The sequence below is a fragment of the Larimichthys crocea genome, chromosome XV, assembly GCF_000972845.2.
Source record: "Larimichthys crocea isolate SSNF chromosome XV, L_crocea_2.0, whole genome shotgun sequence".
Classification (NCBI taxonomy): Eukaryota; Metazoa; Chordata; class Actinopteri; family Sciaenidae; genus Larimichthys; species Larimichthys crocea.
The window spans coordinates 2084293-2140108 of NC_040025.1; the positions used below are offsets into that span (position 1 = coordinate 2084293).

The 55816-nt window shown below is 39.6% G+C and overlaps 1 protein-coding gene across 1 annotated transcript; it reads right to left on the reverse strand.

Annotated features, from left to right (window-relative positions):
* Window positions 1-1832: 1832 nt before the first annotated feature.
* tafa5l (TAFA chemokine like family member 5, like) lies at window positions 1833-49750 on the reverse strand. Its single transcript, XM_010731553.3, has 5 exons — window positions 48544-49750; window positions 34963-35112; window positions 22383-22510; window positions 6399-6442; window positions 1833-3710 (listed from the first exon to the last, which is right to left on the reverse strand). Exons 1-4 carry the CDS (start codon window positions 48638-48640, stop codon window positions 6419-6421), a joined length of 399 nt encoding a protein of 132 aa, XP_010729855.1. The 5' UTR covers window positions 48641-49750; the 3' UTR covers window positions 1833-3710; window positions 6399-6418.
* Between the last annotated feature and the right edge of the window lie 6066 nt (window positions 49751-55816).

The window sequence follows — 55816 nt, forward strand, 5'->3', positions numbered from 1 at the left end:
GGACTTAAATAAAATAAAGCATTAATTAAAGCCTCATATTTACAGCGTACAAGTTGGGTCAAGCAGTTATGACTACATCCAATATTAAAATCATTAACACATTTTATTAGATGGCAGTTGAAGGTCTGACGTAGCACCCACAACACTTGTGCCCTCATGCTATAAGTGGACAAATTCATAAAGCTCTCTGCAGTGCAGTGAAGAATATCTTGTATATGTATTTTTTTCTACCATAAAATAATAGATTTTAAATCATGTTGATACTACACTGATTTGTATGTGAATGGGATCTCTGTTACTACCACGGTGTGCCCTGTACCCATTTTCTCGCACAACGAGAAGTACATAACACGTACATAACATTTATGACACATACACAAGTCACACACCTCCAACTATTTCATTGATTTTGGTGAAACTCTATCATATTTTATGGAGAAAATGTTTTCCCACTGATGTCCTACAGCTGCTCTGCCTCAACCCCTGATGTTTCCTGATGGACACTAAACTGCTGCAAACTATAGTTGCTGTAAGCTCATGTTAACTCAGTTTGTTAGCCGGGCTGCCTGCACTGTGAGCTCAGAGGACTGGGGGAGACTTAATGTTTACACTGGACCTTCAGGGAGAGCGGAGGTTTTCAGGCCCATTGCAATGGGGTCAATACTGATGGGGAGCAGAGCTGTCATGCCAGAACCGTAGCTAGGCAAGCAAACAATGAAAACATCCTCAGCAGATTTTATGGACAAAATGACATAGGCTAAGAGGAAAAAAGGAGAGAGTGACCAAGAAAGAAGCCACCAGGCAAGAGTAAATCTAGGACTGACTTTTAGTTGTTGGTGTGAGCTTCAAAAAATAATGGACTTCTTGCTGTTTTAAGTAATATTAGTTGACTGCTATGTCTTGTGTTGTTACACTTGCCTGATATTTGGCTGTGTAAGCAAATTGACTGACTCTCTATTTAACAAATGCACATGTACAGCTGTCCTTATTTATGACAGTCGTATCACTGTCTGAAACTGGGGCGCTAAATCGTCAAATGTCTAAAATGTCTATGAAATGTTGCCTTAAATAACCACACCACACTTTGTGCATTACCCCTGTGTACATGTAGACCTGTGGCAACTTTTGTAATGTAATATGCTGTAGTTATAATGCATTATGCAGGAGTCTACATTATTATACATGGGCTTCATAGAAAATGTTACCCAGTTTTGTTTTAGCCTTCACAAGAAAACTTTTCTCTTTTTTTATTGTTCCAGTTTGTCTTGGATACTTTTGCTGTTATGTTTGGAAAATAATTGTAGTTTTGTAGATTTCAACCAAAAGCTTCTTTCAGAACAAGGGCAGTGTGAAATGTAAGTATAAAATATTTATATACAGACATTTGAGGACCACAAAAGACATTTATAGTCCTGACAATTTAAGGACACTCCCTCAGCTTGTGGCCCTAAATAGTCTCTCCACCACAGTGCACCGCCACAAAGCTTGAGAGCTCAGTTTGATGATTTGTGCTTGTATAAATGCCTACCTACTGTCAGCTTTTTATAAATAGAGGTCCAGATATTTGTTATTTCTGTTCTTTTATAATCTAATTTAGATTTTACTCTAATCCATATCTACCCTGCCACTGCCCTGCTGACTGTGACTGCAGCAGCAGTTCCTGCATTGACAGCGACTGAAATCAAAGGGACAATTTATGTAAGCTGAATGCAAACCAAAAAAGCGATAAAGGCAGCATGAAATCAAAAGTAAGGGATCAGGTAGAAATTGGTATTTCCTCACTATACAGACCACTGTTGACCTGGAAAACACTCACACGCACACACACCAAATACACACTCCACAGCTTCCGGGAGCGGACACTCTCTTTATATCCTCAAATGCATACAGTAAGATGGAGATGTACAGGAATTTTTAGTACAAAGAAATGAAAAAAACAGTGTGTAGACACGTTAACAGGAACACCTGTTCAATATAATGCAATCTATTGCAATCACCTTGCAACACACATTGCCTCTGTGAAGATGATTTTCTGAGACTGCGTCAGAAAGATAATAATACATCTCGTGGTAGCCTGCTGTGTTGTGGTATTTGGATTGTGTTTTATGTATTCTGTGATCTTACTGGTGTTCTTGTTATTGTGTCCACCTCTTGTACTCCTCTTGTGCTCCTCCTGTTCTTTATCTCCTCTTGGAATGAGACCCACAGAACATAAAATACATTAATTGAATATATATATATATGTACATAATTTCAAATATATCAAGCATCTGAAATCAGCAAATAGCACTTCCAGCTGGCCAAAACATTTCATATCAAAATATAGTCAATTTAGACAAGTATTCTGAATACATTTAATCACACATGAATTGATTTTTAATTACAGAATTTAACTTATGTGGCATAGTGTAGATCTGTCCCCAGTTTCAATAATATTTCTCCCCCAATATAAATATCTCTATTTACTAAAGAAAAGACAAGAAAGAAAAGAAAAGGGCAAACCCAGGATCCATCTGTGAAGATTCAAATGAGACCTAACATCTGTAAAATCACAAATGCTTCTTTTGCCAGATGGTGAGCTCTGGTCTGGGCATGTCCCAAAGTATACAAGAGTATGAATAATGCATTGGATATGACTTATTTCACAGTGTATCTCTGGATGTGCACTCACACACTAAACACGCAAGCATACATACTCAAACACACGCACACACACAAATTCAAACATGGACAAATGCAGACATGCACACACGCACACACATAAAGTATAGACCATTAAATGAGCCAGGGGTCCACATCTGCTAAATGCTCCCAGTGGAGTGTACAAGATGTGTGAGGTTCATTGACAAAAACTACTCTTCTAGTCTATGTTGGCACCACATTAAAAAAAAAAAAAACATAAGTTATAAGCTAAGTTGTCCAAAATATCCACATTTTACCATCATGACCTTCATTCATTGAGGAAAGACAGTCAACTCATCTCTGTTGTCTTGTTTGTGACATTCCAAAAGACTTCTTCCTCCATAATGTCCGTCCTTTGTATGTGCACTGAGAATTTCGAGGCTACAGCCTTGTAAAGTTTCAGCCAGCCAAATGAGAGAAAGGTGTTAAAGGCTGGAATCCAGTGGACGATATGGCCTGGCTCAACCTCTGTAAAGTCACAATTCTTTAGCAGCGAGCTGTCATTAAAGAAACTTGGCTGAAATATAACCCTGGACGGCTTCATAGTGGGGATAGTAAAGAAGATGAAGAGGATGACTTTTGAAAGACCTTCTGACAAGTCCTAATTGAACCACAAAGGTCCGAAAAATCTTTAAGGAGCTGTTGCCTGCAGAAATGACGTTGGACAACAAAGGCCAAAAAAAAAGGTAATGTACTTCAATGAATATTCGACTGCCTTGTAGATGACTGTTCCTCACAGGGAAATTTGTTCTATGATGTGTCCGTGAATTTGGCTTTGGTGAAGATTTAATGCCAATGGTGTACCATGCTGTTCACTTGAGACTTCTCAGAGTTCTCAGAAGTGTCTGCCAAGGGTGTTTTACTGTGGTGATTGAAGAAGCTCTGGGTTGTTTTTTTGTGTGTGTGTGTTTTTTTTTTAACTGAATGTCAAGCCTTTGTAAAGTTTGGGTGCCTCGTTGGAGAATGGACACAATGTTCTGGTGTAGTGATTAGCCTCAGTTCCTTTTGTAGCGTGGATGTCAATGATCCTGTGGAAGATTGGAAGAAAAAGACAAGGAAAAGATTAAAATGACACACAGTTGAGGCTCTTTTCATACCTTAATAGTAAATCTGATGACAATTTATAGTATGTTACAACTCTGATAATCACATTGAGAGGTGTAGGTAAGGTGTTGAACTAATTTTACTTCCATAACATGTCTTCTCTCAGATTGGTGGAAAGAAAATGCCCCAAATCTACATATGAGTGTTTTACTACACTATGTGTATTTGCGTCTTTCACCAAAAGTGAGAAATCCATAATACTTCCTTTGTATCTTTGTATAATTAAAGATAAAATAGATACTATATAACATGTACTTTGAGTTTTATTCACCAAACTTAGTTTTGTTCCTATTCTATTTTCTGAAGGATTTCAGAATGAAAATGGATGGATTTATGGAGTGAAGAAAAAAGTTAATTTTCACTTTATTCACTTGTAGTGTCTCCCTATGAATTAAAAATGAGATTAAACACACATTTGCCTTCATGATAGACAAGTAATACATGTATTAAATTAATTATTACTGCATATGCAGTGCACCTTATACCATATACACCTTGACGTTTTGGGGAATTCATTCCACTTTTTGGTAAACACTGATTACCTGCCTTTGCGACAGCAGCGCCTGTTTTGTGTCAAATCACTGTTACATCCCAGTAGCATTACCTGACTTTTTTTTTTTCAGTTTTTTTATTATAATTAAACCAGTTAAAAAATCCACAAATTACCAATTTTTTTTTACCTCACAGCGCAGGGCGAGAAAAAAATCCCCACAGTAATAATCAGACCTGCACCCCGCCTGTATTTTCAATTTTCATCCATGCCAGCTCCAGCGAAACACTTTACATACAGCATGTGAGCTACTTAGAAAGTAAATGAGAGCCCCAAATTAACGTCTTGTCATTCTGTGCTTGTGCACTGTTGGACATTATAAGACAGACAACAGGGTTTGCTTTCGGCACATTTCAACATGTATACTGTTAACTTTATCTAATAAAGGATGGAACTGATTAGAAATATCATGAGAGGCTTCGCTGTGAGAAGTTGGTGACCTTCCAAATGCTCACGATGGTCATTAATTAAGGCTTTAACAACACAATGTGATTTTAAAAAAGGAATGGAGATGAGAATGTTAGTGTTACTTTTTAACTCACTGTGGGTTGTAGGAGTGCCAGCTGATATTTTTAATGCAGGAGGTGCCAAATATGGAGCTAACACTGTCTGGATATTTCCATAAGGCTCTAAATAATTTACAATATTTACAGAACAGATTTATGCCTGATTGACAAAAAAACATTACTTAAACATTTAATACATAAAACCAGAAATGTAAGTTTTTCATGTCTGAAAGGGGATTTATTTCAAGCCTAATCCTCAAGCTCCTCCCTAAGCAAAATTCCACGTCTTAAGACAATTTTAAAAATGCTTCCATAAAGGGATGGATGCATACGTGTATGTCTTTTATATTCCTTTCCACATGGAATATATTTCACCTCCAATGAAATTCTGCAGTTGACTTAATTTAGCCAATCATTTGATCAAGAAACCCATTTGAATGATAATAGAACTCTGCCATGAATATGTTACATGGATAAATCCATAAATGTTAATACATAAATGATCTAGGGTGACAGTGGACAAATGTGACACTCAGGACTGCCCATATAAATCATTCAGACACGTAAATATGAGTTGGCAAATCCACACAGAATTGCACAAATTCCCAGAGCTGGCAAATAAATATTTATGACGCCCCCAATTCCCCTTTTCTCCCTGTCCTTGGTAATTGTGCGTGATTCATTTTGTTTTCTTGGTGGAAGAGGGAAAATCAATCTTAGAATATTGGCTAGGAGACATAAAGCATGCAGATTCCAAATGCCCGTGGTTTCTGCAGAATATAAAAGCTTCATAGATACTTAGTCAATGTTTTGGGAAGGAGAAATCGGTTTAATCTATCGTAGACTTCCTTATTTTTTAGAGAGAAGAAAAATGTTAGTGGAAGAGAAGTTAACTTGCGGGCAGAGTCAGGCTACCTGCTGACTTTTAATAAACAGATCAACAGATCAGATCTTCTTCGAGCAATGTAAGGCGGGCATCTTAGGACTCCGTTAGCATGACGTTTATAAAGTTATTATTTTTTTAAATCCTCCCATTTAATATCTATTTTCTACCTCTGTCCTAAAAGAAAGCCTGGGCACTTGAAGTAGCCTCTCTCTTTGATGTAACAACAGCAGAGCTTTCATTTCAAAACTTCAAATATCGCCCTTTGATTTCCATTTATTTTATATATATATATATATATATATTTTTTTTTAGATACATCAAAGTGGTTTCATCCTGGGAAATGGGGGATTCCATTGTGTCTTCTTCAAGTCCCAGATGATCTTTATTTTAAGCTCAGGGGTGAAAGCCTTGCTGGCTAAAACACATGGTGAATAGATACTAATGGCTGATTTATTCCAAGTCTGAGCACTGAACACTGAACCTTTATACATCTTAGGACTCAGGCATTGCTTCTGTTGTTTATGATGTTTCCCCTAAAAGTTATTATTTCTGCTTTCTACAGGATGCAGCAATCAAAATGTCTTTGCTTGGTTGTATGTCGCAGTGAACTGACGCAGGGTTATACACTCAGTATGCAAATTAGAACAAAATACATCAAAAATTCACATACTTGCTGTTTTCTTCTGCATCCTACGACGGCTCTTTGGGCAAAGGCTGAAAAAGAAAAGTAGAAGGTCAACATCAGAAGAAACAGGGCCTGCTTTCACTAACATTTTATTCAACTTTCTCTCTGCTTATTGGCCTTGGACGCAGAGCAGCATATGTCCATTTAAAAGCACAGATGGCCTGTCTCCCAATTATATCTAAGGCAAGACGACGGAAGCTGAAGGTTATTTTGTTCCCTCCCAGTTTTTATGACCTCCGAGGACGCCGCTTCTCTCCTCGACCAGAAAATACGAGCGAATAATGGGCACCTCATCATCCGCGTTAACGAGTGAGAGACCTTTCCTTCCTTCTGTCAATGGCATCACACAGATAGAGAATTTTATCACGTTAGCTGTGGGGCAGGGTGTAAACGCTGTTCCACTTTGTTTCTTTGTGAACAACAACTTCTTGCCTCCTACATTCATCTTTCGTAGAAAACATGAAAACACACTGTTTTCCCCTTGACCGGAGGAAGAAAACAGCTCCCTTGCCTTCTTAATATTGGTGAATGAGCCACTTTTGTGTAGATAATGACTCGGCTAATCATAATCAAGAAACTAATGGTCTGTTTAGCCAATCAGAGGAGCCAAGGCGAGACGGCTGTCTGGGCAGCACATTGGCATTCCCAGCAGCTTCTGCTCTCCCGTCGGCTGTGCCAGGTTATCTGCAGCAGCGAGGCCGACTTGGTATTCTGCTGCCCGCACGGCCTGACGTCCCGCGCTCTGTCGCTCTGTCTGTCCGACTGGCTGACCAGCTCCAGCGCTGTCGAAGAAATTCAGTCCTCTGAAGAGGCGCTGATCCATCACACCTCTCCAGCAGCATGTCATCTAAATGCTAAGTACTTCCACTGCATCTTTAAATCAAAACAAGAAAAGAAATGAGCACGGGGGGGGCGAGACGTTGGACAGGATAAAAGCTTATGAGGGCACAATAGAAATCTACCGAGCAAACCCTTCGGTTTTTTGATTACATTCGTTTTTGAGGGTGAGGCAATGTGGGAGAGGAGGAACTGCTTGAGAGTAATGTGCATGAGGAACCCAGAGACCTTGTTACCCTTCAAATATACAAGGAAAAAAAGAATAGTTATTGATACAGCCACTCTCAAAGATTCCTTCAGAGAAAATAGCATGTTGTTTGATTTCTCTCCAAAAAGCATCATGAATGTACCTAAGCTGCTCCCACAAAAGGACTCCCTCCTCTCCCCTCAACTCCCCGTCTCAGTCGGACTCGTTTCGATCGATTGGAGGGATTCTTGAAGTCAGAGCAGAGTGCTGAGGCGGCAGAAGCGGCCAGCACTATTAACTGCTCTTACTAATTAAAAGGGTAACAAGGTGAGTTTGGCCCCACGGGACGAACTGTGCAGAGAGACAGAGCCGGCTGTTTGCCCGCCGTGCACACCGGTAAACAGTGCTCACCGCCTATGGTGTTTACAAGACAGGAATCCAAGGGCATCGAAGACATATTCATCTCCCGGTGGCATGAGGGGAGAGCAAGATTCACAGATAAGGAGTGAGAAAGGAGCACACTAATAAGCGCTTTGCTAATTGCTTATGTTGCAGTGAAATTGAAACATTTGGATCTTGTCTCTGAGCTCGAGGTGTCCTCGTTTCATCATCGCTTGTAAACATTGAGCACTGTGCGTAAATGATAAAGTTTCACAGTTCAAATGAGGTGCGCAGTCTGAATCTTTGATTGAGTGCCAGAGGAGATTGGCAAAAATATTAAGGGATTCAATTAACTTCCTTCCTTATCATCAACACAACATGTTTTAGGATCAAAGTATTTTCAAGATATACTGCGCCTCATATTACACAAATAGGATCCTCAGCCAGGGTAGCATTACAACTCCCAGAGATCTTTGTAGCTGAGAGGGGACAGCCACTGCAGGTACAGCAGACTGTGTTTGCTCAGTGCTCAGGGCGAAACAAAGCAGAGACTGCATATTTGGTAGCACTTCAAGCCGAAAATTCTCACCAGCAGCCCACCCAGCCATTATGGAGACAGATGCTGTGCCATCACTGCAGTAACTAAAAAGCTCTCCCAAGGGTCTGTCCTAATAAGTGGACTCCTTCATAGGACTTAGTTGGTTTTACCAACTGGAGACTCATAGAGGTCTCAGTCATTACCAGCCACTAGAACCGCTGTTGTTATTAGGCTAACAAGCAGAACTATAGCCTACTCAAGACCCTCAGTGGATGCTTCATGCCCAGAGTATGAGCCTGATGTACAAAAGCATCAGAGCATCAGATCCAGAACTGTCTCGTTGCATTTGCTGCTTTATTTCTGGTGAGGCAGCTACAGAAAAAACAGAAAATCAAATTAAGAATATCATAAAGTAAGAATAGTCCATTACAATAAAAATTATACCTTGCATACCGTGCATGCATTAATGCACATATTATATATTATACGTATATTATACTTCAGTAGATGTGAAACAATTTAACAGTGATTTGTTAATTTAATTAAATTGAATTTTGAATCTTAAACCCAGTCTTCACACTCCGTTTAGCTTTTTGTTTTTGTTTCTATCAAATATCTGGATTTTTAGCTAGTTGCTAACTTTGGGCTGTTTGTTAGACAGGTAATGTAGAGTGAGTTTAACTTTAAACAGCAGCTGGAAATAAGTTAGGACAAGTACAAGGTGAATGACAAATATATTTTTTTCATTTAGATAAAGATTTGAGGTGAATCCTGCTGCTCATTTTTCTTGCAGAATCTGTTTTGTTTCAGTGTTAAGTGATAACAAACTGCTATTAATGACAACTTGCGTGGTCTTGGCTAGTCATTACAAACAGCACATATTTGTTAAAAATTTTCCAAAATACAAAATCAAATCAAAATCAATCAATGCACAGACTTTGGGCAAAGTTTGGTGAATCCCTATGAGTTACTAAGAGCAACACTTTTTACAAAACATTCATTGCTAGAGAAAATGTTTTGGTGAAGTGCAGCTTTAACCATAGATTATACATAACATTTTATTTTATGTTTTGTTCCACTGCGAGATTGGTTCACATTCATTTCTATTCAGTATGAAAATCAATAAGTTAGGTTTAAGGTGTGAGACCATTCCATCCAACATGAAGTCTGCATTCCATTTTTGTATATCCTACATGTTACCTCTGCACAATAATGCAGTTTAAGTGCAGATTAATATAAAAAAGCAGCAGTGTAAACCAATAATGTAACTTTGACAAAAATGAATGCAGACTTGATGTTCATTTTGATGGATAACACAAATCAAGCAAGTTTCAAGAGCGTGCGTATTGCTTTTCACACCAGAGATTAATGGAAAGCAACGAATGCCTGGAATGGACGGAAAAACACATTTGTAAAACACAGCAGCATGCTTTGCAAAATAGTTAGATGTGATGTTAATGTGACTTGTAGTAAATCAGGCAACAGATACAGAATGTTGTTATAAATATTATATTTTTGAATTACTATTACTGTGTTAACCAGCGAACAGAATAAGACTGTAGCTCGTCAAAGTGAAGGTTATTTATACACTGCTGGATGGGTTAATCTGAAACAAAGCACCTCATTTTAGAAGTTGAGCATATGTTTTTATTTATTAAATCTGAACCTGCAAAGTAACAGGTAGCTATACCTGTCAAATAAATATTGTGGAATTTAGAGAACATATGGTCATATTAAATTTGATGTAGTGTAAGTATACAGTAAAAGAGGGAGAGAAAAAAGCTTTATCTCAAAATGACCAGGGTTGTTTTTAGGGTGAAGATGGCATCTTAAACGGGACAAAAACGCTAGATAGTGGATAGATGCTTCATTGGTAGCAGCACTAAATAATTTATTTAAAACACAAACAAAATATCCAAAGGGCACAACAACAAAGAGCTTTGAAATAGGATGTTGGTGACATGCATGCATATGTCCAGTCCATAGACAGCCTTTCTGCATTAGTTATTAGGAAAAATCCTGTGTTGAATTGTGGCCTATGGCTCAGACAATTTCACAGTAGACGGCGCTCTGGAGACAAGCATTGAGCAGGGTAAAACACAAATGGCAGTTCAAAGCCTGGCAATGACAGAACTTCAAATAGGGGACGGGATAAAATGTGCTGAAAGTGACAGCAGAAGGGACCACATTCACTCTGGGTCTCAGTTAGAGAGTAGAGGAGGGCAACAAACGCCCGGTGAAGGCAAGCAGAAAAAAGAAGTTCTCTAATAGATGATGGCAGCACCATCAGGAAAAAAACAAGAAAACAAAGAAACAATGTATTTTCTTTTTTTTTTTTACATCCCGTGACTGAACACTAAAGGAAACACTACTATAAATGCAATCACCAAGCTTCCCCCAGCATGTTCCATGACACAACACATGATAACACAAATAGAAAAGGGAAATGGGAAGGTGGGCTCGGTTTAGCCGTTTCTCTCTTTTCTGAACATCTCTATCAATCTAACCTATTTCAATATATTTTCTGCATCAGTCCACACGCTATCGCCACAAGACTGATGATCACGCCACGGCATCCGACAAACAGATGAGTCGAAACCAAAGGAGTGCATTTTTCTTTTCCGCATGATAAATAGAAGATCTGTAAATGAAACCAAAATAAAGAGTATATTTGCTTATCGAGCATAACCTCTGTGTACTCTGTGTGTGTTTGGCACATGTGTTTTTTTGAATGTCAGTCGTTTTTTAAATGTACAAGCAGAGGCAAAGCGGCCTGGCTACAGTATGTTATCCAGATAGAGGCTGTCAGATACAATATGACAGGAGTACTGTCAGCTGGAGGTGATCCTGTTAAACAAAAAAGATGCTCTTTTGTCTGATGTATGTATCAAAGAAAGGATACATTCAAGTCATTAGATTAATAATGAATAAAAAAATAATAGTCTCAGTTAATTGCAGATTTGCATCACTCTCAACACTGCTGCTACTGCAGAAAGTAAAAGATTCCATTAGTTGTGCCTGCTTGTTCGAATTTCTTTGCTGGTGTACAGAATTTAATAATTTTAACTGCAAATGAGACTGAAAGCAAGCAGAGCATTGAAGGACACGGTGCACAGCATGCATATCTAATATTTGAACATACTCTGGCCTGGTTTTTCAATGCATTTTGAAGATGCAGACATTTCTGTAATGACCTCCAGCCCTGATTTACTTGCTAATATTTTCCCACTCTATTAGATTACACTTTTTTTTTAATACAGGACCCATTATTACTATATGTATCCTTAAAGCCTTGAGTACAAGGAGTTACAATTCAAGAAACAACCTACTTTACTTCTCTCATTATGCATTTTATTTAGGCTAAATGAATGCTGCTGGTCATAGCGCTGCAGCACCTAATGAAAGCGATTTCACATCATAGACCACCTTTATCTAAAGATGGCATCCTGCTGAGAATACAGATCTGTTTCCAAGAGGTTCAGAAGGCAACTCTGTGACAAACACAAGAGGCAGAAAGGAACAAAAGGCAACAATTTACATAATCTAAAAAAAAACAAAAAAAACGATAAGTGCAAAGTCACATACTGTACACCGTAATGCAACTGCAAATTAGGCTTAAAGCTAAAAAAGCACTGAAGGACCCTTGAAAAATAGATTTTATTCTCAGTGGGATGAGCTGCTTAGATAAAGATCCAGGAGAATCAAAAGAGAAAATGTGTGCAGAAAAATGAAATCACATTCACACAGATAAAAGACTGGATGGCCATGTGACCTGCCACCACCAGCAAAATGCAGACCTTTCAGCTGAATTTGCTCGTCTGTTAGAAACCTTTTTTTTTTTTCAGTAACAACTGCAGGATTATAATTTTTCATTAGGCAGAGCCGGCAGTGGTCGCAGTTTTTTTTCCCCCTCTAATACCATTGTGATACATCAGTCTGTGCAAAATGCTATTTTGTGGCACGCACCTAAAGCATAATGAATCACTATATGCAGACTAGTGGTTTAAATATAACGTACAAACATTTCTTTTAGAGACAGAGCAGCTCTTAAGATAATAAATCAGAGCAAAGGCACCTCTGTTATCCTGGTTGACTAATGTTGTATTGGTCTAAACTGGTTGTGTTGCATCAGCAACAAATAAGCACGTATGTATGAGGACTGCGTGAGTATCTGTATCTGTTTCATTTTAGTAGCATATTGAAAAAGCAGAAATTCAAACATGTAACACCAATTTAGGCCTACCATAGCCTAATCCATCATAAGTTTGTTTTACAGAGGTGTGTGTTTTCTTGTTTGGGCTCTCTGTGTTAGATGCAGTACTTTTCTTCTTTTACTCACAATCCACATAAATCCATTTAAGATATCAAACAGTTTACTGATGACTGTGCAAACAAAGAATTTCATTTCCGGGGCTAAATGTGTCTCATTACAGAGTTTTAGGTTTATTTTGTGAGAAAGTTTTTTCATCCTCCTGAAAAAAGATGATTACCTTTCTTAACACTTTATTCTAGATTTGTCCTGTTGACCATAAATCCCCTTTAAAGAAACCATCAAGGTGTCCAGTACTTTCTGACACACTGATGGTTGGTTCATACTGAAGATGTAAATCACAAACAATGACAGCTGTGGATTAATACACATTTGCTGTGTTCATAGGATTAACTCAAAATAAACTACAGTTTATTGCCACAGTGTGATGTTTTGTGGAATGAGGATGGAGGTCAAAATATCCAGATTTAAGCAGGCAATGCTTATTAATAGGATAAATTCAGTGCTGGGAGCCTTTCATGGGATTTTCTGATGAATAACTTTGCCAGAAGGCCTAACATAATTCCTCTTGCTTCCTGTACAGTTTGAAACAACTCACTAGTACAAAGGTTATTTTTATCAATTCAAGGAAGTTGTAGAAAACCCCCAGTTTGGGGACGTCACTTCAGTATTAGATTTCAAAAGTTGTTTTGACAGTGCACCTAAAATTCTTTATCAAATTTGAACCTTTCTGTTTATTCTTACTATCGTGCATCATTTTCATCCATAACATTAAAGATACCAATTCAACCAGAGATCTATCATCCTCAACAGGACACGGCATCCACGATTCATTTCAAGAAGCTGCACACAAACAGTTGAGTTGCTGTCAGAGCCTGGGAGTGTGTTGCTTTTCCTTTGAGAAGCAAGCTCATTAGAAGTCTGTATCTGGTCAGATGGGTTGCCAGCACAGCAGTGACCATGGCGACACATGACTTGGCTGCCTGGTCGTTTGTCGTAGACATTGAAGCCTTTATAAATGAGGTGCTAGCAAATGTTACATAACCACACTGTGAAATAATCATCTGTCCATGTGTCTCACCTCACCTCTTTCATAAGAGGTGAGAATTTCACAACTCCTTCATAACTGGATGGGAACATTTGTATCACTGTGGTGCAATAAATCCAGGTTTTCTCCTTATTTTGCTCCCCTGCGTCACATTTTCTATTCAAACAATTGCTTTTTTTAAAATTTATTTCTCATAAATCCACACATTTCATTATTTGTTTCCAGAAGAAATCAAGATTGTGTGTCATAGGGCATCATTTCAAAAAGCCTGCAGTGCTAAATGGTTATGATGTCTTCATGTTTACAGCAGCACTGGCAGGAATACACACACTCTAGTAGGTTTTCGCCCTGGCTGACGCTGGAACAAAGAGCACATAGCTGGAGGAGGACCACCAGAGCAGAAAAAAACAAAACAAAGAAAATGCTAAAAAACATGATGCAAGCTTCTCTGACCTACTGGGTCATGCTGTGTGTGTATGTCTGAGTATGCTGCTCATTTCACAATTCTCATTCGTTTGGCAAAAAAACGCCCAACTGCAAGTGTTCTGTTTCTCTCCGGGCCACACACTAGCTGAGCAGTGGCATTTGTTGTGTGGGTGCAGGAAGGTTTTTCTTTTTTTCTCACAGCTACTGTCGAGTATTGTCTGAGGGAGGGAGTACACATGAAACAGCAGTCTGAATATGATCAAATCAGGGTTTCAGGCACTTGCATTTCATAATGTGTGCTAACTCCAGCCAGCAAAGAAACATTTGAAGCCCAGAACATAATATTTGGGGAAATAGTCTGGTCTTATCATGCACTGAAGAAGAATTTCTGAACATAGTTTCAATTGGAGCCTATCACTTGATTAGCAAAGGCTGATAATCGAGCTCAGTAGTGCTCTCGACAAACGCTTTCACCAAGCAGGGAGCAAGTGATGCAATCTCACAATTGCTTTGCATGCCTGGAAGCAGAAAAATCATTTTACTGTCCTGTATTCAGTCCGTCTGTCTTGTCAATTTTCCACCTGATGGCCATTTCCAACACACAACTGTGCTCTTGTGAAACCCCCCTCCTTCCTCCTTCACCTGACAAGTGTATGAAACCGACCTCATAACACCCAGCCCCACCCTTTTAGAATTGCGCTTTCCACCTCGGAGAATATCATATGTAGACCTTTCAGCGGCTCACTAGTGAAGACAAATTGCAAGCTTGTTTGGTGGGGGCCTCCAGAGAGTGATTCATATTAATGGCGAGCTGGCAGTGGAGAGCAGGCTGCATATGCAAACTCCATTAGCAGGTGAGGCTGGAGTGTGTGACCTGGCAGTGCCACCGTGAGCTGCACACACAGAAGGGCGGGCTGCAGGGAGGAGGCTGAGGGGGCTGCGTTTAGAAAGAGTTGCAGGTGCACAGGAATGTGTGTCAATGTGTGTGTGTGTGTCTGTGCGTGTGCGTGTGTGCTGTAGTTAGACTGGTATATCACTTCATCATTATATTAGCTTGATGTTGGTGTTTTCTTAAGACATTTATTATAATATTCTGCTGTAATATTTATTGTAGAATTGCTCAGTCTCACATGCAAAGCTGTTAACTGAGATGACAGATAACATTTTTCCACTCAGGTTTTTCGTTTCATGATGTTTTAGGTTTGTTGGGTTTTTATCCCCTATTGGATAGCAAGAAAAGTAATTATAATTTGCATAAAAAGAATTACCTTTTAAACACACAACACACTAAAATTAAAAACAATGGACTTCTTTTTTTTAATCATTAGAACATTTTTTGGTTTTGAAGTTTTCAAAGATTTAAAATTCGTTGTTTGACTGCTGCAGTGTATTGATGGTAGGGAGACATTTTTCAAAGGTTTCAGATTATTCCATGAAAGAGAGCAAAAAGGCCAGGTGATGAAGGCCAAATCTAGTGACACATTAATTCATTGTTCATATACACGTAATTTTTCATCATATTAGCAGTCTGTGAAAGTTATCTATAATGCTAATGTAAAGTGAGTGGAACATTTTTAATCAAGAAAAAGCCCTTTTCTCAACTATCAAATGTTGCACAAAATAAAAGAACAAACTATGATAATTGTGTTATTCCTACAGTATGTTAGCCTAAAAATATTAATTTTGTCATGAATGGGAAAAACCTTGCAAGCATGACTGTGCTTCATTAAAATCAATCTGCTTCTAAAGAAAATTGATTGCAAGATCGCTGGTATGCAAAGAAGAAGAAGAAAAAAAAGAAATTGCACCGGAGGAAAGATTATTGGGTCAATAAAATCAGGGAATCATATCAAGAGTCATCCTCTCATTGTCATACGTAGGTGTCCAAAACAAAGGATAATCTGTAAATCTGTCTCGTAACTGTTAAGAGTCTTTCTCTGGACCAAAGCAACAGGGAAATACTGCAGATCTCCATTCCACTATCAAGACAAAATAATCAATGCGTCTGCTTTTACTAATTAACAATTAACAAAACAAATTCATTGGAAAAATAATAAATTAGAGATGGTTCCCTAAAGGAAGATACACATATAGATTTTTTTTTTCAGCTACCCAACAGCTCAGTTAGCAAATGTTGCAAAATGTACAAATGTTTTCATCCCATCTTAAATAACAGGTTGCTCAAAGTTAATGTTTAACTGCTGTCGGCTTGCGCTCTACTCTGCCTTTATCCAGTATACATACACTATTATTTCAACAATGTAAATGTATGAACTTCACAGTTCTGAATCAGCTTGTGAAAAATAAAATGTGAACATCAGTCAGTGTTTTTTTTTCCGATGCGTCAGATTCATTTAATCAACATTCCATATCTTCTGCTGCTCGTCTTATTGTCAGGTTGTAGCTACAGTACAGATTGCGAGCGTTAATTAATCTGCCACTCAAAACTGTTCCTGCCATCTCAGCTGACAAAATACAGATTCCAGTTCAATCTTTAAAGGTGTAGTGTGTCAGATTTAGGGGGCTGTATTTACAGAATATGCCATATGACATAGGTTATAATATGCATAACTATGTTTTCATTACTGTATAGTCAGCTGAAAATAATAAATATATTTTTGTTACCTTAGATTGAGACTTTTGTATCTACAGACACTGTGGGTCCTCTTCCATGGAGTCCGCCATATTGGATCGCCATCTTTCTACATCAGTGGACCAACAAAGCACTGACTCTAGATTGAGCCTCTGTGGGGATTTTTTGCATGTTTAGCAGCCATCATAGTTTCTTCTTCATGATGGAAACAGGTCGACTAGTGGAATGGGTTGCAATCCACAACTACACCTCTATTATTATGCCATTAAATCCTACAAACTGGTCCTTTAAGTAACTTTAGTTACCTAACAACTGTTGAAAGCATTACCTAAAGGAGCAATGTGTAGGATTTAGTGGCCTTAGTGGTACAGTTGATGATTGCAACCCTCTCGCATTAACATCTCCTAAGTATAATATATGTTTAGATGCAAGACTCCACCTACATCAAGCCTACACACCACACCATGAATAATGATCGCAGCCATTATCAGCTTTCAGAAAACCCACATTGTTGCACCGAATGCACCGATGTAATGAGATTATGTACACATGAAGACAGAGTCACTCACAATTAAAACACCCTCTCTATACTCACTTTCTAACAGATGCACACAGATGTGAACAGATTGCCCTCAGCCAGTGGCCAAGTGGCAGCCTGCTCCTCTATCTCATCCCCCCACCTCTCTTTCTCTCTCCCCTCCACCGTCCTCTGCACACTCTGCCTGATCAATCCTCTTTATAGATTTCTCATTTTCATTTATCTTCCAGAATGTGCTTTCCACCCATTTCAGGTCTTACAACAAATACATCTGAATACCTCTTCTCTTCTGCTGCCAAATCCTCCCCTATCCCTGCCCTCTCAAAAGAAAAACAGAAAAACACCAGCATCACTTGTGATTAACTTCTGCAATAAAACTCTGCTCAGCAACAGCTAATTGAGAATATGCAGGGGAAAACACAATCTGCATTTTTGTCAATGTATAAACTAAAAGCAAAACACTAACCTAAGTGTGGTGTCAGGGTAGATTAGAGCACGATAGGAATGCGTGCGTGAAATCTGACGCAGCTGCCCAGGGCTGCTGGACGTAGAGGAGGAGGCAGAGGAATGAGGGAGATAAAGATGAACCAAGTGAGAGAGAGAGATGAAAGAAAAGAAGAGAGAGAGAGAGAGAGAGAGAGAGAGAGAGAGAGAGAGTGATAATCATCAAACTCAGTCACAGGTTAACCTTTGGCCTTGTGTACCTGACGATGTTCAGTCCATCCTGTCATCTCTTGCTGACATCAACATGCTGTTTCACTCACTCTGTCTCTGTAAGTTACATCCCTCCACTTTCCCTTTAGTCTCTCTCTTTTTATTTTGTCATCTTCACACCTGAGGCAGATATCTGCATATCTGCTGCTGTTTGAACAGATTTACGGACACAAAGGTGGGATATTACAATCCAAATAGTCTTTTAGTCAGGCTGATAATTTAGCTTATGATAAAATGAGTACATGTTTGAGGTAGTTTAGAAACCATTAGATAGTTTGTCTGTCAGTTTATATTCAGCTGTAAAATGTTGCAAATTCCTGTTGTTCATGTCATATCTTGTTAAAGGATTTAGTGGCCTTAGTGGTACAGTTGATGTTGCATTCATTAACATCGCATTAACATCTCCTTCCTAGCATGAAGGAGGTGGTCCCCTAAATCTCACATGGTGGAACTTTAAATACTGTAGATTCAAGAAGCAAATATGGATTTGGATTTGATAAAATGTGAATTAATGTGAACATGTCTGTGGTTATATAAACAAAAGTGATTATTGGCCGATATGTTATTACTGTTATTTTTTTATTTGTTACAGTGTACATTTAAAGCCAGGTTATGTCCATATTGCTGGATGTGAATGTCAGTAATGGTATATGCAAGAATATAGTGTAGCACTGGCACAAATACACAAGTCATGAAGTCAACCATGTCAGTCATACAATACAATATGTAAAATAAAATTTGCAAGGATTAGCTAACATTAGTCACAATAAGCTATTGGTAATGCTGATCAAACACTGACACTGGTTTTATTGTTTGGGAATTTAAATTTCCATTTGTAAAGGAATAAATATGCTATTTATTCTTTCAAAAGTTACAAAGTCCTGTTTTAATATTTGGGAGTGTTGGTGAGACAATAGTTTCTCCCTTACAATATTCTCCACACTGTACAGCTCTGCAAAAATGCTGTGCATATTTTCATATTTCCTATTCTATTGTCAATTTTCTATTATTTATTCATGACTTCATGACTTTTTGACTTGCAGTTCTTGCTTTTTAGCTTTTTATCTTTATTTTCTCTCACTATGTTTATTGTTATGCACTAAAACACCAAGACAAATTCCTTGAATGTGAAAACTTCTTGGCAATAAATCTGATTCTTAATAAGCCTTGGGGTTAAATCAACCTTGAAGGTCTAGTATACTCGGCACCTGACAATATTGTTTATTATTGACAAGTGTATTAGTGGTTTTAAATAAGGACATTTTAGACTTTATGTGAAAGGAGTTGCTCATATCGATGAACTAACAACGATTACTTTATACTGTCTTTCAGCTCACTGTTTTGGTTTTCTGGACGGTGAGGTTGGCCCTACCAGGCCGCTGTATTAAGCCACAAGCTCTGATGAAGTAACTGTACACTAAATATATAGCACAACAGCAAATGGACAAAATTAGCAATTAGCTGTTGAACAAAGTGAAGCGTTTAGCAGCTCAAGAAACAGATTTGGTAGAGATCAAAACCATTGAATGGCTATGTTATTACTCATTTCACAATTTTTTACTTTTTAGTAAAATATTAACTTGGTAAAAGGACGTTCAGGTTGGGCTGGTCAGATTTTAGCAACTGCCAACTTTTTGCTGACAAGATCCTGTGGCTTGATTGACCCAATTTAAAATTCTTGTTTTGCTCCAGTACAATCTGTTGTAGCCATGTTGAGAATTCAGATATTCAGTCACCCTAATACATTGGGGCTTTCATGGGGACTATTTTTGATAGGAAGTAGTTCCAGTATAAACTCACCAGTCCTCAAATCACCTATCCTCATCAGATCAGACTAGACCAGACTTTTGGTGAGGATAAGTTGCTGCTCGTGAGCATCACAAATGAAAAACATTCACCTCTATTTTAATGTGGAGGCAGAAGTCTCAGACAGAAATCTCAAAACCTGGAAAAATGTTAAAAAGGATAAGCATTGTTTAGTCATTATGCAGAACAATGCTGGAACCAACTGCCTGATGGTCTTAGGAAAGATCCATCCATTGTTTTTAAATCCAGATTGAAAACCTGTGTGTGTGTGTGTGTTCTGAAAACACTTTCAAATGATCAACATCATCATTTTCAAATCAAGGCTTTATTATTATAGTTTTATTTTTTTATTTATATTTTCCTTACTGCTTTTTTTTATTGTATTGTTACTGCTTTGTTCTATATTTGAATTGTGTTGCTTTTAACTGTTCTGTACAGCACCCTGTCTGGAAAAACAGGACTGTCTGCATGGTTAGATACTTCTTGAGATAACATGATGTAATATGGTTTCAAAGCAGTTTCCAACACTGTAACAGCTTTCTCAGAGCATGCAACCAGTGGCTGCAGAAGGAAACACGAAATGGAGAAAAGTCAAGCCAAATCTGTATTCTGTATCTGTATTCACAGCCAAGTTTGTCCCTCCAAGGATACGGTTACGCCCCCTTTATGTTCTGTGTTGTGAAGTGACGTTTTGTAGTCGTCTGTCCTAAGTTTAAGTTTAAATACAGCAGACATGCAACTTCCCCGGTCTCCTGCTTCCTCATTAATAGTCGTCATATTAAATATCCAAGTATATAACAAAATCTTTAGGAAAAAAATATCTACAAATACTTGTGGAGCCAGGGCTATGGCTGGTGGAAGTGGGGAGAGAATATAATTGTGTCTATTGGACTTTTCATACACTGATTTGTAAACATCACGTCATCAATGATAACTGATGGAAGACGTCGGCTGGTGAAAAAAAAGATGGCCTGCTAATATAAAAAAGATCAGAGAACTTGTTAATTTCCATTGAGCATAAAGTTGCATAGTGTGAAATTACTGAATGGTATAGTGTGAAGCACACAGCGACTGTAAGATCTGTATCCATGGCGACTCGGCTTCTGACCAGGCAAGCAGTAACACTTTCACTCATGGTTTTCAAACGCTTTCATAACGATGTTCTTTTATGATGAATATTATAATAATTAAACATGAAAGATGAAAAATGAACGTTTAACCTTGCATAGGCTGATAATGTACGGCAGCTTTTGCTATTGTTTCAGTTCTGAATGAAATAAGCGTTAATCACAGAGCAGTCAGCCTCAGTCAGCACTGCAGCATTGGCAGCTCTGAGGCATTGAATGCATGTTGCACTGTGAGAGGAGCCTACAGAGGAGCAGATGACACCATATTGAAGGCTTTAAAAATTGAACATGTTTTGTATTCATTTACATCTCTCACAAAGTCAGAGAGAGGTCACAGACTGTTGTCAGAGCTTATTTTCCTAAGCACAACACTGATATCTGAAATGTTTGATCTTTTGTTTGAACACATTATTGAATCAACACCTCATATTCATATTTGAATCCACATTTTGTCAGCATGCGTCAGACATTTTACAGTACATGTTCAAAGTAAAACCTCTGATAACCCTCCACACAGGTTTATTTGACTGTTAGATGAATCAACACTGAATCAAACAGAACAGAAAAGTGCTTGTCACACCCCAATAAGCGATGTCACAGCAGATGTTTTCTTTCAGTTGTTTACTGTTTATGGGATTTACATTAGCATTAGATATAATTTCATCCTCGGGACCATGAATAATGATACAAACACAAATTAGTTTGAGTCTGAATACTACATTGGTACATAACCCAGCTGATTACAAAGTTATATTTCATCTGATCGCATTTGCCTAAAACACAGGATATAACATTTACTTTCAAGTTTTTTGTATTAGCAGTGTGATGCAGGCTGGTAACAGGCTCAAATCTGAGGAGGTTCTGTGCAGAGTAGTTTGAAATGATTTATTTTAGCTTTGGGATGTGATACTGTATTTGAGCCTGCTTAGTATTCAAAGTAAGATGCTGGTGTTTCTGGCTGATGTATTTAAACTGTTCCAGGAAGAATTCAGGTTTTTCTGGTGAAACATTTTTCCTGATAAAAAGCTAAATATTCAGATGAAGTTTGGACAGTTTGGTATGCATTTATGAACTTTTATGAACCTTACTTATCGCCTGTAGACCAAACAACAAAGCAGTATCAGAAGTGGGTTAGAACAGTGATGATATGACCATGTCCTTAACATCTTTAGAACATTTTCTACTAATAATTTACTAGAAGAGAGATAAAGTCTGGATTCTGTTTTCTTTCAATAGCACACAAAGTCAAATTGTGGATTGTAATTAAACACCTGCTGAAACCTCACTGATCAGAATGAGAAGCAGAGGATGATTAAACCCACGGAGAGCAGTTCTTTGAAACCTGGGAGGCGACCTGCTGTTTAACTTAAGTGTGCTGCCTCTTGCTCTGGGCTGTGACTTCACATAACACTATCGGCTGCCGGGGGGTTACCCATGCTGAAAAAGCAGGCGTGATGCTGTTAAGTGCATATGGCGTTTATTAATGTCATGTCTTGTAAATTACCGTGACGGTCTTGATGCGACCGCTGCCCCTGGTGCAGGTCCACCCGGATCGGTTGAACAGGAGGCTGCAGACCTCACCCTCCAGGCAGGGAGCCATCTCACACCACTGACGGCTCCGCACGATTCGCGCTGGGAGGGCGAAAGACAAGAAGGCAAAGAGGGATATTAGACAGACAGATTCACAGACGCAGAGAGAGAGACTTCGAAATGTCAACTTTTTCTGGAACAAACAACTAAACTGTCCTTTTTGTGCTCACCAGACAGGAAAGCATCTTCATATGCTGATGTGTCTACAAGCCTGTAGTATTTTAATTAGGTTCTTGTTGAACCACCATGTCTGAATTGCCTGTGGTAGTAACCTTTACAGACCAGCTGGCGGTCCATAAATTACTCTGCTCCTGAAGCTAGTTTTCACTGCAGCTGCATAGAAAGATTGCTTGTTTCTTTTGACATTTTGTTAATATTTCTCCTAGCAAAAAGTAAAAAGCTGTCATTTGTACCATTTCACAACATAATTTGAAAACTGTAAAAAAAAAAAATTGTTTGCTTAAGTCTGTCTGTTCACCATCAGGCTGTACAGTATATTACAAGAATCTTACAGCTACAGGAAGGAATAGCAGGAGCACAGGTTTATATTTTGTTTGCAACAAAGACTAAAAAATACAAACGTTTGCTAAAGAACAATAGTGCTGTAACTGAGGCTGAACTTGTGGAGCTACAATGATGCCATGTACTTAAGATGATCACACTGTGTTTTTATATCTTCACTCCTGTATGCATTCTAAACTAAAGCAACTGTATTCTATTGAACAAAACAATGCAGTGTGATTATTTAGAGGATTCATTTTGCAGACTTTAAATGTCTGCAGGGAGTCGATGCCTGATTTTTACTTATTTACTTATTTCTGTGGCACTTTTGTACCTTTTCTTAAATAAAATAGCTAGAGCACATACACTAGAGCGATGACAGGAAATGAAACAGGAGGATAGAGAGAGAGATGTGGAACAAAATGCAACAAAGGTCCCTGATGGGCGTTGCGGTTCACGCCCCGTCGATGCTGGTTATTAAAAAATATTTCTGCACGACATGTGTCACAGGGGGAAAATACTCATTTGTGCGTACATGTCAGCTGGGATTGGCTCAAGCCCCCCGCGCCCCTCAAGGATAAATGGGTATAGCTAATGGATGGATTTTTCATTTTTCATTTTATACATTTGTAATGTTACATTGGTTTCAGCAGTACTGACAGTTAAATGCAGAGCAAAATAAACCATAGTCAGGCTGAGCACGACTAAACTAAATAAGATTTGATCAACTGAGTTTTGTTTTGGAACTGTACATGGATATGTTAGAATATAGCAGGACTTAGTAATATTTCAATACATAGACTCGAGGGAGTGGATTACAGATTAGAAAGGCAATAAAAAGCCAACAAGCTTCACTCTCCTTAAAAGTTATTTGTGTGCTGGAGACATCATGCTGTCAGACTAAGAGCCAGTGATGCTCTCATTCTCTCTCTGCAGTCTGTCTGCATGACATTGAATTAGCATTCGCCTGTAGTCGATGCTGATAAGCACTGATTGTTCTTTACACAGTGTGCTAAAGCAACACTGAAAGGTTATCAGCTCTCTGCGGACCTGGCCGGGGCCGCTGCTCCTGCCTACCCACGATCCCCCCGGGGCAGCACATTGTGGAACGAGGTAACATGGTCGGCAAATTGAAAGAGAGGAACTACAATTCGTTGAATGTCCACAGGAGAGCTGAGGGCAGAACAGAGGGGGAGCGGAGAGACGGAAAGTAAGGAGGTGTGGAAAAGGGAGGCCTTGTGACATTTTGCTGTGAGGTATTCCTGGTGCAGTCCTTGTTAACAGTCTGAAATTGGTCTTTGGAGTGTCAGACCCCGACTGCTGCTCTGCAATAAAGATCTGTCATCTCCCTGTGTTTATCAAGCTAGTTGAACAGCACCCTTATGTATGTAACCACACACACGTATAAAATTACTGCTCTGTAGATATAAAGCCATTTTCCCTCTGCAAATAATAGATATTGTTGACACACGGGAAGAAGAGCAGTGTTTTTTTTTTTTCAGTCCAGCCTCACAGTGTAGTCAGGCAGCTTGGAAACACAGCAGAGAGCAAAACAATCCAAATACCTGTCATCTCATTGAACCAAACAAGCTTAAGAAAATATTAAAGCTTCGCAACTCCAATCTGAGACAAAATGGTCATTTTGGCTTCACCCTGAGCAGATTCTTCAGTGAGCAGGGGAAAATCTAAAGTGACCTTCCTCCTGACACAGCAACATGCCGTGGTGAATTTTCATTTTCACAGCCATCCGTCAGGCGCAACAAAGCGTAGATTTATCAGTCAGTTGCAGATGTAGTTTTGAGTACATTACAGGTCCAGCAAAACTCAATTTCCAGGGCACGGAATAAAAGCTGAGCTGGCAAAGCGGCGGGAGTGCTGACTAACCGTGGAGTGCATCAGCCCAGCCAGCTCGGAGTCGTGGAGGTTGCCTAAAATAAATGCATTTTTCAGCTGCTGCCACAGTATCCAGGCGCTCGATAGCTTGCCCTTGTTACTTTTTCAATGCCATCCATGACAGTGTGACTTGATCTATGATGACTTGATGAATTTCCTGGTGCCCTAAGCCGCGGAGCGGTTGCACGGCGTTGGTTGGGATTACAGTGTCGCCGTGATAACTTCATCAACAACGACAACATGAATAACACAAGCAGCAAAAACAAAACAGCATCGCTGCAGTTTGCCACCAAGATGTCTCCATCCATCAAACCTATCTGCCCAATACGCTGGCACACGCAACTGCAGACACATTAAAAAGCTTATATGGCACAACCACCCACACAGACATCAACAGTAACCTGAGGAGACTTTAAGCTTCTGAGCTGAAGCTGTCTGAAAATATCTGTCTGCTCTAATATTTCATTTGAAAGTAATCTTTTACATGCTGCTATTATAGTAAACCTGGCTCGTTGGATCACTCAACTGGTGCAAATGACTGCGAATCAGTTCTGGCATGATGGTCTTATTGTGATAGGTATCTGTTCTGTGTTGTGTTTCAACATGTTTTAAGTGTGTGTGCAGCAGCAGCAGCAGCAGCAGCAGCAGCAGCAGAGGTAAACAGCTGCCTGTGGTGGTTGAAAGAGAAAGAGTCTGTCTGTCTGTCTGTCTATCTGACACCTGGGTGGCCCGTCCTGTTGCCGTCACTGTCTGAGTCTCAACTGGGGATGTCGGGCCAGGCTTGTCAGCTGCCAGGGTCCCTGCTGGGGTACAGCTCTGGACCTCCAACTAGATCACATGTAAGACCATCTGTCCCCCCGTGCACAGTGCCAAGCCCTGCCCTGCCCAGCACAACACGTCGCTGCCAGACGAGACTCGGAGCAGGGCAACAGTGAGTCCGAAACCAGAAGCACTGTTATTCTGATGAAATTCTGCCTCTGCAGAAGTAAAAAGTAACATGAGATTTTTACTAAAGCCATAGGCAGCTCATTTAAAATGTATTCAGATGAAGTACAAGAAACAAAAAGACAGTTTTAGTGACAGTTTCTCAATTGCTAAAATGAAAAAACAGTGTGTTCATTGGATATAAAAGATGACATAAAGACATGAACATGAATCTCTAATAATAAATTGTGTCTTGTAATTTAATCAAAAACAAGATTAGCTAACTAGCTTAGCTGGGCACCAACAGCACTGTAACAGGTTTTTACAGGCTTTCTGGCTGATGTTAATTAAGCTTCAATCATGGATCAATTTGTAGCAGCCAGATTTTCAGCCCTCTGTCCTCGACACAGCTCAACCTGCTACCACAGCCCTGATGGTCTTTCAGTTCTAATTATGACAACAGAAAAATTTCAACACATTTAGAAACAAACGCAGCCAAGCTCCAAATGACCTCATAAAAAAAACTGTGTTTCATTGTGCAAGCTGTTGCTGTGAATTACTGAGACTTCTCTGTTGCATTTTTTGGGCTTGTTTTCAAAATGGCTTTGCCAATGTTGGATAATGTTTGAACTGGGATGTTAGATCACAAATGATTGTTGGGACTGAGTGTAGTTCATTCAGGTGGCATCAAACCAGGACGTTACAGATAGTGACACCCGATTTGTGACAATAAAAATCTACAATGATTCCTCAATGTCACATCTGTGGGCGTCATTCAGTCATTCTGCAATAATGTTTGTGAGAAATGATGAACTTCTAACAAGATATTTCATGTTCATTTTCCTGCTGACTTACAAATGTTGCTTTGGGGAAAACATCACACTTTTGTCACAAACACATTTGTGAAATATTGATTTTTCTTGTATTTCAAATTAATTTGTCTCTTTGAAGCATTTTTTTTGTCCCTGAAAACGCCCACTGTTGCTGACATAGATGGAAAATTCAGGCTTCATTGATTAGAAATTGAGAAGCCATTTTGTAGTGTTCGGCTGGATCCATTTGAGCTGTAAAAGGAGAATGTTGTAAATTCAAATAATGGCTGATGACTAATTATTTACAATAGTTCCTATCTTTTTTGTAATCACTGTTAACTAACTGTCAATGAAACTCCACTCTGTAAGTATATTTTTCACATTTAAATCCTTTACTGTGGATTGTGGGCAGCTTTGTGAATGAGGGTATCTTCACAGTTATCATGAGTTGGATAAATAACTGCTTGAGATTTGATTCAAGGATAGACAACAAGCTCTGTGATCTTGAGTCAGACTGATGAACGCAAGTCAGTGTCACATGGCTATTAGCTTGGAAATAGTAAAATAGCTTTGTTTAGGCCACTGTGCTTTGATAGTTTACCAACTGAGGTTGACATGAAAAGGAGCTTCAAGATATGGACTTAATAAAAATACATATCCGGGTGTCGTTTAGCTCAGTTGGTAGAGCATCTGCCTCATGTACAAAGGCTCAGTCCTTGCCGCGGAAACCCAGGGTTTGAATCTGACCTGTGGCTCTTCCCCACATGTCATTCCCCATCTCTCTCTCACTCTTCAAGCTGTCTCTGTCAAACAAAGCTCAAAAAGGCCAAAATAAAATCTTAAAAAAACATATCCACTTTCACTCGCAAGGTTCCATTTAAAATATGAAATGGTTTACTGATGACTCTGTTAACATAGAATTTGATTTCTGGTGCTAAATGTATCTCATTAGAGTTTTTTTACGTTTATTGTGTGAGCTAGTTCCTGAAGGTTTTTTGGCATAAATGGTTTTTGTCAGACAGTCATGATAATTTGTCTGTGTTGTGTTCTTGCACAGAATTAGTGCTGTGAACTGTATATTATACAGTAAATAAAAATGGGAAAAGACTAGAAAAAAAGGAAACATTATAACATTTTGCAACATTGGTGCAAATAAAGGCCTGTTCTCTTTGCATCTGAAGTGTACAACACATTTCAGTTGTGCATCTGCATTATAAATCTGAAGAAAACTTTCCTTTTGCCTAATCTCATTTCATCATCTTTTTTTTCTCTCTCATTTGGTGTCAATAATCATTTCTCGAAGTGTGAAAGCAGCAGCTTGCAGCCAGCATATAAACATTCTCCCTGCAGCCTGCAGACTCCTATCATGGTGGCCATCAAGTTTCATACGATTACAGTGTGATGTGGTGGCATGGCAACAACGGGCTAAGCAGAGAAAGGGAGCGGGAGGGAGTCAGGGAGCAGATTAGAGTGGGAGCAGAGAGACAAGCAAGGAAAAGCACATAATCCTCCAGTGTACAGTGTGCAGACTAAACCTTCACAACAGTGACACACAGCAGCCCCAAAAAGAGGGCAAAAAAAGCTTGAAATATGTCCTGAAAAAGACTAACAAAAGAAGTTTCTTTGTTAGAAAAATACACTTCACTGCACTGCACAGCGAGAAATTCTTCTGTGAGTTAAAACAAATAAGGAATAACACAGTAAACATGTCATACTGCATGAACAACACGGCCACCATCTGGGCAAATCAGCCGATAAATTCGCAGGTAGCTCACATATAACAAACTTTATTCACCACGGGGCTTAGGTAAGCTTGTTGGTATGTCATTACAGGAAGTGTACAGTAAATACTAACAGGATGGCAAAGGAGATAAAAATGTTTACCCAACTGTCTACTTTAAGATACTAGCTGCAGACTGTTACTGAAATCCAAGGCTACATCATATGTAAGCCTTGGATTTCAGTTTCTATTCATTACAGGAAACAGCAAGGAGAACTTAAATCCATGAGCTTTTGCCGCTGATTGTAACTATGTAGATGATTTTGTAAAACTGCAAAGTTTCCTGGACACACTCAACTGCAAACATGGTCAAACATCAGACTGTATAGTACTGGACCAGTTTGAAAAGTAGCATAAGCAGCAGTCTGTTCATAGAAAATAGATCATATGACACAGCCTCTGTTCCTTGCTACTGGGGCAGGATTCAAAATGGTGGAAAATCCAGTGACATAAACCGATGGTCTTTGAAGTGAATTTGAAATGCAAGAATGGCTGCGTGCACTAAATTCCACATCAGTCAAACCTGCAGGGTACGGAAGGATGTTTATTAAAGTTTCAGTTCTGACTTGTAATCCCTCCGCCACCAACGTGCCAATCACTCTAACTGGCAGTGGGAACGCTTGAACACCGTGTTGAAATGTGTCATTTCTGTGAGTTTCATTAAAAATCCAGGCAGCGCTACCTGAGATATTGCACGTAACAGATGACCCAAGATGAAAAGGCAGGGCCATTACCGCCCACTCATTTAATTTAAGATTCAAAAAGGTCAGGGAGGGGCAGCAGCTGAGGGCAAACTAAATTCTGTGTCCCAAATCACACTGTAAAAGTCACTGCACACGGCTTTTGCAGTTACAATGTACAAGACATCTACTTCACTGTACTGTACTAACAGGAAATTATATAGATTTTTGTGTGTTAAAGGCATCAATCAAAATGTGACTTTACAACACTATTACCAATATAAGATTTGCTCAACTTTGTTTTCTTGGACCTTTCCTGTTTTTTCAAATGTTGTTTCTTGCCTCTTGGATTTGTTTGCCTTCCTTGGGCTGCTCTCTGGTATTTACCATTCACTGCCTCATCAAGTCTTTGTTCATTCATGACAGTTGCTATTAAACCATTGTTCAGCACCAGTTCTATCTCTGTGGCCCATTTTTGGCTTTTATTCCTTGTGTTCTTGGTTGCCCTGCTTGATATTTGTGACACAAACCTGACAGAGACAAAGTAAAATAAAAGTAAGTAAAAGTGAAGCTGTAATTTTTGAAAGAATACTTAGTACATTCATTCTCTGGGGTATAAAAATCATTGCTGCTCAGTCCAATATTTTGCTACCTGCCTTACTTGGTCTGGATGACTGGTGGTTTATGGTCTCTAATGTTAGCTAGTGATAGCAAAGATCCCTAAACAAACATGCTGGATATCACTGTGGAGCTGACATGACTGAGTTAGTTTGCTGACTCTTCCATACTTGTGCTGCTGTTACACTACATTACACCATAACAGTTTTAGTTTAGTTTCATTTTGGCTGTTCTTCAGCAGAGTTTGGCAGATTATACTGTAATATTTTTTATCTTTTTAGATATTCCTGGAGATGTCTGGACAACATCCATAATTCAAATACAAAGATTATTTATCATCAGACAAGGTCTGAAAACATTAGACTCAATTTCTTTTTGGCAGGCACACAGACACCTTAAGTATACTTTATATAGTATATAGTATAGTATACTTTAAGTGTCACTTTTCCAGGTGAAACTTTACATACATGACCCCAGTTAGAATTATGTAGTATGTATGTTTGTAGTGTATGTAGTCAGGAACTAGGAGGCGTCTCAGTTCCTTCCAAACAAATGAATTGACTCAATGATTCTGTCTTGAACGCTGTCCATGGTGCTGAAGAAGGAGCTGTTTTTGGTGTTCTTCAACATTTGTGCTGTGCGCAACCTAATACGCCTACTATATATGTCTTATTGACCCAGATCATGGTTACTGAGACTTGGAAACACAACACCAAGTCAATCAGGCATTTATAAAAAATGAATTAGTAAGTATAGATTTGATTGCATAATATCTGTGTTCACTTATGTATTTCTGCCAAATCTGGCAGAAGGACCATGTCTGTGCTTGCTTTCCAGTACTCATGTCCTAATTAGCAATGTTAAAGTTAGAGTATCTGTCGTCATTATCAGCCTTTGTTGCACCCAAACTAACAGAAATGGACTGTGCGAAACAGGTTGTGACCATATGGCATTTTTTCACCTGTGAATCACGAAATGAGGTTAAATGGTAAACACAAGCCTCACATAATCACATCTCTTGATCTGTCTACCTTTTTCCAAAACAGAGCTACATATATATTTAACTAGAATCCTATGAATTCTGGATTACAGGAATGGTAAGTAATACCTGGATTCCCATTGTCTCTGACAGTGAGACACTGCAGAGAGCTGATTTCTTTTTTTATGTGTCTTGATGGGGGGGCCTTGCAGACATCAGAGTGACTATACATTGCTTTGTACTTTTGTGGTGTGGAGTATAAGGCAACATCACCATTTCTTCACAGATTTTTCTTGAGGACAGGAAGGACATAAGATTTTTTTCCCCCCAGATTTTTCTTGAGGACGGAAAGAAGATACAATTTTTTCCCCCCAGATTTTTTTCTGGAAGAAGGAAAAGCACTGCACTACAAAGGACTTGTGGACCAGAATATGTTGAGTATAGCTGTATATATAACAAAATATAAATTACTGAGTCTAACAAAATGAATTCACGTCAAATTAGGTTGAAAATCTGAAAAGTAAACCAAGTTGAAATCATGTTTTTTAAGGAAAATCAGATTACAAAACATCAACACTATATTAGGGCAGAGGATATAGCATTTGTTTCTTGCTAGTCAGTCAGATCCATTTTCATTAAGACTAACTATTTCATCAGTGCACATTTCAAACATTTCACACATTTTAGCCGCCCCCTGCTGCTGCTGTGAAAGGATTATATTGAATTGACCCAGAGGACAGTGACCACTTGCTGCGTTAATAACAGCTCAATAAAAAATATGCCAAAGCCTCAGTGAGACATACAAATAAATAAACAAGTTTATAAGTCAGTAAATTAACTTATGTGCTTCGAAGGGCAAAAGGGCATTAATGAGAATTCACATCAAAAGCGATTGCAACTGAATACACTTTATGCTAAAGGTCAGAGAGGATGTCTGAACAGTGGCGGCATTAGACGCACTGCATTCTCATGCAATATGCACAAATTCTACTTTAAAGCTTTAGTGATGATGGACACTATTTCAGCTGACGGCGGAAAGCTTTTAAATGAGCCCTCAAGCAACAGGTTCCATCTTTAATGTACTGGCTATTAATGGAGTGTAGGGTGTGGTGCGGCGGGAAGCCAGTAATAATCAATTTCCTGCTGCTGTAATCATAGTTCTCTGTAAGTTAATTAGCATCTGTTGAGTGTTACGGAGATGCGTTTGGAGAGGTGGTTGGAATCTGTGTGGGGAGTGTGACACAGGCTGTGGGACTGTGGTCTCATGTCAGGGCTATTAGATTAAGGCTGACATGAGTCATTGCGTGATAGAATTAATGGTGCGACCGATGCATGTGATTGTGGTATTGTGAGAGATCCAATCAGCATCACAGGTGCACTGTATCTTATCACCCTCCTCTAGATACTGTCCAATAACACAAAGAGGGGTCTAAAGTATGAACATCTGATCTACAAATTGGATGAACACCACACATTCTCTACACAAGTGATCTTTATTCGGTTGGAGCACATTAAAAACATCAGACGAGGAGAAAAAAGACTGAAGACAACGAAAGAGGCACAAAGTGATTACTAATTTGCTGATGTCACAGTGGCTCAGTGGAGGAGGTCTAATGTAGACAACCCATCACATAGTTAGCAGTCAAACAGTCTAAGAGGCATCAAAAAGGGAGACACGCAAAGTGATTATCGATTGGCTGGTTAAACAACTAGATTACATCGGCAGTTGCTTTTAATGGACTAAGAAGGAATCCCACACATTTTGTTCTCTTGGAGCTTTTTCTTTGGGGTTGCTGACTAAGATGGAGACAGATGATGTGGCCTTCGATAAGGTTATTTTTTAAGACAATATGATAAATTCTGACAAATATTTCATTGCTAATTCTTCATTATTTATTTAATATATCATTAAAGCAACTTGTCAATGATTTGGCTTGATTGTAGTAATCACATCACATTATTTCTGGCTTATACTGGTTATACTGTTACAATACTGGTTATACTCGGCCGGATTCTTTGGTGCAAGATTGTTGTGGTGACAAAATGTACCCATTACACAGTTAACCTTGAACTGAGTTGTGAATTGTTTTGCTGTGCTCTGTGACTACAGTTTTCTGTGACTGTCTGCCGAGTGTTGGGTAGCAGACTAGATTAAAAAGCTAAAGGTAAGGGTCAGACTGCCTTTAGACAGACTTTAGTTTCTTGTAACCAAGTGGAAGGTTTTCTGCTCACGTTACATGCAAGGTAGAAACAGTATAAATGTGTATTACTTGTATTACTCTTGTCAGACTCTGAACCATCGTGTGTGTAAGTATCTCTGACCTTCAGCTGAAATAATTGTGACTTGGTATTCTCTGCCTGGTATTCTTTGGAATGATCATCTTATATATTCCAGTTGTAGACTCATATTGTCAGTCTTTTTAACCTCATTTTATTCTTACTCTGATGAATAAATCAAAGACAAAGACAGTATTGAAGTTGTTTGTTTGACTGTCTATCTCACTGGAGACTTCCTCCACAACGGTGAAAGAAGTTTGTTGTGTTGCACCTTTTTCTAGATCTATTTTTAAAATCAAACCACCACAACACTATCCTATTTCATAGTGAAGCCTGTAGCAATGTTACTTTCACTTCCAGCCATTCTTGCTGCCACTGTGTGTAATCAAACAGGATATGACACATTTTTAATCTTCCTACTGTCCCACACTTACTATGACACCAGAGAGATGAGACAAAAAAGTGACATGTGACATTTTATTGTGCAAAGTACAGGTGTAATTAATGAAGTATAGTGTTATTTCAGATAGAGCTTAATGTTGCATTTGTGTCTGATTGGTTTGCAGTGTGCTTAACAGTAATTGGCTCATTCGCACCTGTGTACCTAGTAACATCCAATCATATCCATGCATGTGTACATCGCGGTCATTAGAACCTGACAACCTCGTGCCAACAATGTTTGGTGTCACAGCTGCCTCCACCTCATCAGCCTCCACCTTACGTGGAATCTCATGTTGTCGATTTAACTATCTCTGACTGAAATAACATTAATAATGACTACATTGCATTCAGGTGTGCCAGATGTAGAGGCCTGTTATTGCGCATGCTGGTTCACTGGAATGGGACACATAATGGAACGGATCTATCATTAATGTTAATAGTTACACCTGTGCTTTTCCTCTTATGATTTTTCATGATGTTCCTGTTATGTCAAAATGTTGCCTGTGAAAAAAGGTCTATGGATGCTGTTGGAGCAGAGTTAATGATTCCAGATGCCATTACTTGGCATTATCACTGTTTATTTCATGTATTTTTAGTCACTGCTGTATTTTTTACTCTAATGTTGTTTACTATTTTTTGTTAATGTTGTTTATAATATATTATATTAGCTTCCCACTGGGACTGCTGTGATGCAGTACGAGTGCCTTCTGTGACGCCCTTGCAGATTTGAGTTGTGCTTCCCAAAATTCATTACCAATCTGCTGTGTCCTGTCCCTGTGGTAGGTGTGTTCTGCAGTAAGATCTGTTGAAATACTTCAGTGAGTTTGTCTGAGTTGGTAAAAATGTGTTTTACATATGTTTAAAAGAGCTTCCACTGCAAATGTGACGGTCGGCTGTAATTTATTGATTACCTTGCAAGCTTGATGACTCCATGTAGCTCCATTAGAAATCTCTGTGGTGTGGCTTGCTTAAGCAGCAATTAGCTACTTCTACTTCTAAACAATTCTTTCAACTAACATGACTATTAAGAATATACCTTTCACAGTACATCAATATGATGCTGTGTTGTGTGTGAACATTAAAGGCCAATCTTATTTCAACCAAATAAATGTTCAGAGAGTAATTCAAGCTTAAACACAGCACTGCTGTGTGGGTAATTAAGGGGTCTAAAGCTGGGATTCATGCAATGAACCCCACATAGACACATATTCAAGTGTTTTGACCAACTGCCAGAACATTGTTGTTGCAGTGATAAATTAAATGGTCACTGCAGGTGAGACAAAGGCGCCTAAGGTGGGAATAGTAATGGTTGCACTCTCAATAAATGGGATAACTTCCAGTGAATTAAATTACGGTAAAATTAAACTGTTTTCAATGTTCCTAAGGGCCATCTGGGGAACCTTTTTCCATTAATTCAACATTTATTTACCCACAGATTGTTTCTCCTTTCTAGCACCACCATGCTTTCACGTTCATACATTTGGGATTGCTGGGTCAGCAGTAGTCACAAGCTTCCCTAACCATTTCGCCTGTTGTTTTGACTCACAAATCTGCCCTCCCTATGGTTTAAAAAAGGTCATTCAACTTACCATCTACACATGCCGGTCTTGCCCTGGTGGTACCGGCGATCTGGCCTCTCCGGCAGGCACAGCGGGCCGTCTGCCTAGCGATGGTCCGTCTGGGAACACTGCTGTCTCTGTTGAGCATCACTATCTCACAGGTTCCCACCGCCAACTGGCCTGCCAAACACAGCACCGAGGAACAAAGTACATCACATTAGCATAATGAGACTGTAATGAACATATTACAGAGGAGCAACTGGTATTCAACGGTCCAAACAATAGGCAGCCTGGACGAAGAGCCCCTTTTTTTTGTCTGCGTGGCACTGCATAGTTAATACCCTTGTTTAAAGTCTCAAATAGAGAAACTGATTTCAATGCCTTAAAAGCAGCAGGCTAGAATGCCTCTTTACTTGTAATACAGTATGTTCATATGATATGATCATATCATGATCATGTGAAAAACAAAGATCCCTCCAAGAATTTGTTGAAAGGACATTTTCTATTTTAATCATAACAGTAAGTTAACAAGCCGAAAACATGAAAGTCGAAAACATGAAAAGACAAAAGGAAAAAATATCAAACTGACTGGTTTTCTTTCGTTAGAGTGTTGGCAATAAAATCAAGTGTTTTTTCTGATTAGTAGCGTGAATGTGCTCAGCAAATTTCATAGTAATGACATGACATATCAAGACTTTTCTCAACAGAAAAAGAACCTAGGTTTATGTGTACCTGACAAAGTCATGTTATGGGCAAATACAGACTTTTGTCTGTCAGAAGCAAAGGTGGCATTGACATTGTCACAGCACAGCAAAACCCCCTAGAGAGGAGTAGGGGGTAGGTGGTCAACAAAGTGTGACTTTAACAAGGAGACACTGATGTTTGTTTCATGTTTCTTACCAACAGTGAAAAACAATGACCTTGATCGTAACTATATGCATTTTAGAAAGCAAAGACAAACAATGTCGTCCCACTAACAACAAATCAGATACTGATATGGGCAGATTGGCAAGGCAACAACTTACTTTGGTGTGTAGCTCAGAGCACATTTTAAGATATTGTGTGTGCATAGGTGAGTTTGTGATGAGAGTAATGAGAGTAAAACTCATGGGATGTGGAAGGATGTCATATTCTGGGAAGCAGCAATGTGCCCGGAAGACTTCATGGAAATCTGTTCATTAGACTTTACTATTTGTCACTGAGATTTTGGCCTAATGGTGGCACTAGAAGGAAGGTCAGTGGATCACTAAAATGCTTTACATCTTCTGAATGCAATGAACATTCACAGACAATTTCATATACAATGGATGGCTGAATGGACTAAACAAATTTGCTAACACAACACAAACAACTCTTGGATAGATTGCCATGAAGTTCATGTCCTCCTCGGGATGAGTTGTTATGTTTTTGGTGACCTTTTCCTGTCAGTTTGTCCAAATACTCTCATCAGCTTCAGCTGTATAATGGGTTTATTGCTGATCAGTAAATGTTAGCATGCTAACTCTAGACCAGTATGTTCTATGTTGAAAATCTCAATTTTACATTTGTCACGGGGGAAAGAAAACTGGATTTCAAAAGTTGTTTTTCTATTTTGAATATGAGTATTGAAGTTGGAACATGGACCACTGTCTGAAATAACGTGTGACTCAGTTGACATGGCAGTTGCTGCTGGTCATGGTGTTACTACAACTGACCATTTTTCAAGCCAAGTTAAGCTCTACTGAAATGGCAAATGGACAGACTGTCTTAAGGTGATGATTACCTTTCTCAGAAATCTCTTTCGTCTCTGTTGAAAGTGCTATTCTTACACCTCTATCCAAGCACAGAGAATTACTTCAGAGCTCCCCAGGCATTACAAATTGATGGATGACTCCCTTGCCAGGGACCTGTGGTTCAGCAGGTTTTCTTAGTATCAAGTTTGTCAGAATGTGATTTCTAAATTAATTACATGAAGTGGAGAAACCTACAACCCACATGGGTGTTTCAGCTGCAATGGACTACTTCGGAGAGAGGAAAATATTTCTTAAATAACCGTTCTTCATCATCTTGACTTTTTCATGTCAGGGGAGTTAAAAAGCTAAAAGTTAAAAACACTTTTTAAACTTTTAGTTGGCAAACTGCATGATGAAATTATTACAATTTGAATCATGTTCATTTGAAATATTGAGTGAGTTTGGGTGAATTTATTTAACAGTTTGTAACAGCAAGAGATGAATTTTCTAGCAGCCAGAGCCGCTCAGCATTCAAACATTCAGTACACCTGTGTCAAACTATTGTCAAGGTGAAGAGATGAGCTTTGTGCCTAGAATTGGTGATGTGGCTCATGCATGATGATGCATGACGACAATTTCTAATGAGTCACACTGAAAACTGGCAAACAAAAGAACGGCTTGAACAATGATGTTTCTAGTGTTTAGATTGATTAAATAAACCCTCAGTGTGGCCTTTTGTAGCCGACAGTTCGACTGAACACTTACTGTTTAGGCAGCAGTTTTGTTTGGGTAAATTATTTGGAAACCCAAGGGAACATATTTAATTGTCTTTTATTTAGGCCTCCTTGGTGCGTTTAAGGGGAATTATTAACCGTTAATAGTCTTGCATTTGATAGATAAACACACTTTAATCACAGTAAATTGCTTGCGGGTGTCTGCTGCTTTCAAAAACATTTGGAGGAACAAAAGTTTCAATATATGTAGATGACAAATTCTCTGTATCACCTTTGTCTTTTCAATTTAAAGAGAGATTTGTTCCAGCCTCAAATGAGAGATAAAAAACAAATCAATAACCTGCTGAACTGCAGTGAAACAATACTAATATGTGATTACATGAAATCTGACTCAGCTTGAACTCAGCACATTTTTTAATATGTGCATATACTATATATATAAACGTGAAGTTAAAAAAGTACATCACAATTTATCCATTCTAGGCTGAAGAGCAAGGCTCAGAAAAAAAAGTTGGAGAAACTCACTTCACCTTTGTAATGCTCTGGAAAACACAGCCTCTTCCTTCTTTTCTTTATTGAATGGAAAGCTGCCAGAGAAAGCCATTCAGGCTGACACTGAAATAAAATCAGCTCAGTGAAGGTAGATTAGAGTCTGTGCTGCAGTTCCTGTGAGGTCAATCCCTGGCATTCACCAACCATCACTCCTTTATACTGCTGTTTCCAGCTCTTCCCAACACCCTCGCAGGTTCATTAAGTGAGATGCTAACTGCTCGATAGCATGAAACGGCTGTAATAATGGCAAAGGTTGAAAGGTTTGTTGATCAACACAAATGACTCATAAAATTACCTCAGCAGGAGCTGAGAGACTGAGAAGTTTCAGAAGCTGCTAAATTTCAGAGAAAGACATCTTGGAGATATTCCAGATGATGAGTCTGACTAATTAATGGTGACCCTGAGACCCATCATTAGCTCACAATATCTCTTGGCCACAGCTGGATTAACCCAGTAGGCAAAAATTAATTTGAAATTAAAATTAACTTTGGGCTCCAATGACCTCCCCGGCTGATAATTACAATTATCTGTGCACTAACAATGTCAAATAACCTTTCAGTACCCATCAACAACAGCACAGGTTAAAGCCAGATTATTGTATCATTTAGTTTATGATAATTTTATGAAACACAACACTATAGCCTGGCAAGGAAATGCAATGGACAGATAGAATGGCATCAATTTTCTCATGTAACTAGCCTGTAGTCATGTGGATTTGCCACATTTAATGTGTGTATTGTAGTGTTCAATCAGTGTTGATGGTAAATGTAGTCAACCGAAGCAATAAAATCCTCACTGCGTTCTTATGGGTCAAGGAATTGCAGTAAAATGTCATGTGACACATGCAGTGATCACAGGTTTCATCTCAGAGCTTGAATATGTCGATATAGCTATGTGTAAAAAAGAGATGGTCATACTGCAGGCATTCATTTGCTTGGCAACATTGTTTAACTTTGATCAGCACCCAGCAGCTAGTGCAATGCTTCCTGGTAGCTCTGCCAACAGGAGGACTATAAGCACAAATTGAGGATTTTTTATGGTTTCGATTGACTACATTTACCATCTACACTGACTGCATATCAAATGATCATAAATCAAGTAACACTCTTTTGGTCCCTGTTGCCTGTTTGCAGCTTCTAAGGCCTGCTAGCAAGGCTTATGACTTTTCTTAAAGTATTTTTTACTCCCTTACTCAACACCAAACTTCAGCCAGGACAAATAGGACAAATCTGCATCTCAATTAATGGATTAGTGGATGGATGCTGGTCTCAGCGGCAGCCACACTTTGTGATTTAGGCTGATAAGATTGGTGTATTTCTACATAAAATTATTACCTAGACGAGTCTTGGGAGTCATAAAACACAATCACCTCTATGAAGAACTGCTAAGCGCATTTCATTTCATAGTGCCTCGCTGCCCACCCTCGCCTCCCCTCCACGTACCCTCCCCTACCCTCTACCAACCACTTACCCATCCGCCCACCCTTCTCTCTCTTTTTGCTGAGGCAAGTCCCTATATACTTGGTGGGTGCTTGGATGACAGGGGTGCCATCACATATCAGCTCTTTGCCATGTTTCAACACTGAACAGATGAATGGGCTTCATGCAATAAGCCTGAAGGAGGAGAATAGTAAGGTGGAGGAGGGAGTTGTCTAGTGTGTGTGTGTGTGTGTGTGTCTGGGTGGATATGCAGGGGGAGGGGTGTACTTTGTAAAGTGCCCTAAGCTCCACAGCCAGAGGTCCATCATACATACAGGAGTTAATTCATGTGACAGGAGGTTCCTGTCACTCAGCAGCATAAAGACACTTGGCCTCGTCTCTGTTTCATATGATGAAATGCGTATACGGCTGCTGCTGCAAGGATCATGCTGAGTGAAGGATGGAGCCACGTTGCCGTCCAGACTCTGGGTATTGTCAGATATGACATCTAGAGGGCTAGAGGAAGCCGATGTGGAGCGCATAGACTGACTCTCAGCACTGACTGGCAGCCCGATGACCTTATCACTGCATCACAACAGTGTACAATTGCAAAGTGGCAGCGCATACACGGATTCAAACACACAGCTCAGAGCAAAGACGTGCGTCTGTGCTCTACATATCGGCGCTTTGATCAGACACACTGCAGATCACCAAAGTACAGGAGCACAAATATCTTAATATCTCCGTTTGAAATAAGCTGCCAAGAGTCCACACTCGCTTTCACAGCGTTCCCCTGATTCAAAGTGCGTCACTGCAGGATTGAGAACTGCTCGGCATGATGAGGTAATTCAACTCTAGATACATTATACTGGCGAATATAGAGGAATTCAGAAAATCACCAATTATCATCTCTCCTGTTAACATCTAGCAATCTATTTACTCTTCCTTATTGTAGACACTTGTACTTATCAACTTAACTCAATGTTTCATTGTAGCTTATCTTTCTTCTTGTTTGTCTCTTTAATTAAGACTGTGCTGCTACATCAGTAGCTAGTCCTAACTGATAAAATACCTATATCAGATATAACAAACACATCAGGCAGCAGCTCCGCACTGCTCCCATACAAGTGAGACCAGATTGGGAGCTTGCTCTGCTTTTCCTCAGGGAATTTGCCATAAAATTATATGACAGGCTGCACTGAATGAACTATGACAAGGATTTCATTTCCATATTAAAACAATCTTCCTTTATAGATTGTAATTACTTGCGGGCTGCTAAAGATGGAAGTGAGGTTTTCAATGTTTTATTGCAAAGAGCGCCTCTGCAAACTACTGTTCAAACCTATTTATTAAAAATCCCACTTATTGTAAAGCAAGCACAGTTAATTATTCATGACAATATGTATTGTATTTGGTATTATTCCCCATAAAGACACAGCTATAGCGCAGTGTCGTAGAGCGCTGGCTCGGCTTAAACTTCTTGGCATTGAATCTAACCGGTTTTCCCTGAGAGAGCCAATCAAACTCTAATCACTACACTGGCATACAATAATAAGTATGAGTGATTATCTTCATTCCATTGTATGTTCCTGCCTTGATAGAAGCGCCGTTCTTAAGGATGAAAATGGGGCTGCCGACAAAGCACTAGTTTAGAGAGCATGACAATCATATTAACATGCATTAATTCAGATATGAATTCACTTGATTTTTTTATGGAAGATTTAAAACACTGTGTGAGATAGTGTAATTATTAATGGTGCAGGTAATCAGTCAAGATTGATTTGTAGAGTCTGCTGTCATCAAATTTTAATTTCAACTTCATATCACTACAAATCATACATCCTGCTTAGATTTACGTTTTTCTCTTTGAAAGCCTTATGTTTAAGGCTGCAACTAATGATTACTATAATTATTAATTAAGCGCTAATTGCACCATTCAAATGGACTGCTTTTAATATAGTAATGTCCATGTAGGGAGGACAAAGGATATTGTAAAACCTCTCATTCAAACACACTCACATAAGGATGGTGGTGGAGAACCCTACGCTTCAACCAAATGCTAGATGTTGAAAAAATGTTTGTTTAGTCCGACCAACAGTCCAAACCCCCAAAATATTCAATATACAGCAGCAGATCTGACAAGCTGAGAGAATAGACCTCGTTCAATAAGCACTCGTGAAGCACAGATGTGATAAAGGAGGACACAAATTTTCTCTTATTTAGATAAGAAAATTATTTTATTTATTTATGTAAACTTAATATTCTGTTCACATTATAATGTGATGTGCATGCTTGTCAATTTGCTAAGAGGATTAACAACTTTATGCAACTCACTGTCCAAGTGAACATCCCTTGTCTTCTATAAGTCATAGACCGCTTTGCTTTAGTAGACAATGGATATATTTTAGCATTCTAGTGAGACCATTCCCTCTTTATTTCTGCACATCACATCTCTGCAAGGACAACATGTTGACAGTTGTAATGATATTCTCTCATCTTTCCTGGTTGACCTAATTTGACGACTGACATCGTAGACTTGTTATCTTCTCAACTGCTGATGTCTAGCAACACGACTTCAAACTTGGAGTTTGAAATTATGATTTAAATTTGGGTAAGGTGTCGAACAAGTTAATGATGAAATAATGATGAATGAAAAATGTGCATGTGGTAATGTGGTAAGTTCAAACAAACAATTTAAGACAGGTTTGCACTGTTTAAAAGGTTTGCTGAATATGATTGGAACACATTGAGAGGATTAGATTATTGTTATTGATTTATTTGACGATTGTTTTCTTGATTAATGGATTAAGAAAACTGTGAAAAATGTTGATCACATTTGTTTTGTCCTACCAACACTCCAGAACCCCAAAATATTACCATCTACCATTAAATTAGAGATCATTGCTCTGGGTACGATCACCTACAACAAGCACTTAATGCTTTATTGCACTAAGTCACATACCAACGCTGCAGAATTTCCTGATGAACAGTAAACTGTGGAGAACTATAGCTGCTGTTAGCTAATGTTAGCTGAGTTTGTTAGTTGGGCTGCCCAGACTGTGAGCCCAACGCACCAGAGGAGCGTTTTGGACCACCAGGAGGAGGTGAGGGTCAGAGGAGGTTTTCAGGTCCAACGCATGTTGGAATGCCAACAGTGACAGCGTGTGACAGTCGGTGTCATGCAAGAACTGGAGCTGGGCAAGAAGAGTAGCATGTGACCGGGCTCAGCAGCCTCAATGGACATAATGAGCGAGATGAAAAGACAGAAGAGGACATTGGCGGAGGAATCTAAGAAGAGAAAAGGAGAATGTGACCAAGCAAGAGACTGCCGACAGGAATAAATCTGGGAATGAACTTTAGTCGGTGGTGAGAGCTTTGTGAAATAAAAGGCTGAAAGACAGACACCGAGCTGGGCTTCTTTCTGTTGGACTAGTACAGTAAGTAATATTAGCTGGCTGCTATGTCTTGATTAGTTGCACTTGCTTAATGTTTGGCTGTTAGCAACGTTGACTACTCTGATTATAAGGAATAGATTCATAAGAAATACAGGTGTACAGCTGTCCATATTTACAACAGTGGTATTGCACTTTGAAACTTGTAAAAATACCAAATTCCACACAATGTTGCTTTAATGATGAATAAATCATCAAATAATTCCCAATTCTTTTCTGTTGAATAAACAAATTGTTTCAGCACTAATATGAATATAATAGTGTCCTTACGTGTGGCACATCAATTGGATTGTTTGCTAAGTTAGTCACCACTAACTTGACAAAATATCTTTATTCACAGTGTTACATTAACTAAAAAGGCTAACCAACTCAGTCCTGCAAATAAAAAGGTAATCTAAGTGATTTTTCTCTGGATTTACTCTCCACTGCTGCTCTGATTAAAGATTTAATCTTCCCTTCATGCCCATTTTGATCAGCCAGCTCTGTCTGTTATTAACAACTCAGGATGACATCAAACAGCTATCTTATCCGACTGAACATATGCTAGTCAAGGCACCCACAGTCAAGTGCATCTCATTACCTTAACACCATTTGACGGGTGCAGCACAGTGGGTGGCATGTAATAGGACACCAGGTGAGAAAGGCAGATGTTTGACTGACCCCATGCTATACACTTTCTGACACTGTCATGATCTTCTGCTGCTAAACAAGTAGGGCAGCAGAGCAGTGGAGCGAAACATACGCTTTATATTAGTGTGCTTGGTTTAAAGAGAATACCACTGCTTGATTTCACCTGCTATTTGAATACTCTACAGTAGTCCGATCAATATTTATGCAACTGAACTCTCAGCTGAAGTCAGAGGATCTGTAATGGGTCTAAGTATTCAATTTAATCTGAAGCTGACGGAAATAAATCAGACGCGATGGTAAAGGGAAGCAGAGGAGCAGCCGAGGTGACTATTGGAGATGAGGGTCATGTTATGCTATTACAGGATGAAGCTCATTTATCTGCAAGCAGTAAAATAAGCACTATGCTGGCCCACCTTTTTATTGTTCCGAAGAGCTGCTCCAGCTCTCATATCCTGATGACAATACGTATTGGAGTTTCTGTTCTCGACAGCTTTTCATATTCACAAACGTGTACCTGCATTGTATTCAAAGGTGGGGATTTTTTTTTTTTTTTTTTTTTTTTTTTTTAAAGCTGCACCAAGTGTGATTTTTGTTCAATCACGAGCACCCAGTGGGGATGCAGGGAAAAGGAGAAAAGCACTGCACTCCCACCAACTGAGACGCCAGAGATGTGCTCTATTTGCCCAAATTTAATTCTCGTGTCAGGTGTGTGCGCTACTCCACCCACAGGGAATGACAAATTGAAACTTCTCGTAGCAGCGGTAGGATGGCGCTCCCTCGGGAGAAAGCCGGACTTAACAGCGTTAGATTGTTTCCTTTCTCACCGGAAAGCAATAGATGCTGTATAGTTCACTAACGTCACTTTATAGGACTTCTAGGTCTTTTGCAGTTAGTTTCTACTCTCTAACATTCAGCTCTGCCATTGTGTGACATTGCCAAGGGCTGCTTTAAAATAGAAAATATTCCCCTTACATACATCCCCTGCTAGGACTGACACTGTAATTTAGGCCTGGTCTGCGACATGTCTTGTACGGTACACATGATGGAGGTGGCTTATGATAGATTTCTGTTGCAGTGATGCAGCACAGTCTGGGCTGCAGAGATATTACAATGTAGAGTACACTCAGACAATTGGTTGTGGATGAATACAGGCTTGAGGCATAAAGACTGAATGTGCAATATGCCTTGCAAAAGCAAACAGTGGCTCTGCTGAATGTAATGCAGAGAGGATTGTAAAGCCATAGTGACTCACTTAAAATTTCACTCAGATAGTCCTCCAGGATGACCTCCTTCTTTAACGCAGACACAGAGAAAATGGTGAGCATCAGAAGACTATTGTGAGCCCATAAGTACCGTACAGCAGTACATGATTGCATGAACCGGGCACAGCCCGCTCAGAAAATCATGATCATGGCATCGGGCAGAAAATAGAACAGGACATAAAACTGAAGGAACATAACTCAAATAATTTACACCACTCTGCCAATGATAGAGCAGTTTCAAGCCCAGAGCTTTCCGCAGAGAAAATAACAATGCAGAAATACACTGAGCGGTGCACTACACTCAACCACAGGGGAGGTCAAAGCTGACGGCTAGAAAGAATTCATATTCAGGGAGCTATGAAATATGAGCTTTGTGTGCTGCCAAATTGATTTAGCTGTAAAAATTCTTTTCATTTTGTTCCATAAAGATGCTCATACTTTAACAGCTCTGCCGCCTATAGAAGCAGGCCTTGATGATTTGCTTAGAATTTACAACCAAGGTCATAATCAAAGCAGGTCTCCCTTTGCATGCCTAATGCCGCCTTGAAGAAGACTAGAATGGAAATCATCCTTTTCACTCCAAAAAAGTCAGTAATTCTCTGCTGCTCTGATTAGTTTAATGCTTGGATGGATAGGCCCTGCTAACTGAGTTAAAAGAGAATACCAACCAAGGTTTTTTAAATGTATCATTCTGGTTCTCTATGCAGACTCGCTGTTTCCCACACAGGAGCTGATTTGTTAAAGGTGATACAAGTGTGATAGCATCCGGAATAATTTTGGACATTTGGACAGGAAACATAAGACACATTGCAGCGTCCACGGCACAAAGAGTGGACTGACTGTGTAAGTCCGTCATCAATGGAGCTCTGTACTGATTGTAAAGCCACAGTTAGTGACACAGCCTGTAGATGTGTCTCATAAAATGTGTGCTGTCATTCCCATCGACAGCTTGCACTGCAGAGCGGGATGACAGGATAGATTGTCGTTTCTGCTCCCCGGCTTCAGGACACTGTTATTTGTGTTTCGGAAGCACTGATTGAAGTATTCAAAGAAATCAAAGTGACACGCTAGTTATGACTTGTGACATGCGCTGCAAAAAGCAGCATTCTTGTCTGCTGTACTAATATGACAGCAAGTTTAGGATATAGCTCTGATTGATTCAAGTCAGTTGGATCCAACTTATCTTCTTATATTAATGATATGTGCTGCTGCCCGCATTGTAAATAAAAGTCTGTTTTTCTGTGGAAGTGAGTTTCAACATTTCTGCAGATTATCTGCAGAAAGTAGAGAAAAGCAGGATGTGAACTACTGTGGAGCCAGGGGAGCTTGGTTCCTCTTAATAAGATATGAGCTTCTCTGAAAAAAAAAAAAAAAATCTTTTGTGAAATTTTTGGGGGGTCTCTAAAATATTGACAACATGCTATTCTTGCCATGCATTTCTCTCTGACTGTGTTTTCATCACCATGGATTTTGGATAAAATTAGGCTTGGTATCATAGTCAAAACGTGGTGGTGTAACCACAGTGACTTTATTAAACCTTTTCTGTTGATAATAGCTACCTGTTGCTGCTCAAAATGAGGTCCTGGACTTGAAAACCCAAAACCAAAACAATGAGCTAAGAGAGGCTAAAAAGCTCAGTGGAATAAAGGGGAACTGCAGATATGGGTGATAATTCTTCATGGGGCCGTCACTACAAACCCACCACAAAGTAAATATTACTGAAAAAATACTTAAAACTTCTTCATATAACACCCAGAGCTGAAGGGTCTTGAGGATTTACACTTCTAAGATACACAATGGTCTCATTTAAACACATTTTAGAAAGAGGAGTTTTCATGTTCCCTTTTTAAGTTAAAATTTATTCTTGGCATTTGAATTCCTTGAGCTGAGTCAGAGCAAAGGCCAACTGTCTGTCCACCTCCGACTTACAAATGTGGGTAAAAACACTCCATCCCCCCTCCTTTTCAAACACACACACACACACCTAGGGAGGAGTTGCCACCGCTCTCTGACTGCACCACTGAAGCGGAATATGGTCCAGTGAGGAAATCCAGACATTTCCAAATTTATCGTTGAATAAACTGGCGTCGTTGAGAGCGGCTGACAGGCCATTCATCGTTGTGGGCGCTGGCCCAATGGTGTGCACGGACAGAGTTGCTGTGCTTTGATTTCCTGTCCTGGCCGCCATGACAGATGAGTTACAGACAGGGTGGAGGCAACGCAGTCTCTCACCACTACAAGGCTTCACCTCTCTCTGCCCACCAGTTCAGCCACACTCGTCACTGCTTCCAGGCTCCTCAGGGGCCATGAAGGTGAAAGTGGTAGAGAGCTGGTCATAGAAAGCCATAGGAGTTTAAACTCTCCCAGTGGTGAGCAGTCATAAAAGATACTGTAACCCAGGTCTTACACTAACAGATAAAATGACAATAAAGCAGCGGCGGTCAGAACTTCTTTTACAACAGCACTGACTGGTCAAAGCATACAGTTTGAAAGGGAGGATTTTAGTGGGATTTGAAGATTACAAGTATGGATTAAAAAATACTATGTACTTCATTCTTAAAATTCAGCTCAGAGCTGTAAAAGACGAGTAAGCACAGAACACAGAGAATGTCAAAGCTTAAGTCATACCCAGTAGTTTTAACTATCAGTCCAGTCCCACGAGAATCTATTCACTCGACAAATATCAAAGCTAGTAAAGTTCAAAAGAGATTGATTGAATGATTTTGTACAATAATGCACTAATGAGATCATTTTCAGATGAAAATGAGTCAATAATAAATGGCTGAGGGTAAGGTGAGGGTAGCTGTAACTCCTCAGATGATATGCAGTGGCTTGATAGACGGTTCAGGGGCGGAAACAAGAGGCTGGTGACAGCAGCATTTTGGAAGGAAAACACTGCAAATTAGAGGCAAAGGGAGCACATTTCAGTGCATAGTCAGTTCATTTTTCACATCAGTGTCTACTTTTGTTCCCGGCAAGCTGCCAAAGACATTGATGTAGGCACTATCCCTCCTCCAGAGTAGTAATTATGCTGCTGGCCAATGCTTGATTAAAAGATCTAATCTGTAAACTCAGTGTTCAACATCTCCCACCAAGTTCGAGTGCTTTAAGCCTGTTCTCTGCATCTTTGACAGCACCGGCATCAGAGATGTTTTGTCATGAACAGAGGCCAATGAAGTGCAGAGAAACATCCTTTTGCTTTCTATTGTGTCAGGGTGAAGGTGTAATTGCACCAGTTGATGTATTATTCAAGGGGAAAGCATGCCATGGATGGATATAGCCTTAACCTAAGTGAAATTATTTAGCTTGAAGGCAGCAGGCCTTTTTCCTGCAGTGTTGCTTTTCTCACATGAAGCTCAATTCTGGTTTCTGTAAAATATAATTGCACATGGTAGCAGAGAGCCTGCATCAGAACAGGTAAAAATATGTGGTTAGTTTGGCAAAAAAAAAAAGACTTTAAAAATGTCCTAGAAGAATTTTGTCATGAAAGATTGGTCCCCCACACAAGCCCCTGATGGTATTATAGGGCTAGAATACTAAATAAAAAAATGTGTTAGGTCCAGTGATGTCATATATTATGTTCAGTATTATACACCTGCTACAGGAATATTATTATAGACCTCACAAATCAGATTACAAAAACACCACAAGGTACAAGGTCACCATAAATTGACTAGTGATGAACACAGACACGTTACAAGTCCCTGCAGGGTTGTTTTATTGAACATTATAGGGATTTTACTTCAGGATCACAAGATCTGACCACGCCATGTGCAGCTGCATCCCAATAAGAAGCCCTCAGAGACAATGGTGCTGCTGACAAAGTAATAAATAGCTAGAAGTGTCCTTACCCTCTCTGAGCAGATGGGAGTAGATGAGCCAGAGGAGCAGCAGGCAGCAGAGTGACGCACCTCCACCTGCGGAGAGCGTCTTCACTCCAGACTGCATCCTACACCTTCAACCTTTTTAGATTATCCAAACTTTGAACGCTTGTGCCGCTCAGATGTCAAGCAGATCGGCGGGAGAGTGGCAAATCCAGTGGCGTCTCCACAACCTGTCATCGGCATCCATTTTGAGGTTATAATAGGAGAGGGACTGATAGTAATCCCCCCTTGCTTTTCAAATTCCCTCGGTGAGCCGCATATCCATCCACACACAGAGAAAGAGAAAGAGAGAGGGTACAGTGTCACCAGATCTGGCCAAGTTTACGCAGCTGTGGTTTCAGGAGCTGAAATCCACTGGCTGGCTTCTGCAAAAAAAAAAAAAAACTGGAAGTATGTAGAGGAAGAGGAGTGAGCAGCAGCAGTCCCCCGCAGTTTTGATCCTCACACGGAGATGCTGATGATGCTGGTAGTAAATTCAGCCGCTCAACATCCCCTGAACGCCGCTGTCACCTGTTTTTTCTCTTTCTTCTCCCCTCTCTGCGCTCCGCACTCTTCCTATTATTCCAAATTTCCCCTCAACCAACTTCTGCACCGAGCCCGGGCTCCGTGTGACTCTACAGAGAAACGCGCAAGTTAACCCAAGCGGACATGACGATCATACCAATCAGCAGAGGGATAAAACTTATTCGAAAACGCATCACTCCAGCACACGCGCACAGCGGCTGCTAAAGGCGCAAATGCGTCATATTGTGGTCACACATGCACACAGCGGCTCAGGCGAAATGTCACGTCAAAAAAACAAGAGCGCAGAGCGGCGCAGAGCAGAGCGGAGCGGAGCGGCGCCGCCGGACAAAAACGCACTCCAAGCGCGTCGGCGCGGGGTGGTGCGGTGAAGTTGGACACACTTGTCAACCTGTGCGAGCGCCTTTATCGAGGCTCTGGCAAATGGTCAGTGATGATGCCTCGCAAACTCGTGCTCCAATAAAAGCTCCCCCCCCCCTCCCCTCAAAGTCAAGTGCTGCGTTGCAGACGAGTGTGTTAACCCAGCTTTATCCTGACCCGGCCGGATCCATTTGCATGCAGGCGACGCCGAAGAAGAGGATTCCCCTTCTTCATCCCTTGGAAGGAAATACTGCTGCTATTACTGCTGCTGCACCCTGAGTTGCCTTGAGTTACAACGTTTCCATCTGCTCTCTCTCTCGCATACACACGCACAGTGGCCTAGTTCCTAACGCAAAGTGAGAAAAAACTTTGAGCTCCCAGGCTATAAATCCCAAACTGTAGATGATGATGATGATGCTTATTTATACACAGTAAGATGTCCCATCTCAGCCCACAGGGAGACACAACGCAGCAGCAGCAGCAGCCTCCCTGCACATTCTGACATGTTACTTCCCTCCATGTCTTTTATGCCCTCTTTCATAGGTGAGAAACGCCCTTGAGGGCTGTATGGTCTTGAGGACTACAGTTAACATTTAAGCACACTGGCATTCTGGGAAAAAATGAGAGAGAGGTCTGTTCCTTCAGAGGACTGGCAGTGTAGCATGTGGAGTGCCTCAGAGCTCTCTCTGAGTTACATTATTATATATTGCCTAATATCACATAAGGTCTCAAGTGTGCCCACATACAGTGGGGGCACATTCCCTGAGAGAGAGTGTGTGAGTGTGTGTGTGTGTGTGTGTGTGTGTGAGCTAAAGCCCTGCAGATGCCAGTCTATCTTCTGGAAGAGCGCCATTTAAGACTCCCTTGCCACTTGAGGACCATTACTATAACTCACCCTCCTCATACACACACACACACACGCACCAAATTCCATGACCAGTGAATGTGCACTTTATTAGCAGATGGAGAAGTTCCCCCTGTGTGCTGCTGTGCTATCAGCCTTTCACTGAATGGCTTTTATGATGACATATTGGTGCAGGCCAAGGCCTGTCACATCATCACAGTAATATATGAAACATTACTGGGGCTCACCCTGCAAAGACTATGCATTGGTTTAATATTAAAGGGATACTTTCCCCATTCCCCACCTTTCTTCCACATCAGGGTGTCATGCCCTTAAATCTGCTGATGTTTTCTGCATCACCCTAACAAGCAGCAGCGGCAGCTTGCTTTACTTGGCCGATGGTGGAAGAACAACAAGGAGAGTTTGGCTGCTGAGCTGAGGTTTGTTTTCTTCTCAGCCAGTTCAGAGTTAAGAACCATGTTTCAGTCTGTCAGAGTGACGTCCCGGCAGGGGTTGCGGTGTAATTAATCATAATAAATCACTGTGACTGACATGGTTGGAAAAAATGCCAGTTTATTTTTACCCATCATAATTATTTTCATGTTTACCAATAGTACACAGACTTATTTTTAATTGCATTTGGGCATGTGTGGATTGTAATAATAGTAATGCCACTGACACAATGCTGTGTGCACTTTAAAAAGTCTGTGCTCAACAACTTTTTTTTTTTTCTTTTTAAAAATGCTGATTTATTCATGCTGGATGCTTATGCACATGCTTTATAACTGTCTACTACATGCAATTATTATGTTTAATCAAAAGTGGTCATTATTGCTGCTGTGTTATTTGGCTGTCATCTTCGATCAGAACAGAAATGTCAGAGATATTTGTATGTATGTGTGTGTGCCAGTGGTTAGTACATTTGCTCAATTACTATAATTATTTACAGTTTTGAGGTACTTAACTTCGATTATGTCCTACCTAACGCTTCTACTACATTTTATCTGACATTTCAAGTGAATATGATCAGTTTATATACTGTATATGCCTATAGATGAACAGAAAATGATCATTCTGCTGCAGTACTTTGCTGCATATCCTATATTTGTGTTCTTCTACTTAAAGTGGTTGTCATTAAATCAACAACTAGCTGAAAATCGTGGAGCATTTAAACAAGTAACAAAGATATGATTCTTTGATTTGGTGGGGACCAAAACTGGTGACAAAAAACACAATTTTACATAAATGCTAATAGTTGCATAATAAGCAATCATTAAATTTATCATATTAACCAAAGGTGAGAATATGTCAGTGTTGTTCACATCTTGTTTCTGCTGCACTCAAGTAGCCAAAAATTACCAGACAGACTCAATTACACAAATGCAGTAGATACTGCATACTACGGTATCTGTGAAGCTGCTTATTAACTCGTGTCATGCTATTTTTTTCAGTCTGCTTGTTTGTAGGAGCAGTTTTGGCCATCCAATCAGCACATCTACTACCTACTTGGAACATGAGCATATTGTCTGAGAAAGAGAGAATAAGGAGCCCTAGAGTGTCCATTGAGAGAAATAAATATATATCAAGGCTATGATTTGTTGCCTAGTTTTTAATAATTAATGAGAACAAGATAAGTTCCAATGCAACAGACCTAACTAGGCTGAATGTATAGGTAGGATATCAACATATAATTACAGTAAATCTTAATCCAAGACCATCTGTGTGTAAAGACACATACACTTTCAACAACACCACTCTGTCACATTCCAGTTAATGGCAATGATTTTGCTCTAAGCGATAATTGTCTGGCAAGTTGTCAGAAACCAGGCTGAGGGTTTTCGGCAAACTGTAATGCCTCATTACGGATGGTGGGCAGACTGTGTGCTGATAGCCTGTGTTCAACATAGGTTTATTTAGGTGAAGAATGTATCTCAGGTTATTTTAACAGTGTGTTACACTTTGGAGCTCATTGCAGTCAATGCATAAACTGATGGACGCATGCAACATGACTGACATTAGTCCTGTGACTCTGAACTGTGTACATTTACTATTTCACTTACAAACTAGCATTTACACTGCAATCCTCATCACATAAACAAAGCAATAATTAGTGGGGGCGGGATAGGTTATGGCATGGTACAATTAACATTTTAGATTGCCATCATAAACATCTGAGTTTTGTGTGTTACACATTGTATATTCTTGGATCAAGACATGCATTCGCTAAGGTAAGTGACTAAGGTAAGGTAACTTGAAGGCTAAGGATTAAAGAAAGGATAAAGAGAACAATGTGACGGCAATAGGTGAGGCTAGAGGAAATGGAGGTTATCTCCTGGTGCAGTGGCAGCAGATGAGTCAGGATGTGAGATTGAGCCACTGCTTCATCTACACTCTTAGGTTGGTTAAGAGGACGGCTCTTCAGCTAGCTAGTCTACTGTGGCTCAGTGGTTTTCACACCATTTACATAGGCACACCATTTATGCTTTTTCAAGGTACCTTTACATATGATTATAGCTGCCAGTCATCATAAACAAGACACGAGGGAGAACAAGTGAACAGCGGAAGGGATGAGTGTGTGAAGATCGATGTTATCAGATGGTGAGAGCGCGGAAACCACTGATTACACTGCGGTAATAACTAACAATAGAATGCTGATTGACATACATCTGTTGCGTCATTAAATATTAGCCTGTAGCTGGCATCCAACAGTGTTGTGTTATGACTGTCTGCCCATAATGAGCATTGGAATAATGGGCATTGATGACTATTTGGCCTCTCTTGGATGGAAAAGTGCAACAATGGTTTGTATATGGTTTGTTTATTCTTGTGTTGGTTGGTGTGGTTAAAAAAATGGTTAAGTCTGCATATGCACAAAATAAATAACGTGTTTTTATGATCTAATCATCACATTAAAATTGTTAGATTTTGGTTGGGATGTATGCTGACTGCATCCTTTTTATAATCAGGACAGGGGAGAGAAGAGGAGATGGAGGAGAGGTGAGGAGAGGAGAGGAGAGGAGATGTGGAGTGCGACAGACACACAATAGAAGCAGAAGCTATGAGAAACTGAACAAAGCACTGGAAACATAAAATCTAATAAATTGCTTCATCAATTTCAAGGCTCTTATATTTTTCTTGACTTTTACTTCTGCTGCTGAAAATAAAAATAATACCAAACAATGAATGAGAACTGATGTTGTGGAAACAAGCCTACACACCTAACCAGAAGTTTTTGATAAGGCACAGCGTCTCACATCTTCTATTCATCAAAGGTGACGCTGATTTTTTGTGTTCCTACATCTATAAGCAGAAACATTTGTGTGCGTGTGTGTGTGTGTGTGTGTGTGTGTGTGTGTGTAGTTCAAGTTTTCAGGACATATAGGGATATGGGGACTCAAAAGAGGGAGTTCAAGTAAACTGCTACTGGTATCTATTGGGATACCATGTCTTGCTCAAGGACACTTCAGCAGGGACACAGTGGTTCAAACACAAAAAACTACTAAAAGTATAAATCATGTTCATATATTCACTGTCCACAAGCTACATTGGCATAATTTTTGTGTATTGTTTATTATTCATAACTTTTCACATAAACATGGTTTTATTGGAACAGGTGGAGAATTTGTTACAGTTAATTTGCAACATTTGTCAAATCAATGGGGGGAGAAAAAAAAAGCAAATTAGGACACCCCAAATTTATGAGCATGTGCATTAAGATACGCAGGCATCGCAGGAATGTGATTTGTTAGCTTCAAACCAAGACAGGCCACAGCCATGTGCACCCATAACTCCAATCCTTGTTTTCCAGCCACCGGCTGTTCTGGCTTTGCTTACATGCCGAAGAGGAGCATATGGAGGCCCAAAGCATCTGTTCAAATGGCACTTTCTTCTGCATAATATTGAAATAGTGGGTGGATACAGTCACTACTCATCAGCAGAATTCAAAACGGTAACATATTAAAGTTTTTACACCAGGTACTTAAAGTGATACTCATTCATTTGTGGAGGACATGAGCAGAAACTTCAAGCCACTCCTGAAGCATTACAGTACGCTCACTGTGTTTTTAAATATTCATTTTTGCCAAAAGTTGGAAAAATACAGCTTCTATTTGTTGCTAGCCTGGTCACCTTCTTTTTCAACCAATGTCCTGGAAGCAAAGGTGGTTGCATACAACAAATAAAACTAATATTTAATGGTATTTTAGCAAAACAGTCAGAATATTTGGAAAGTACTGGACATTTAGACAACTAAATATACTTCTGGTTTGTGAAATCAATCAGATTGTTGTCTTGCTATTCTAACTGTTAGGCTATAAACTTCTCAGAGCTACTTTATGATATTCAAACCAAGAGTTTAAATCAAATTTAGAGAATATCTGAAAGTATGTTTAGACCAATCTTGGAACCCATCAGGTATCACCCGACAACAATTCAGCCTCTAGGGGCACTGGCTAATGTTTTAGGTGTCAAGCGTAGCAGGCTGATATCTGGAAAACAGATAACAGCTATCTGCATACTTCCTCCGTAGTCCAATTAGCAGCTTGATACACTTGATTTTGCTAATCTCTTCAAAATGATATCTGCATATAAATGCGGAAAGAAAGAAAAGAAAAGCTAATAAATCATCTTCAGATGATAGCGGTTCCAAAATCGTATTTTGGCTAATGTGTTCTGCTTCTTTTGCTTTTCACACAGACCAAAGAAGCACTCAGATGTGATTGGTCAATACTACTTGGTCCCCTGCCTACAGATGCATTCATACAATCAAATCAGCTCTATAAACATATATAGAGCCAATTTTCACCACACATCATTCACACAAATTTAACTGCTTGACTGCTTACAGTCCATATTGATTCCTGTAGCATACAGACTGTACAAACATTAGATTTTAGGATAGCTCGCAATGGGCTTACTGGCAGGAGAGGAAAGAAATTTTACAGGGTTCTATGTTTCCCAGCAGAATATCATCTTAATCTGACACATCCACAGACCGTTTAAAAGCTTTCTCTCAGCAATGTTTTTTTTTTGCTAGGCCAAATGTTCAGTGCATGTTTTGGGTGGGTTGTACCCTGCTCCTGGTAACTTTATTTTTTGTATTTTCTATCTAGATTTATAAACCTCCGGATATTTTTAAGTTGAGTATGACTAAACATCCGGCTGCTGACTGAAATCGATTTCATCGCTGTCATCTTTTGCACTGCTCATAGTGTAGCACCAGCATACAGAAAGAGCTTCCACCTGAGGTTTCCATATCTCAATATGATCAAAATTTGCAAAGCAGGTGAGCTCAGGGCACAGGCAGCATTATACAAGCTTGACCTGCTGATGGTCACGGCAGCCATCAGCTCTGCCTTCTGAAATAACTCGTAACTGTGTTCCACATGGATTTCTGCTCGGTTTTTATAAGCACAACTCCCTTCTCGCTCCCTCCATGCAGACAATGTGAACGACATGCCAGTCAGTTGGGACATGGACTGGACCCCTTTTTCTGCTCCGCTGGACAGAGAGTCA

What these genes read in the sequence shown, in the direction of transcription:
- tafa5l (XM_010731553.3), bottom strand. Translation starts at nt 48,640, where the DNA reads ATGCAGTCTGGAGTGAAGACGCTCTCCGCAGGTGGAGGTGCGTCACTC. An exon ending in CTCCCATCTGCTCAGAGAGG is followed by an intron (nt 35,113 to 48,543) that starts GTAAGGACACTT and finishes TGTGTTTGGCAG; the next exon opens with GCCAGTTGGCGGTGGGAACC. An exon ending in AAGACCGGCATGTGTAGATG is followed by an intron (nt 22,511 to 34,962) that starts GTAAGTTGAATG and finishes TCGCCCTCCCAG; the next exon opens with CGCGAATCGTGCGGAGCCGT.